Source organism: Oryza glaberrima, chromosome 2, assembly GCF_000147395.1.
Source record: "Oryza glaberrima chromosome 2, OglaRS2, whole genome shotgun sequence".
In the NCBI taxonomy this organism is placed as follows: domain Eukaryota; kingdom Viridiplantae; phylum Streptophyta; class Magnoliopsida; order Poales; family Poaceae; genus Oryza; species Oryza glaberrima.
In genome coordinates this window covers 16666937-16738729 of record NC_068327.1, presented here as the reverse complement: position 1 = coordinate 16738729, position 71793 = coordinate 16666937, and the positions used below count along the sequence as shown (strand labels likewise).

The 71793-nt window shown below is 44.5% G+C and overlaps 5 protein-coding genes across 5 annotated transcripts; 1 reads left to right on the top strand and 4 right to left on the bottom strand.

The window, feature by feature from the left end:
* The first annotated feature begins 21829 nt into the window (after positions 1–21829).
* On the top strand, positions 21830–26021 carry LOC127763121 (U-box domain-containing protein 9-like). Its single transcript, XM_052287739.1, has 2 exons — positions 21830–22341; positions 24648–26021. Exons 1-2 carry the CDS (start codon positions 22024–22026, stop codon positions 25731–25733), a joined length of 1404 nt encoding a protein of 467 aa, XP_052143699.1. The 5' UTR covers positions 21830–22023; the 3' UTR covers positions 25734–26021.
* A 16316-nt stretch (positions 26022–42337) lies between these two features.
* Positions 42338–44162, bottom strand: LOC127764793 (uncharacterized). The gene is made up of 2 exons (XM_052289710.1): positions 43914–44162; positions 42338–43357 (listed from the first exon to the last, which is right to left on the bottom strand). The coding sequence occupies exons 1-2, from the start codon at positions 44160–44162 to the stop codon at positions 42338–42340; spliced, it is 1269 nt and encodes a 422-aa protein (XP_052145670.1).
* A 3486-nt stretch (positions 44163–47648) lies between these two features.
* On the bottom strand, positions 47649–49785 carry LOC127762546 (uncharacterized). Its single transcript, XM_052287049.1, has 2 exons — positions 49426–49785; positions 47649–48485 (listed from the first exon to the last, which is right to left on the bottom strand). Exons 1-2 carry the CDS (start codon positions 49783–49785, stop codon positions 47649–47651), a joined length of 1197 nt encoding a protein of 398 aa, XP_052143009.1.
* A 7257-nt stretch (positions 49786–57042) lies between these two features.
* On the bottom strand, positions 57043–58538 carry LOC127764340 (uncharacterized). Its single transcript, XM_052289209.1, has one exon. The coding sequence runs from the start codon at positions 58536–58538 to the stop codon at positions 57189–57191; it is 1350 nt and encodes a 449-aa protein (XP_052145169.1). The 3' UTR covers positions 57043–57188.
* A 5114-nt stretch (positions 58539–63652) lies between these two features.
* LOC127761370 (uncharacterized) lies at positions 63653–67187 on the bottom strand. The gene is made up of 2 exons (XM_052285650.1): positions 66910–67187; positions 63653–64606 (listed from the first exon to the last, which is right to left on the bottom strand). Exons 1-2 carry the CDS (start codon positions 67144–67146, stop codon positions 63653–63655), a joined length of 1191 nt encoding a protein of 396 aa, XP_052141610.1. The 5' UTR covers positions 67147–67187.
* Positions 67188–71793: the final 4606 nt, after the last annotated feature.

The window sequence follows — 71793 nt, the reverse complement described above, 5'->3', positions numbered from 1 at the left end:
CCATGATCTTGTCAAACCACACGGCCTACACGCACATCCGACAAAAAGCATCTTTGCTATATCTTTTAACATCTCAAAATAAGATGAAGTGCATATCACTCTAGAATGCACATGGTTGAAGAATTACAACCAAAACTTCAGAGTAAATTAATATATAGCAATCAATTTTATACTTATTTGAATCGGAAAAGGCAACAATGCTATTAACAGGATCACTGGTAAATCCACATATCATGTCGCATTTGGCAAGCATGATATAGCTCATCGATGTAGCTGCTAGATTGCCAAGTCGATCAGCACACCGTATGTATACGCATCGACACATGGCGTGCATTCCATGTGTAAGGCACAAAAGTAGCAACAAAAGTAAGCCTCGCTATGTCGCTAGCTTGCATGGGCTATACCAAGCTATGAAATGATCTATACAAGCTGGAAAAATAAGTAAATATAAAAACCATTGTTACTGACATTGACTTTTATTTTCACTAGCGAACAAAAATAGCTAGAGACTCCTCTTGATTAAGGTCCGTATGTAAAAATCAATTTTTATAGGCGGAGTCTTGAAAGGCCCGCATACGAAAATGCCTTTATTTTTTATAGTCGGATCCCTTAAGGCTTGGGCTAGAAAAATAGGATTTTCTTAGACGAGACCTTAAATGGTCCGCCTCAAAATGTGGAGGTGCATTAAATTTTGGGTAAGTCCCGCAGGAATTCCATCTCCTCTTCTTCATTAGCCCTCTCTCTCCCTCCACCTACTCCCTCTACCTCACACTCCTCTCCCACCTCCATCCTTATCCCCACACCATCTACTCCGGCCTTCCTCCACCTTTGAGCTTTCCAGGCCGCGACGACGATGGCAACGATGGCGATGACAGCCGTCTCCGCCGTCAACGCTTGGACAACATCAATGACGAATGGATCCGCCGACACCGAGACAATGGCAATGACGCCTGGATTCGCCGCCAGCCGGTGTTAGGCGCGCGGTGGATCCGCCGCGGGTTTGCTCAGGAGCTACAACAAGAGTGCGCGGCGGCGGCTTCCACCGGCGGTGGGGGTGTGTCAGGGTGGGGGCTCTCAGGTTGCAGCAGCGGCTTCAACCGGCGATAGATTTTTTACTTTGTGTTGATCTGTGATGAATTTATTGAATGTTTTTGAGGATTGTGATGAATTTGTTAAATGGATTTGAGGATTGTGATGAATGTGTGAATGGTTTAGGGGAATTGTTGGATTTGCTTTTATGGGGATTTTTGATTTGTTTTCAGGTTTTTTGTGCTCTAAAATTATTTTCACAAAATACCTCTTTAGGAGTCCGCCGGCAAAAATTGGTTTTCGTAGGCAGCCGTCTACCCACCTATGATAATACAATATTTTTGCAGGTCATTTGTCCTCAAGCGGTTGGGCTAGTCGCCTGCGAAAAACTGATTTGGCCAACTGGAAAAAATGATTTTTTTTTCTAGTAGTGATATTTATTCCAAGTTGTCCACTATTACTTTATATTAATTATCTAATTAATTAGATGATTTTACGTAAAAATAACTGTTGGAGGGAGGCCGGCCACTGGCCATCCCTGATACACACACAATGCAAGTGTGTGCCCTGATCTTGAAATTTGGATGTACACCAATCAGCCGCCGCCTGCTTTACGAGTTTTGGTTAACAACCCTCGCCATGCCAGCCGCGACGATGTGTATATATATGTACCTTAATTACCAGCTTTATAATTTAATCCGATCGTAATTAAAGGGGTTTAATTGGATTTATTGGATTTACGTGTAAATAATTGGGGCGTTGATTTGATTGAAGCAATAAGTTATAAGCTAGTGGTACTAGCTAGCTTTTGAACTCAACCACCTTTTTAAGTTGCTCCATCCAATTAGCTATAAGAAGCCTAATATAGTATATGGCTAGCTAGCTCTCTGTAGTCGATCTGTATACATGCATGGTCTTCTGATTTCGGTTGCTAACCGAAACTAGTTTTTCAATCACCCTGGGCATGATTAATTGTACAATATAATGAAAAATTAAGCACACTTCACCATGTTAGAGTTGTGATGATGTTAATTTCACTACTAGTATATGTTAAAAGCGCATGTTTTTTTTTATATATTAGTAATCTGAAAAAACGTGCAGTTTTGACCACCAATTTCTTACTGCAAAACAATTAAAACCTAATAAGAATCGACAGGTATCACGAAAAAAGTTATTTGCTTCTTGTGGGTAAATCAACACATGCGTACTTGATTTTCACACATTCAATCTAAATATTTAAATATATTACTACCTCCGTTTCAGGTTAAAATACTTTCTAGCATTGCCCACATTCATATAGATGTTAATGAATCCAGGTACACAAACATGCCTAAATTCATTAACATATATAAGAATGTCGGAAATGCTAGAAAGTCTTATAATATGAAACGGAAGAAGTACCTTATTTTTAAAAGTGAAACTTGGAGTATGTCTAAATGAATAATGTGACTTGAGCGCGAGTACTCCGTAACATTTTTTTAAGAAGGTGTATTTTATATAGTTAGGAAAAAACTTTAACCAATAATTGCTTTATTAAGTATCATTTGTGTGATACAAATGTATAATCATAGTAGTAAATATTTTCAATACAAATCTAGTAAGACCAACATAATAATTATTGAAAAAAAGGTAATTGTTGGTTTTAAAGTTTTATCTAACGAAATAAAATACATTTTATATTTTTATTTTGAGTGAATATCAGAGTATTTAATTTGCTAGCACCCTGCATGCTCGGCCTTGCGTGAGATTAATTATATGAAACTGAGAAATGTCAAACTTATGATGACGCAAATAGCACCAACATGCCACGTGTTGCCACTTGATGTGCCATGCAGATATGCCCAAATAATAATCTCTTGTGTTTGGCTAGAGTTCCATCATCAGTGGTGGTAGCATGGACCTGCAGCTGCAGAGATGGCCGGCCGGCAGCTGGTAGATTGTCGATCGATTTGGGGACCTTTTGCATCGACTAACAAAAGCAGAGAAACTTAATCAATAATGGAGAGAGATCAGATCTCCTCATCATCCAACTCTCCATCTATGCATGCAGGTACCAATCACAGACGATCGTGAACCATATCATTTATATATAGGATATGAGCGAGGTGGATTCTTGTCCTTGAATGTATGAGTTCTAGTTCAAGAAAGCTAAATTTTTTTTTTATAATGATAGCTAAATATATGATATATTATCTTCAGATATACATGTTTGAATCCGACTTATATAAGTGGAAATAAAAATAACAGATTGGTTACATTTAGACTTTTTATTTTTCTTTGTCAAATTTGTATTGGGTTTTAGTAAAATTTGTAAACTCGAATTTAGACATGTACATTTATAGAATTATATATTACTACTTATTAATCTATTTTGTTCTATATTAATCTATCTTGTTATACTTTATTATGATTTTTCCAACGATAAGAGAAAAACGAGACTGCCCTCAAACATACTCCCTTTTTTTTATATATATATGAGACGAAGTCGCTCAATCTGATATTATATTCCCCCATCTAATTTTTTGCTCCAGGCGAATTACAGGGGATTGACGTCCGTGTCATGCAGCACTGATTAACATGGATATATATAAGGCGCTAGCTAGCTAGCAGGGTAACGAAAAGGTGGTTGGCACTTTGATATCACTAGCCAACCCTTAATTTGTTTTTCGCAATTAACCATATACGCAAGACGATCGAGAAGAATCTTCGGTGAGTGATGGACAAAGCTTCCAACCGTGCATAATATGTATTGGAGAGAACGACTCACTTGGCACTAATTATTCATGTACCGAATTCGAATGAGACTTACCGCATGCTACGTAAGTATATACACATACTCCTCGCAAAAGAAAAAAAAATGTTAGTTTCGATTAAGAGATTATTGTCCGGGCACATAGCTGGAAACAAAGTTTTTTTTTTTTTGAGATGGGATGTGTAGTAATAAATTATGGAGAGAATATGGCTCTCTTACTTTCTCCTTCATGGATTAATTCGGTAAAGAAAAAGCTATAATATATATATATTTTTTAGATAAGGATTTTTTTTTACCCGGCTTATATATCCAATCGGGTATAAGCAACCTTTTAAATTCGGAATTTAGCCTCTCAAACAACCCATTTGCTCATATGGAAATTTGAACTCAGAATCTTATGGTGCTACTCAGACCACTGTAACCATTAGACTACGAACCTTTCCGCAGGCAGTATATATACAACTAAAAGGACTTTCATGATGATATAGGGTATTTGTATTAGGGATACGTTTGAAAGCTAGCTAGGTGCTTACGTAACAGGATCATTAGCCTATAACTAGGCCGTCGGTTTGGACAAGTGTGTAGCTCCCACATGTGTGTAATTCCAATTAGCTCTAGTAGGAGCTACTAGCCTTGTGAACTTCGCATGTATGGATAGTGATCATGTGATGTAATGGCTCATCAGTCATCAGCAACCACCACACTTCATCTCTTAATTTACCTTGTATGATTAAACAATTGCCATCTCCATCTGCTGTGTGAGCAACTTGATCACATGAATGATTAGCCAGAAACTAAATAATTATATACTCCTATATTGTACGATGGATGAAAATCATATTCCGTCTGATAATCCATATCCCCTCAGGATATACCGGTGCAAAGTACGTGCCGTGCAAATGCTGACTGGTTAATTGAATTCAGAGTTTTATTTAAAATCAGAGGAATTGCATCGACGACTCATAATATTTGTACTAATAATGGAACATAGATTAATATATACCAGGAGAGACCATTGTAAAAAATGTTGTCCAATCAGAAGGGTACAGCATTCTATCCGAAATATGTATCTACCTCACAAGTCACAAGCGTGCTTATAAATTAAAAAAAAACTATTTTCTCTACTACTTAAAAGCGAAAATCAAAGTCGTCTATCTTCCCCTCCTCTCACGTACTGCAAGACACCCTCACACAAGAAAAATAAACTGAAAATTTCCCTAAACAAAAACACAAACAGAAAGGATTGATTAAAAATAGTCACGTTGCTTAGGCTAGAACCACACCTAAGACATTCCTAATTACATAGGAATATGGGCGCGCATATATATTACTAGTATTGCATCCCTTCCAAAATATTATAATTTAGCTAATACTAGATTTGACACATATTGGACCTGTCCACTAAGTTGTGTCTAATTTAGTACTACCTCCTCCGTCCACTACGCCAGATCCTCACACCTCTGACAGCATATCTGTGTGACGGGCTTCAGCGCTGGTCAGTGATGAGGGTCACTTTTGACGGGTCCAACAGGATGCCGTCATCGGTGAGGCATCCGACTGCAACCCGTCACAAGTAATTACCTGTGACGGGCCACAAATGGAACACGTCAGAGACAATCTCTGACGCGTTCCATTTGCGGCCCATCACAGGTGACTAGTTACCTGTGACGGGTATTATATTTGCAACCCGTCAAAGGCGAGGTACCAAAACTCAAACGAGTTAACATATTATACCCGTCAGAGATGACTTTAAAAAAAATCCCCCCACCGCCCTCCCCACCAACCCTCACCCTCCCGTCCCCGCACCCACCCCGTGCGCCACTTCTCCTCCCCTCATCTGCTCTCTTCTTTCTTCCTCCTCTCATCACTCTCTCCCAAGAAAAACTCCACAGGGATCCATCCACCACTGTCTCCTCCGTTTCCTCGATCGATATGCTATATTCTACTTGGATCCATCCGCCGCTGTCCTCCAGGACATGGATTAGTCACCGCTGCCGCCTTCCCTGCCTCCCAACTAACGACCACCAGCGGATCTGGCCTCCGGGATGCAGATCCGGCCGCCACAGCCTCTTCCTCGACAGCCGGCTGCCGGATCCAGCCTCCACAAGGTTCGAAGACGTGGATCCGGCGGCCGCCACATCCATCCCCCAACCGCCGGCGTCTGCAGCCTCTTCCCCGACTCCTCCAACGCCACCCGACCGCCGGCTGCCGGATCCGGCCTCCACGAGGTTCGGAGACGTGGATCTGGCGGCCGCCACCTCCATCCCCCAACCGCCGGTGTCCGCGGCCTCTTCCTCGACTCCTCCAACGCCACCCGAGCACCGGCCGCTGGATCCGGCCTCCACGAGGTTCGGAGATGTGGATCCGGCAGCCGCCGCCTCTATCCCCCAACCGTCGGCGTCTGCGGCCTCTTCCCCGACTCCTCCAACGCCACCCAACCGGCGGCCGCCGGATCCGGCCTCCACGAGGTTCGGAGACGTGGATCCGGCGGCCGCCGCCTCCATCCCCTAACCGTCGGCGTCCGCGGCCTCTTCCCCGACTTCTCCAACGCCACCCGACCGCCGGCATCCGCGGCCTCCACCATCTCCTTCACCCACGGGAGCCACCGCCATTTCTGACCTTTGCTTGTTTTTTGTTATCTTGCAAATGTTCATTGCCAAATTTTAAATTAGGCCATATTCTTTGTTGTTTGTGTGGATGTCTAGTATGTTAAGATGCAGATCAGTAACTGTGTGATGTATATTGTTACTCAAGTTGTGTGATGTATATTGTTTCACTGATGTTGTCTTGCATCTTGGGATGAATCTTGCATCTTTTGCTTCATGTCGAGAGCTGGTGGCTGGGGGTTGAGGGCTTTTGAATTTTTTTTTAGTGATTTCTCACACCTGTGACGGGTGATAAATTAAACCTGTCAGAGGTATATGTCACCTTTGACGGGCTGGAAAGAGTCACCTATTACAGGTAATTCTCACCTGTGACGGGCTATTTCTATGCGGCCGTCAGAGGTGTTAATCACCATTGACGGGCTTTCACCCGTCAGAGGTGAGGTGCTGTCATCAGTGACCACTAATCTTTGACAAGGGCCAAACCCGTCAGAGGTGATGATATAGGCCCGTCAATGGTGAGAGTATCCAGCGTAGTGGTCCATGAATATAAGGGATATTCACTATTCCCGTGTAACGTTTGACCACTTATCTTATTCAAAAAATTTGTACAACTATAAAAAAAGAAAAGTTATGCTGAAAGTACTTTGGATAATAATGTACTCCCTCCATTCCAAATTGATCTACATATTTTATAGGTACACCAAGATCAAGAAAAGCTAATAACTCTCTCATACTATATTTACTCTAGCAACAAACTCAATGCATGCACCAGATATTGCATGTGGGTTATAAATACTTGTGTGCATGGATGCATGCATCAATGTTCATTTACTCCAATGCACAAATAACAAATAGACTCTAATAAATGAACATAAATATGTAGATCATTTAGGAATAACCTAAAAAAAAAACTATATGTAGATCAATTTAGAATGGGGGGAGTAAGTCACAAATAAAATAAATAACAATTGTAAAATTTTTTGAATAAGACGAATGGTCAAACGGTGTAAGCAAAATATCAAAATCTCTAATATATATTCACAGACGGAGGGAGTACATTACTAGTATAAATACAACGGTACTCTTCCCTCCATCCAAAAAAACGAATCTAGTACTGGATGTGATATATTCTAGTACAATAAATCTGGACAGAGGTATGTCCAGATTCGTAGTATTAGGATGTGTCACATTCAGTACTAGGTTATTTTTTTTTTAGGACGGAGGGAGTAAGAAGCACTAACTACTTGCAACTTGATTACCTGACAAATGTACTTAATTCTTCCGAAGCACTCGCTCAGCTCGCTAGCTGGTTTTACTTCTTGTACTTGTGAAAGTGACATGGGACCAACCGATCGGTCAAGCTAGGGAACTGAACAGGGAGAGCAGTTAGTGAAGTAGTGGTCACAATGGAAGAAGCTTCAGATCGATTAATCAAACAGGGTTCGGTTTTCACCGGCCGGAATGCCTTTTTGTCTCTTTCTTATCAAGAGGACGCCCAAATGTGCACATATAGAGTTTTTTGGTAGCTATAGAATCATTAGCACGGCGCTTTTGAAGAAGAAACGATCCTACATTGTTTAGGCAATTAATTACTACGTATATGGTAGAGAAGGAACTTCAACATTACCTGTCCAGTCATTGCCAACTACTTCCTCCGTTTCCCAATATAAGTCATTCTAGCATTTTCCACATTCATATTGATGTTAATGAATCTAGATAGAGGGAGTAGGTAGGTATACAAATATATATTTATATCTGCATGCAAATATTATACATCTGTACTCGTGAAAAGGTTTTGAGGTCACTTGGTTGTTGATAAGCAAAACATTTGACAACTTTTATATGTGGGAAACCTGTAGAGAGTATTAATTATTCTCACGTAACTTCATCAGGGCTAGTTTCCATAGATTAAATATACTGCGACGAAAAAAAAAGTTAAGGTCACAAGTAGGGTTGTTCAACGATCCGAGCTCGAGCGAGATTGTCTATCCAAGATTGAGCTGGACACAAGCTTGAGTCGAGCTCGAATCGAGTCTAATCCTCCTTCGAGTTTTTAAACAGGCTCGGCTCGAGCTCGGTTAGGCTCGCGAGCTCAACCAAGTATAGGATAATGTATATTTTGATGATAAAATTTTGTAAAAAAAATAATAATTTAAATTAAGAAAAAAGTACGAATTACCCCCTGAACTATCGCGGTCGACCGAATTACACCCCTGAACCCGAAACAAGACATTGTTCACCCTGAACTTTCAATACTGGACGAATTACCCCCCTCAATCTAATCCAGAGCGGTTTTGTCCTACGTGGCGTACATGTGGCAATCCAGTGAGTATTTTCTAATTTTTAAAAAACGTGGGACCCATATGTCATACGGAGTCCCTCTTCCCCCATCTCTCTTCACACACTATCTCTCTCTCTCACGGGCCTCAGCTGTGGCAGGAGGTGGGCGGCGGCGCGAGCGGCAGCGGTGGGCGCGGCTGGCGGCAAGGAGGCCGGCACAGCGGCGACAGCGAGCGGCGTGCTCGTCAGCGTGGGGGTGGGGGTGGTCACGGTGGCGGTGGTCATCGGCGTCCCACCACGCCCCTCCTCGTCCTCCATCACCGCCGCTCGCGGTGATCGAGTCCTAGAGGCAGACGGCTGCGGCGGAGGAGGTCCCCGGCGCGAGCAGCCTCGCACCGCCGGAGATGCACGAGGCCCGGCCATATTTATGCGCGCAACCACCCCGCTGTCCTCGCCACGACGCTGCCTGCATGCCAGTGTCTCGGCCTGTGCGGGGCGTGGCACCATGCATGGCCGTCCGCGTCAACGAACGCCTCAGCTTACTACACCTCCCTTTCGTGCGTTCCTCGCACACGCCGCAGATCGAATTATCCGTTGTGTTTTGTTTCTGTGAGGTTGCAGAGAGAAAGGAAGTGACTGGCGGCGAGGAGGCCGGCGCCACAGCAGCGGCGGCGAGCGGCGTGCTCATCGGCGTGTGGAGGGGGTGATCACGGTGGCGGAGGAGGAGGAGGGGTGTGGTGGGACGCCGATGACCACCGCCACCGCCACCGCCACCGCGACCACCCCACCCCCACGCCGACGAGCACGCCTCCCGCCACTGCCGCCGCTAACCGGCCTCCTCGCCGCCAGCCGAGCCTGCCGCCGCTCGCGGCCAGCCACGCCCGCTGATGTCGCTCGCACGGCCGCCCACCTCCTGCCACAGCTGAGGCCCGTGTGAGAAAATGTGTGTGAAGAGAGAGAGGAAGAGAGACTCCGTATGACATGTGGGTCCCACATTTTTTGCTAACTGGATTGCCACGTGTACGCAACGTACGACAAAACCACTCTGAATTGAATCGAGGGGGTAATTCGTCCAGCATTGGAAGTTCAGGGTGAACAATGTCTGGTTTTCGGGTTCAGGGGTGTAACTCGGTCGACCGTGATAGTTCAGGGGGTAATTAGTACTTTTTCCTTTTAATTAATATTATGAGAACTTACGATTAATATATGATGCCAAAATACATTAATTGTTCACATGAATATGTACTAATTTATCCTTGAGCTATCATATAAAAGATAAAAATTACACACAGTTAGGCTCGTGAGAAGCTCGAGCTCGGCTCGACTAAGCTCGCGAGCTTGTAGGTATGAACCAGCTCTACACGGTAACTAAAAAATAAAACGAGAAGATAAGTGTATGAAAGGAGAGGAAAAGAAGTGACTGGATGAAAATTTATTTTGAAAAAAAAAACACCCATTAGACAAATAGTTTCTATACATCACTACTAGAAAATGACTTTTCATATGAGGACCCCTAAGGGCATCCACAATGTGAGACACTCCTAGAGTGTCCTCACTAACTGAGGACACTCGTAGAGGAACTTGGCTCGCAATGGAGGGTACCCCTGGATGGACTCCTCAAAATCTAAAGCAACCCGGTGAGGGTACTACATCCCACAGTGGGTGTCCTGGCCCAAGGTAGCCCAGTACAAAAATTCCACCCATACCCCTCATCAGCCCACTAGCCCAGCAACTTCTTCCTCTCCTCTTTCTCGCATTTTCTCGTCTCCTCCGCCCACCGTCTCCTCCTCTTCCGATCTCTCCCTCTCTCTCTCCCGGTCGAACGAGGCGCGGTGGCGAACAGCGAGCGCCGCGCGGGGTGGCCGACGGCGACGGGCGCGCGGGGTAGCCGACGGCGACGGGCGCACAGAGTGGCCAACGACGTCGGTTGCCAGATCCCCTTCCCTCCGCCGCGGGGTTGTCGCCGTCGCCGTCGAGGGTCGTCACCGTCGAGGGCCGTCGCCGTCAAGGGTCGCCGTCGGAGTGGCGGCAAGGTGGCTAGATCTGGCCTGGGCTTGCCGGATCTGGCCTCGGGCAGCGACGGCGGCGGCTTGCCGGCGAGTTCAGCGCCTGGTCGCCCTCCTCCCACTCCCCTCTCTCCCTCCAGCCGTCGCCGTCGCCGTCGCCGACCCTAGACTCCACTGCCCCGTGCCGCCTCACGGGTCGCCTCGCCGACGACTCCGCCGCCCCCGGTACCCCCGCCCAGCGCCGCCTCGCGGGTCGCCTCGCCGACGACTGGCTCGCCCTCCTCCTCTTCAAGGCCGCCGAGCTCCTCCCCGCCGTCACGATGGCGGCCGGTGGAGCGGATCGACGAGCAGGCGGCGCCGTGGGAGAGATGCGAGGGTAGGAGGGGGATTTGGGGGGAGCGGCGAGGAGACGAGAGCCTGCAGTGGGTCTCTTCCCAGGGGCGAGGGTCTTGTCTCTGCGAAAAGCGGTCGCTCCTTGCAAAGAGTCGCGTTCCTCTGCTTGGCGCCGCGTTCCTAGCCTAGGAGACGACTCACGCTGAAAAGGGGATGGGAGGCAAACGGCCGTTTGTGAGGGCACAGGTCAAGGGCACCCATTGTGGATGGCCTAATAGGTTATACACAGGCCGTAACTTGTCGTGTTTGCAAAAATCGACCTACATTTTTGCATGAGGCCTGCATATAAAAATCTAGTTTCGCAAATGGGTCTCTTAAGAGGCCACATGCAAAAATGAGTCTGATTTGCATGCGGTCCTCTTGAGGTGCCGCATGCGAATTTTTTTTTTTTTTTTGCATCCGGGCCTCTAAGTGATCCGCATGCGAAAATAAATCCCAGTTCTTCACAGTTTTATTTCCCTCCTCACTGCTTCAAATTTTTTCACATCCTCTCCTCTCTCTCCCCCTATCCTGATATTTACCTCTCTCTCCTCTCCTCCCTCTCTCTCTCTCCTCTCCTCCGACGAGCGGAAGCCGACAGCGGTAGGCGGCTTGGTAACCAAGAGTTGGTGGCCGGCGGGCGACTCGGCCATGCACCTCGCCGGCCTAAGGCAGTGCTGCCAGGTACGGATCCGGCGTCGGGGTGTCTCCCTCGCGTGTATCTGGCGCCAATGACAACGACGGACGGTGGGGGGCGGCGGATACGGCACTGCCGACAACGGCGGGTGTTCGGGGTGGCGGATCCGGCGCCAGTGACGACGACGGGCGGTGGGGGTGGCGGATCCAGCGCTCCAATGGCAAGTGGCGGGGATCTGATCAATGACGGCAGCGGGCTAGGGTTTGGGGTTTATTTTTATTTGTTATTTTCTTCGCTGAATTTATTTTTGCATGTGGCAGGTATAAGTGACCACATACGAAAAATTTCATTTTTGCATGCGGTTGCGCTACCCCCGCATGTGAAAATCCAATTTTCGCACCTTTTGCCGTATGCGGTTGCATTGGCCGCATGCAAAAATCACTTATACCCGCATGTAAAAGCGACTGCTGTAGTAGTGCACGGTGTTGATATGATATGACATGTATGAAAACTGTATGAAAACTACCTAATAGTTTCTGGGTTGGGATTGTCTTCAGGACTATATATATATATAAACATATTATAGATTGTTTTTTTTAAAGAATAGATATATATGAAGCTTTAATTAATATAATGCATATCGTCTACGTACCATGCATAGACTTGCATGATATCATGCAATGCAACGACAAGATGGATTTGGATTAGGGGATCGTACACGACACAAATGGATATTGATTAAATTAAATGATTAGATGGACTTGGATATTCGTGGTTATCTTCTCTGCTTAATTTCATGTATCCATATGCATGCATGTTGAGATGACTGCATTATCCTTGCTTGAATATGGGGCTCTAATAAACTTAAGAAAGTACGTACGATTCAAAACAATAATGAAGAAGAAGGGATGAAATTAAAACTCCTGGTGTATATGGATCGATGGGCATAAGCAACGACACTCACAACAATCGACAATTGAGGTATAGATTCGCGTATACTTGCTCCTAATTAATAACATATTCATGCACGTATCGATCTTAATTAAGTGGCCGGTTAGTGGTGTGTCACCATGTACAAAGGGACTAATTAGCCGTCTACTCGTTCATCAGTTGAGTGGCAAACAGGAATACATGGGATGGATTAGTGCTGGAGGAGAAGTGACGCACTAACCGCTAGAGCCTAGTCTAGCTACACACGAAGACTCCTGCTGATCAATCAGGCATTGCATGGACACATTCACCAAAAGATTAGAGCTTTCAGAAGAACAACCCACCAAAAATATCTTAACTAGTCGTTTTGGAAAAACCACATCAATAGTTAATTACTTTATCAAAAACAAAAGAAATAATGTGCCAATTGGTCCAAGCTCATCTATGAAACATGTGTATACTCAGGTCAACCCACACAAGCCACCCCCCCGCGATCTGATGAAATCATTTGCTGTTTGCAATTTTATGAAATACTCCGGCCTTCCGTTTTAATTTGTGACACTATAAAAAATCAGAATCGATCATTTTATTTGACATTGCAGTTCATCATTGAGCCACCGCCTCGTAAATTTCCATGTTTAATTAATATACGACCCTCCTCTTAGTCACCGTGTGCCGCCAGTACTCCGCCTTCTCTCCTGTCGACCACACTCGTCATCACAGTCTTGCCCTCCTTCTCCCACCACCGCTATAGCTACCAAGCTAGCCAACCGTTGTTCCGTCTACTATGTGTTGTTACCTTGCCCACCTCCCACACACGGATACCATTGTCGCCTCCTCCATAATAGTTAATGTTAGGATAAAAGAAATAACGATTTTGAACAAAAGGTACAGTTTCATGTAATTTATTACTCTTTCATAATATTTTTTTTCTAAATTCAGATGTTTTGAAATACTACGAGGACCTTCTATAGTGTAAGGCCCTGTTTTGTTTCAAAGTTTTTTTTCCCAAACTTCCAATTTTCCATCACATCAAACCTTTTATACACACACAACTTTTCTATCACATCGTACCAATTTTAACCAAACTTACAAACTTCAGTGTGAACTAAACACAGCCTAAGGCATCTCATAAATGCATTCTTTCATTCCTATGGGTTTTGGATTAATTGCAACGCTAAGTGAAAAAAAATAGAACGAAACTAAGACATACTCTCTCCGTTTCACATTTACATTTGTTCTAAATCAAAATTCTAAGTTTATTGAAAAGCATACTTAGTATCTATAACTAAAATAGTTTCGTTACATTCCTTACTGAGTGTATTTCTTTTGAGTTAAAGATATTGTTATTACTCCCTCCATCTATATTAAAAAAAAAGCAACTCTAACATTCAAATTTATTAAAAATGCATTCTAAAATACCACTTCTTCTCAAAAACACATCTCATTCAAATTTTTTCATATCTTACCTGATCGAACCACCTTTTACTTCCATCCACCCTTTATTTAATGAGAAGCATCTAGGCAATCTTTTTTCTACTGATTTATCTTGTAAGTACAATATTTTTTATGAAGAAAACACATTCTTTTTCATAGAAATAAAAAGATAAATTTAACCCAAACAAAATGAACATATTACATATAGTACCGTATACGTAGTTCGGGCCGGTCCCCGAAGACATGCCAGTCTGGGTCCTATGCACATGATGATTGCGTGACACGTGGCAAAATCAGCTAGCCCTGCAGCACGTCATGTGGCTGCCATGCACGCGTCTTCGATAAATGGTCTCCCTCCGGCCGCAAATCGACGTTTTGGAGCTTAAAAAAAAATATTTCGATTACAAAATACAAAACTAGCTATATATAACTTCACTGACATGCTATACGAAATTTCGCTGTTTAGAGACGCGGGTTAATTTTTAAAACGTTTTGAAAACACAATTTCGATTATTAATTTTTTATTGCAAAACATTTGAAAGATCTCATAAAAGTATAAATTTGTGAATTTATTTTTCGAGACAAATATTCACATGATTTTTTTTTACATCCAATCTGAATCTACTGAAGTTTTACGTTTGACTTGCATATCATATCTAGAGAACGGATATGTTTTTTGTAATTGCAAGAAATACATTTATAAGTAAGTCAAAAAAAAAAAGTATACAGAGAGATGACAGGTAATAAACGAACCGAAGGAGGGGATCGTTGTGGCTTTGATATACACTGATATAACCTATACAGGTACTGTTTTTTTTAATTGTTTTGATTTTTTTCTAGACAAACTTTATAAAGTTCGAATTTATAATGAAATATAATAATATTTTTAACAGAAAATAGATATATTATCATAATATATTAAATGTTACTACTAGTTCTAATAAAACTAATTTGATGTTATAGACGTTGTTAAATTTCTCTACAAACTCAATCAATTTTAAGAAAATTGATTAGAGAAAAAAATCAGTTCGACTTAAATTATAATATGAAAAATGAGTGAGGAGTTTATTTGGATCGATGGGCAGATGACCATGTGACCGTGGGTCTATTGAGCACGCAGAAACAAATGCCACTGCATGCATGATATGGGTCTAGCTAGCTAGCTACGCGTTATTTCCATGCAGAAGCGATCGAGCTGGAGATGTCGAAAGAAAGCTGTGGTGTACAGGTACACCTGTACAAGACTAGCTCGATCCTCCTCTGAGCTTTGATTTTATTGTGAGGGGCTGGCTGCTCTCGGTGCTCGCTTTTGTCGCCGATCCATGGGCCAGCAAAATGCAGGGTCGATTCAGTGTGAGAGCCCGAGAGGGTTCTTCGGCTGGCCGTACGTCCAATGTGCCCCAACCCGCGTGACGCACGGCTTTGCGACGCTGCAGCTACATGGCTTGCTCTGCTGCTGATTCCTGGACCACTCAAGACTTAACGTTCGTCGGCCCTGCGCTTAATTTCAACGAATTCGAACCAGAGCCAATGAATGATTCGGGGAAATGCACGCATGTGAAGGTTGTTTGTTTTACGCGCTGTTTGTACTTAATTCGATCTGTCAAACAGATTTACCTTTTCTATTGATTTGCAGTGGAAATGAACTGATCAATTTTATATTCTGGCCTGTAGAACGTTAAGTAGAAAAAGGAGATGTCCCATTTGAAACATCTTAATATATACTACGTGAAAGCAACAAGCTATCTCAAAAGAGGATGTGCCACGTCATAGGAAAATTGGTAGCCGTCAGGTGCAGCTTGGAGCAAAAAATTTACTGTTGGATATGAAATCTGTTCTAGCCAACAGAGAATCAAATAAAAAACAGGTTGTCAGGATGCTTCACGAGGCTTCTAAGGTGGTGTTTGGATCTAGGCGACTTAACTTTAGTCCCTGTTTTAGCCACTAATTTAGAGTATTAAATATAGACTACTTACAAAACTAATTACATAAATGAAAGCTAATTCGCGAGACAAATTTTTTAAGCCTAATTAATCCATAATTAGATAATGTTTACTGTAGCATCACATAGGCTAATCATGGATTAATTATACTCAATAGATTCGTCTCGTGAATTAGTCCAAAATTATGGATGGATTTTATTAATAGTCTACGTTTAATATTTATAATTAGTGTCCAAACATCCGATGTGACTTAAAAGTTTTAGTCCCATCTAAACAGGGCTTAAGCCTGGATGGTGGGTCAAAGAAAAGAAGTCACGAGCAGGTTTTATATTACCGGTTGACCACTAAATTTTAAGCCCCATCAAAATTTCGACCAAATTTACTGTTTAACCTTCAAAATTTCAATAGAAAATTAATTCCGAGCAGTGTCGAAACATCGAAAAACCGCGAAAACCGACCAGCTTTCGTCGGCTCTGTGAATCCTGGTCACGAGGAAGAAAAGAAGACGAAAAAAACATAACAGGAGGTACTCCTTTTCCCTATGCAACCGGTGAACAAACTTATTACCCATCTGGCCATCTGACCATAAAACGCAACTTTAGAGAAAATGCAAACCAATTTTTACACTAATAAAATTAAAACGTATTTTCTTTTATTTAAATGAAGCTTGATTCAAATCAAAGCACATCTATACAATTGACAAGTAAAAATAAATTCAGTTTAACAGAAAAAAAATATATAGTGAAATCAAATCTGTAGTTTTTATACAGATTATTCGCATAAATTTAAAATACTACACATATCGAAAAGATATTTCTTAATAAAATTTTACATTCTTATCAAAGTAACCTAATTAATAAAATCCAAAATTAAGAAAGAGTCCTAAATAGCACTCATATATCTGTTACTTGGGATCGTAGGTTCATATATATATATAAAACTACAATCTACTAGCTGTTTTTAGTCCTATGATTTTATAGCAATTTCAAACTTAGTGTAAAATCTAATTATTCTATATTATTACAGTTTATATGTACAAGGCTTTTACATAGACATCGAAAGTAACATCTAACACACAACATAGTGCGTTAACTCACTGTAATATATTGTTTTTTTTGGAATAAGAGTACAAAAAGACATGTCTCTTTTTCGTTGATAAAGAAGGAGATTATCAACCTCATATTTTCGCTTATATTTATGTTTATCAGCCAAAATTTAAATTTTCAACTTTAAATTTGGAGTTGATTTTGGGATTTTTTTCATCATAGTTTTTTTTTCGGTCTTTGCTTTTAGATCGTTAGAACACGTATATAAAAATTTTATTCACAAATTATTTTTATTTGCAAATATGCCATTTCTCTTTTTTTTCTTCAATATACCGAACGATGGAACTTTATAATATAACGTTGCAGCTCATATACAAGTTTTATGTAGGTATCCAAAGTCGCGCAACGCACGACAAAGTGGCTTGTTTTGAAGGAACACCACAAAAACAAATTGAAAAGAAGAGTAGGAGACAGGCTTTAATTTGTTAACAGAATATTTGGTTGCTCAGGAAGACGCTTAGGGTCTGTCGTTAACAGGTGAGGATCCTCTACCATAATATCACTATCATTACAGTCACTGATACGTGGGTCACATTCTAATATTTCCTCACGTTTAAGTGTCTATATAATAGTGTCATTATGGTAGAGTATGTGAACCTACCAATAATAGAATTGGAACATCCCTTCCCATCCATTCACCAGGGTTCTTTTCCTTTCCTTTACGGCCGTGCTACTTCTCGTTGTTACTAGGCAATCTACTTATCTTCTAAAATGCAATTTTAATCCTAGTTACCCATTATTCATATCTCATTTCATGTCAACCCTCCTCTTATATTATTATCCGGATCCCAACCATCTTGACCCATTATCCAAGATTAATAGTATAGTCAATTGTTAGCTCCAAAAATTGATACATCATCTATAGTTATTTTAATAGCTTATCCATATAATGGTTTTATATAAATATAGATTGCAACACTCATATTTGGCCCACGTCTCATATAGAGATAATATTTTGGAGTCCACGCAACAACTAGTAATAAATTTATAGTCTGTTTTTCTTCTCTCTTTCTTCACAGTTAATCTATAGTACGTCTGCTTAAACATAAGTAAGAGGCTGCCTGATGGTTCTCAAAGGAGATGGTTGAGCTCATTCTTTACGTTCTCCGACAAGTGGAGGGAACGGACGAATCCTCGTTCCTCCAGGCTAATTTCGTGGGGAAAAAAGAAGTCCAACCTGAAATTTCAAAGGGAAAATTGGAACCATGCCATTATAATTTTGTAAAATTTAAGATATACCATCCTGACCCATATGTCATTGACTCATATGGGTGCTACATGCCATTGAGATACCGATGGCATATCTTAAACTTTACAAAAATTATAATAGCATGGTTCCAATTTACCCAATTTCAAACGGCCCTCGTTTGCAGAACTTCTTTTTTTTTTCGAGGACTCATTTGCAGAACTTGAATAAGAAGAAAAGCCTCCTTCTGAACAAAATGCAAACGCAAGAGCAGGGAAAAACACGCGTGATCCGCGTGTGATTTCGACTCGTACGTCTCCGCATGCACACACGCCGCGCGCGGCGCGTGATCGAGATTTGCCGCGACGAGACATTGACCAGACGAGCCCGGTATCTGTCGCCGGAATGAAAAAGAAAAACAAAAAGGAACAGTCGACGCGTGCCAATCCAACAGTTAATCAAGATGGACAAGCAATCTGTCCCCTTCACCCATGGTGAACAGTGTAATCCACATTGTTTCCAGTTTTAAGCCACTTCGTAGTGCTCCATTTATGTTGCTCGATTCAGGATGTCAGTGTTTCAGCCACTCCTGTTCTAATTCAGACCTCATTTATTCAGAATTGAATTTATCACTGCGGCTTGCAAGTTGCAACATCGATCGGTTGAGATTTTTTTTTTCAACTTTTTTAAGTGGACACCTATGCTGTGCTTTAACGCTGTACAAAATTCTCCATGGTAGTGTACTCGGAGTAGTCCTGACGTACTAAGGCATGTTTAGTTCGTGAAAAGAAAATTTCTAGATGTTACATCGGATGTTTGGTCAGATGTTGAAGGAGGTTTTTGAACACGAATAAAAAAACTAATTTCATAACCCGCCTGAAAACTATGAGACGAATTTATTAAGCCTAATTAATCCAGCATTAGCATATGTAGGTTACTGTAGCACTTATGGCTAATCATGTACTAATTAGGCTCAAAAGATTCGTCTCGTGATTTTCATATAAACTATACAATTAGTTTTTTATTTTATCTATATTTAATGTTTTATGCATGTGTCCAAAGATTTAACGTAATATTTTTGGGAAAAAAGGGTTGGGGAACTAACCAGGCCTAAGTAGAAGTACTTAGCATCAACATTAGTATTGTGTGGTTGTTCACACGCAAAGGAAAGAGTATTTCCGTACACGACGGCAACACGTATGAATGTACCATCACACGTTTGGTGTGCCCTGTTCCGTAGTATAGGTAACAGACGCACGTAAAATACTTCACGTCTCTGTATTAATTTGACCGTTCATGTTAAGATATGCCGTGTCTTACTACCATTGGAGGGCTGTTTTCATTTGGAGAATTTTCTCCACCAATAATAAACATCTACTCCCTCTGTCCTAAAATATAAAAACCTCGAATCGGATGTTATATTTTCCAGTGCTACGAATCTAAACATGCTGCTCTATCCAATCCGATTCTAGATTCTTATATTTTGAGAAGGACGGAGTAACATAAGTAAATATGTACCCTCTGTCCCCTAATATAAGAAATTTTGGTATTTTACTTGTACTGTTTGACTATTCATTTTATTTAAAATTTTTTGAAATTATTATTTATTTTATTTGTAGCTTACTTTATTATTTAAAGTACTTTAAGCACAACTTTTCGTTTTTTATATTTACATAAATCTTTTAATAAGACGAGTGGTCAAACGTTATAAGAAAATACTACCTCCGTCCCAAAATAAGTTCAGCCGTGGATATCTGTGCCCAATGTTTGTCCGTCCGTCTTATTTGAAAAATTTATGAAAAATTTAAAGATATTTAGTCACACATAAAGTACTATTCATATTTTATCATCTAATAGCAATAAAAATACTAATCATAAAAAAATTTTAAATAAGATGAACGATCAAACGTTAAACGTGAATAGTGTAAAACTGTAAGATGAACGGTCAAACGTTAAACGTGAATAGTGTAAAACTGCACTTATTTTGGGACGGAGGGAGTAGTGAATATCTGTTATATTATATTAGGGAATGGGGTTAGTACATGGTATGACCGCATACGTTTATACTGTATATTATTTTTTATTTCTTTTTGACACAAAAGGGTTAGCAATTGATCGTTTCCAACTGAATGTCCCGATTCCGCGATGGCATGCATCGATCGTGTTCCCAGCGGGGAGCCAGCGCGGGTGTCCTTCAGTTCTGCTGTTCACAAGTTCAACGGGTCTCGCTCTCGCATACGCGGTGAGCCAGGGAGTGAGGGCGCCCATCTCGTGCTGCTGCCTTCGCGGGGAGGGAGAGGGGCCCCCGCGGAGTCGGAGTCAGACGACGAGGCCGCTTATAATTCTTTGCCTTTTGCTTTCGACGGGGCCCGCGACGCGGGTTCGCGCTGGAGGCGAACGCGTGGCGCGACACCGCAGCTGGCCTGGTGTGCCCCCTCCCCCGCGTTCAAAACTCTCGCCGCGCCTTATCCACTTCTTCTCCCTCTCCACCTTTTTTTTTTCCTTTGGTTATGATCAAGAGTGTACGACGGTAGGAGTAGTCGTCGTGAACAACCGGCGGGTAGTCGATGGTACCCTGCCGGATCATACGCTACGGCGCACTTTTTTTACTGTGATAAAGAAGTACTCCCTCCGTCCTATTTTAAGTGCAACCATAAGTTTTTCACCTAATTTTAATCATTCGTCTTATTTAAAATTTTTTATAATTAGTATTGTTTTATTATAAGATGATAAAATATGAATAGTATTTTGCTCGTGACTTAAGTTTTTAAATTTTTTCAAATAAAACGGACGGTCAAAATTCGGCGTGGAAAACTATGGCTGCACTTAAAATTTATATAAGTTTGATTAAATTTATAATTTAGCAACATATATAGCATCAAATTAGTTTTATGTTTGTTTTGTATAGGAAAACACTAAATTTTTCTATAACCTTAGTTAAACTTTAAAGAAATTTAATTAGGAAAAAGTCAAACCAATTCATAATATGATGAAACGGAGGACATAATTATCACCATTTATGCTTAGTTTCCAGCTTAGGTCAAGCTAGAGCCCATGAAAGATTTTGAAGTTATTAAAAAGAAAAAGGGGGAGAATGACTACTATTCATTTCTTATGCTAGGATTTTTGCTCCCGCATGAAAAGCATGGGAATATGAAGTCTGCTCATTGGTTTGTCAGGTGCATCCAAAAGTTTTAAACATAATTATAGATCTTATTTCGGGATTTTTTTTCCATATTTTATTATATAACTTTGCCTTTTTAACCACGAATGGTATAAATATAAAAATTATCTTTTACTCACATCTTACTTATGGTCCTACCCTAATATTGCATTTCATTTACACGAATAAAACTAGTAGCAATAACAAAGAAAATAAAAAAGCTCCAGCCGCCTACAAGTCTAGGAGAAGGTGATTTCAAAAAGAAAACAAAAAAAAAGGGAAATCTAGAAGGAAGGCCACTCCTAACCCACAGGATTAATCGTGTGACGTGTCCAACCAGCGTCCTCCACTACCCGTATAAAAAACCGCGCTTAACTTGCTAACCACCCAAAATGTGTCGTTAACCCCTTCTCCTTCCTTCCTCTTCCAGTCTTCCTCTTCTCCTCTCCACCACCACCATTCCTCCCCCCTTCTCCCCTCCTCCCCGCGACGCGAAGGCGACCACCACGCCCATGCCCTCCGTTCCTCGCGGCGGCGCGACCGCGACCACCACCACCAGCAGCAGCAGCTAGCCCCATGGCCAAGTCGACGCCCGCTGCGGCGGCGGCGGCGCCCGAGGAGGCGACGGCGGCGGCGCTGCGCCTCCGCCTGCGCCGCCTCGTGGCCGCCGTGACAGCCGGCGGCGTCGGAGGGGAGGAGGCCTTCGACGAGGCGGCGTCGGCGCTCGCGGCGCTGAGAGACGCGGAGCTGGGGCCACCGCCGAAGGACCGCCCCGGGGCCGGGGCGGAGAGGAGGAGGAGTGGGCACGCGGAGGCGGCGGTCGTGCCGGAGCAGTTCCTCTGCCCTATCTCGTCGGAGATCATGCGGGACCCCGTCGTGCTCGCGTCCGGCCAGGTATAACCTCCGTTTTTTCCCTGTGGGGGACTTGGGGCGGGGGGCGGTTAGCCGGTAGGCGGGTTGGGTTGATTGATTCACACGCTATCGTCAGTTTGCTGGTCAAAATCGGGTCCGCTTCTTCGGTTTCCGGGGAGTTTTCCAATCGCTGTTCTAGAAATCCCCCATCTCGTCGGGTTTCGTCGAGGAAATCAAAGCAAAGCGCGTTTAGTGGCAACATTGATTTGAGTCAAAAATTTTTTTACCTCAAGTTCATTTACTACTACTACTACTTCCATTTGTTAAGAAATTGTAGTACTACCAACAACTGTGCCCAGTAACTTCTGTTGCTTCTTTCTAGTACCCTGTTCTACTTTGTCCCTATCCTCTTGAATTCTCGGTGCTTCTAGGATGTCTGATGAATCGTCAAGCTCGAGTACCGTAATAAATTGAATTGCGTGGCAGAGTACGAGCTCCCGATGACACCACCACCTGTCCCTTTCTCTCGGCTCTGATTGCTTTTTTTTTTATTTCTATAGTTTAATGTCTATACAGGCTTTCCGCTAGTGATCCTCCTCCTCCCCCCAACTCTTTTCTTCAGTGATATGATTGCTGTCGTGTGAAATTCTACGAAGATTTCGCAAAGAAACCTCCTGTTAATCCCCTGTCTCTTTTTTACGGGCCAATTGATTTTGGTACAGTACAACTGATCCTGTCTGTTTCTTTTGTCCTTTTAGATTGCCCTGTTTGATTTTGTACCTGTGTTCTCTGTATCTCTGCGCGCGGAATTGATGAACATTTGTGGGCAATAATTTCGCATGGCACACTGCTTCATATCCTGTTTTTTATTTTTTTTTCCTTGGAAGCAACTCTGCTCCGTATCGTGGAAATAGGATTAATGAAATCCGGTTTTTATTGCTAATATTTGGAATATTTAATATGTGTATCGCAAAAAATAACTTCTGCTGCATATTGACCTGACACGCCACATTCTAGCATCACGTGATGAGTTATTGCTGTTTCCATATTTGCTTGCTGTTTCTTTGCCTTTCTCCCCATCCCCAAATCATAAAAGGTTTCAAGTTATATTCGGTCTGACGTAAACGTAAGCTCTTGGTGAATTGAATGCTTGTTTTGGCTATCTTTGATGTTGATGCCGTGGTACTAGCTCATCGTTTGCTCTAGTTCTCATGTCTAGCATTAATACGGGAGTTTTGATTTGTTCTTTGGCTGTTTTAATTACTACACTAATTTGGAAGTAAAGTGTTTGCAAATTCCAGATGTTAAATTCTGTAAGGAGTGAACTTACCCGTTCCTTATCTTAGACTTGTAAGGTGTATGCTTATTTTGATATTTTGGAGGTGCAATTTTAAGATTTTTCTTTTTCAGTTTTATTTTTTTAAAAGAATTCATAAAACTACTAGAAGTGAGTTGTACTGTTGGTCTCTGCTGCAGTGGCCGTTCAAATACTCAGTGTTAACTGCATGTTCGGGTGATGGGTTTTTTAGCACTGAAATTGGATGTCCCTTTCAGAGATGTGCTGTACTCCATACTATATGCTAGCACTGCAGTACTGTCCTAGTCCAACCTTGTCGGCGTGTCTTGCTCAGTTTTATCTAATAATTCAGAAAATGTGTCAATTCAGACTCTTGAATAAGATTATTGTTGTATAGGCGGTCCCAGATTTGGCACTGTGCATTAATTATTAGTATGCTTTGGCATAATTCCTTTATATTAGCTGCTACTGCATGCGGTCCCTGATTTTGACATTGTGTACTGGGGTTCGTGATAGCTTTTTGTTTGGCATGATTCAGAACAGAGAAGTGGCTTGGGGTTAATGATAAATAACATCAAGAACGAGTTAGTTATTTCTGCATCAGGAATTCAGGATCACTATGACTAACATCAGGAATGAGTTAGTACTATATTTTTTCACCAGGATCACTGTGGCTTACTAAGAAATTGATCACATTGTATTGTATAATTACTGAAAAACTACACAGCTTATAAATATATCTGGCAAGTAGTCATTGTTTTCTGAGCTGCAGTAACTAATATATACTCCCTCCGTTTCACAATGTAAGTCATTCTAGCATTTCTCACATTCATATTGATGTTAATAAATCTAGACATATAAATCTATTTAGATTCATTAACATCAATATGAATATAGGAAATGTTAGAATGACTTACATTGTGAAACGGAGGAAGTAAGTTACATTTGAAGGGCCATTTTTTTTTTGGTCTTGTGCAAGAACATAATGTTTTCCTTTCTTTCTTTCTTTTTGGTGTGCTAGCTTGAGATAACTATTCTATTCTCCTTGTAGACATATGATCGCCGCTTTATTCAAGAATGGTTAAGTGCTGGAAACAGGACATGCCCACAGACTCAGCAAGTCCTCTCTAATACAATTCTCATCCCAAATCACCTTGTTAGAAGCATGATTGCACAGTGGTGTACAGAGAATGGAATTGCTCTTTCGCCACTTGAGAATCAAGAGGAAGATTTAGTTACCAACAATGAGCGGAAGTCATTCAGTGAATTATTTGACAGGATCTCATCCTCGTCAAACATATCTGAGAAGAGGCAAGCTATTAAAGATCTTCGACTGCTAACTAAGCGCAATAGCTCATTTCGAGCAGTCATTGGAGAGAATCCAGATTCCATCTCACAAATGATTTCTGCTGTCTCCAATCCAGAACTGGAAAGCAATTCTGAAGTTCTAGAGGACACAGTGACAACAATTCTAAATCTTTCAATTCATGAGAGCAACAAGAAAATCATTGGAGATGACACAAAGGCAATCACATTCCTCATAAGTGCCTTACAGTCAGGAACCATGGAGGCCCGCAGCAATGCTGCAGCTGCCATCTTCAGTTTGTCTGCCCTTGATAGCAATAAGGCGAAGATTGGTGAGTCAGGTGCAATGAGGCCTCTGGTTGATCTTCTTGAACACGGGAGCATGACAGCGAAGAAAGATGCAGCATCAGCTATTTTTAGTCTTTGCAAGATGCATGAGAATAAATCAAGAGCCACAAAAAGCGGAGTTATTGACGTGGTGCTGAAGGCGATCAGCGATGAGTCACTCACTGATGAGTCGCTGACTATCCTTGCTCTGCTATCAAGTGACCATGAGACGGTGGAGGAGATCGGCGAGACTGGTGGCGTGCCTTGCATGCTCCACATCATAAAGGATGACCAATGCAAACGTAACAAAGAGAATGCGGTGGCAGTGCTCTTCTCTATCTGTATGTACGACCGCACGAAACTTAGGGAGGTCGTCGAGGATGAGAACCTGAATGGCTCTCTGGCCTGGCTCGCACAGAATGGCACTTCGAGGGCGCGGAGGAAGGCTGCTGGTATCCTTGACAAGCTAAAGAGGACAATTCACAAAACGCACTACTCCTGTTAGTCCGGGGCTGGGTGCGTCGGATATGTAACTAGACGAATAAGGTTGGGGATGTTCATTTGGTGTATATATTGAGCTGCATATATGTCTACTCTTTGGTTCGGTACATAAGTTTACAGTTTTCAGAGTAAGTAGTGGAAGGTGTTGTCTTTCCAGAGTGAAAGTTCTTCCCCGTTCTTCTGACTTTTGCAGTCCCGGTCACTTGTTACTGCAGGTCTTTTCTACCTGATCATGAAGTCTGAAGCACATTTTGTGCTATGAATTTTGCTCAAATCAGATTGATTTTCTACCTCTATTGGTTCAAAGTGTATTGTCGCAAGGGTTGGAACCTTGAAAATCATGATGACGAGCTGCAACTTTCATATCTTCGTTAGGAGTAGTAAGTACTAGTAAGTACTGTATAGTACATCACTCATTCAGCTGTTGTCGTATCATCTCAATTGAACTGCTGACTTGTGAATGTTCAGTCCCCTTCCAGGACTGTCGGTGAGCCTTCTATTACTAATGATAATCAGACAGACATATACACTGCCTCACTGGACTAGGGCCAAAGTTGTCTCGTTAAGTCACAATAAGGGGCCCAGCTCCCTGCAATAGGTCCTAGCGTGTTATGCTGTTACTAGTACCTCCGTTCTCGGAGGACGACCTAAAATATGTGTAGTTCATATGGTGCTGATATGAACAATCCACAACTGTGCGAGACAGAGCCAAGGTGTAAACTGCTCGATATGTTTGCTGGAACAGAAAGGAAGGTATGATAGATAGGCATCTCTTAAGTTTCGATTTTATCCTGTTGCCTTGCTGCCACATTAATCTTGAAAAGGACAAGGGAAATGTTCCTCGTTGTTCGGTCTTCGGGCTTTTGCACGGTTTTCCGATCACAGAAACTGAGCAGGCCGAACAGCCCAACTCTGTGCGCAGCTATTACTCCCGTCATCCTTTTGGAATAACTTAACCTGAGATCCCTCAACTTAACAGTAAGATTTTCTGAGGTGGCTTAACCACAAAACCAGAAATATATACCTCTCAATTATGTAAAACCATCCCAAAAAAAAGTCCCTAGATAGTATAGACATCCGGTTTCGCTGACGTGGCATCCTAGTCAGAAAAAAATAAAAAGATAATATGTGGGACCCACGTGTAAGTGAGAAGAAAATAGTAAGGGCCCACTTGTCAGCATCATCGTCTACCTTTCTACCTTCTTCTCTTTCCCCTTTTCTTGCCGCAGAGGGGAGAGCTGCAGTAGTCGCCGCGGCGGCAAGCGGCCGGAGCAGCGGCGGCGGAGAGCGGAGTCGGCGGCAGGCGAGCAGCGGCGGGCGAGCGTGGCTGCGAGTGCTGATGGCGGACAAGCAGGCAGGCGGAGCGTTGGAGAGCGGAGCAGGCGGCGGGCGGCGACGGGCGAGCGCGACTACTAGCGGCGACGGCGGGCAAGAAGGCACCCGGAGCGACGGAGAGCGGTGCCTGCGGCGAGCGGCGGCCGCAGCTGCTGATGCTGAGCGGCGTCGGGCTGCGTGGGCAGCTGGAGAAGCACGGCATCCTCCCGTGTTGGACCAGCCCACGGTCGGGCAGGGCATGGTCGGTTGGCTAGCTAGCTGCATGCAGTGTGCAAACTAATTAATGGATGTTTCATTACGACGACGACGACGGCCGGAGGCAGACGGTGCCGCCGCAAGAGCAGACGCTGTATGCAATGCGTCGGCTGGACATACGCGTGTTCCGTGGCGGGTTCCGCGGCACGTTCCGGAGGCAGGCGAGTGTGGCGGCGGAGCATTGGCGGCCTGCCCATCCTCCTACTCACCGTCGAGCCCTCTCCCGGCCGCTCTCCTCCGCATCCTCCGCCGGTGTCGTGCCGAGGAGGTGCGTGGTGCCGTGGAGGCAGCGTGGCTGGCGACAGCAAGGTCGCCGCTCGCCCCTCACCCGCCGTGGCTCCAGATGGGGAGAAGCGGGCGCCGGCTGCCGCTCCCGCCGTCGCGGGCGGTCACGTGCGAGCGGTCACGCCGGCCGCCTCTCTCCCCTTCTCTGGCGCTGGCCGCCTCCTCTCCCGCTTCTACCCCGCGCGCCGCAGCGCCCATGGCGCCGGCAGCCGCGCCCGCTCCGTTGTCGGCCGCCATCTGCTCGCCTGCGCGTGAGAACTGAGAAGTTGAGAAGAGAAGAGAAAAAGGAAAGAAAAAAGAGATGTGGGGCCCACATCATTTTCTCTCACTGACATGTGGGCCCCACATATTTATTTAATTATTTTTTGTTGACTAGGATGCCACGTCATCAAAATCAGCCATCAATACTGCCTTAGGACCCAAATTAGACGGTTTTGTATAGTTGAGGGGTGAAGATTTCTGGTTTTGCGGTTAAGGGACCTCGAAAAATCTCGCTGTTAAGTTAAGGGACCTCCGGTGAACTTATTCTCATCCTTTTCCCTCGGCCAAAAGTCCAATATAACTCCCTCAAACTGTTGTTGGAGTTTGATTCGCATCACTCAACAATATAAAACAGGGTATATTGCCTCCTCAAATACTAAAACTAGTGCAAAACAACTCACCCGGCTGATTTTAAGGGTGGTTTCGGCTGACATGGTGTCTACTTTATAGCCCAGTCATCAAAGAAACTAAAAAATAGACATGAGACCCACATGTAAGTGGCTACCTCTCGTCTTCTTTGTCCACCAGTTCCCCTTCTCTTTCCTGGAGACTCCGCCAGGGTTGGAAATTTTGGTCATTTCGGACCCCTCCGATACGATATTATTTCGGTCGAACTTTTTCAATTTTTTCATGCATTTTGGTAATATTTGTTCAAATTCAACTAAATTTAATTCAAAATTTCGGCGAGGTCCAATCAAATTGGCTAAACCGAAAGGTTTAACCCTGGGTTCCGCGAGTAGCAAGACCTTAAGCTACCTCCAAGGTTAGTAGGCTATGCGGTGGAGGACAGATGCCAGAGATAGAATTTAATCTTCTCCGCCACTTCCTACTAGCCTACAAAGGCGATAGAGCGCGGGTCTCTAGAGATAGAATTTAATCTTCTCCGCTACTTCCTACTAGCCTACAAAGACGATAGAGCGCAGGCCTCTAGAGATAGAATTTAATCTTCTCCGCCACTTCCTACTAGCCTACAGAGGCGATAGAGCGCGGGCCTCTAAAGGTCCCTTAAACCGATCTGCCAGTGAAGGGCCGGGTGGGGAGAGCAGAAAGGATGGCGACAATCTCCATTCCTCCTTCCTCGTCCACCTTCTCGCCCAACTACACCAAATAGTTGGAGAGGAGGCATGCCTAACACAGGACAATCCTTCCTCTTCGAGCTCACCGCCCTCCAATGTCATGAACATGGCCACATCCACCACCTCCTTACCAGCACGTGAGTAGGCGGTTGCTGCAATGGCAGCAGGTGCTTGGGGGAACAACGTCGATTGTTATCATTGCTGCACAGAAGAACAAGTCCATGGCTTGATGAATTATTGAGACTAATGTACCGGGCCTCGTCGAGGTCTCATGTAGCCGGGACCCTCATCGAGCTCCCGCGTTGCCATTGGGCTCCTCAAGCCACTGATAATGTAAATCTGGAGGCTGTGGCACAAAGCTCGACTGCGGGTAAGCCACCAGCAGCAAGGGGGGATGCGTAGTCCACAAATCACATGCCCATGTGCTGCCAAGTTGTGGACCGAAAAAAAAAGAAGCACAAATGCTCCCGGCCACCTCGTCCCTCATGCTTCCACAACATGGCAGCGAGCGCGTAGGCGAGTTCCAGACTGTCATGATGAAGGGGTCTAAATGACCTATACTACCATCCCATTAAGGTAGTAGAAATGCGGAAGGGCATTCTCATCTATAGATGTTTGGGCGTGGAGGGGTAGTATTGTATAATCTTGCACACCAGTTGGAAATCCTAATTAATCCTAGGAATTTTGGGCCGTGCTCTAGGCTGAGCATTTAGACTCTTATTGGCCAAAGCCGATGTTGCTCTTATATATCAGTATCATACGAGTACAATATTTGGGACAGCCTAATCTAGTCGATGTCGGCTTGGCGGCATAGATCTCCAACATGTAGTCGACGACTAGTGTAGTCTTCTTCGACGAATATGAACTCGGTGAGATTGGGGGTAGCTAGATCCCTTGTGTCGGCCTCTGTGATACTGATTGGGTATGTCTAGGTTACCTTTGTTGTCTGTGGCTTGCGTTAACAGTTGGTGTGTCCCCCCTCTCCTCCATAGAGGTCTTGTATTTATACCCATAGATATCCCCTTGTCTAAGTAGAACTAGGGAGACAAATATGGATACGATCTGAGTGGTTCTTGCAGTTTGCAACCTGAACTCTGTTTCTCCTTACTTATCTGGAACACCTTCCATATATAAGGCATGATTCTGTATCAGACTTGGTATATGGTGGGCCCCACTGAACCTAACCCAAGATCATTGGGTATGCTTTATACGTAACACTAACAATATATAAAGCCACCCCACCACCCAGCCAGCTGGCTAACTCCCCAACCCACCCCAACCCAGCATGCAGTGCTCCTCCACCCTGAGTCAATGCAATGCCAACATCTCCCTCTCCCTTCTCACCTTCCACCTCCACTCCAACTGTCGGCATTCTCTGCTACGACCAACACTTTCATTGCCCTCTGTCGTGCGCCTCTCCTCTCCCCATGGGGGCTCATGATGTGTCGGCGGGGACGATGACAGCTCCAACTCTTTCATCCATATATGGATTGTGCATAGCTCTATTTGTATTTGTTTTTGTTGATATGAATGTGTGGCTGATTCGAGGATTTTGAAATAGCTCGGTTAGTCTGGTCATGACCGAAGACCGAGCGGTACTAACTAAAGCCAAATTTGTTGGCCTTCATTTTTTTCTCAATGTAATTCGGTTTCCATTTCCAGATGATTGAACTTTTGAAATGATTGAAGAACTGAACCGAATAGTTTGGTCTAACCGAATGCTCACCCCTAAAGATGTCTGTGGAGTGGTGCCACTTGTGTATCAGTCCACTATTTAGTTCGTTTTAAGCTTTTGCTATATTTATGCATGTAAGAGTCTAGGATGTTTTGTAAGATGTCGATTTATGTATCAACTTTATCTCTTGTGTACGTTGGCTGGTCATGGATAAGAATTTAATACACATTTTGTCTTCCTTGACGATCCACGATCATGATGGCGATGGGTTAAGCGTAGGGAGCAGATTAGTGGAAGTGAACTAGAAAGAATAATTCTGTTTATTTTGGCAAAATTTGCTATAGGACATGCATCAAAATTTTGTGGTTATCTGTAGATATTAAAAAAGTGATATAGTCCAAGAACACCATGAAAATATGGTAATTTATTGGAGAGCACTCCATCAGTTGTTTTATTATTTCTAACCAATTTAGAGAGACAAACGTTTTGAAAGTACGAGATTACCCCTGCCACCCGTCGATTATTCAACCAATTCCCATTTCCTAATCTCTCTCCCAGCGTCACACCCCAACCCTCGCAGACGGTGGCACGGGTGTCAAGTGTGAACAGCAGCGAGCGGCGGGGCCATCGTTGACGGTGGCGAGCAGTGGGGAGCAAGCAGGCGGCAGTTGGGGCGTCAACACAACAGCGGCGAGCGGCGGGGTCATCAATGGTGGCGAGCGGTGGGGAGCCGACCCTAGGAGGCGTTGGCAGGAGTGTCGTCGACGACTCGACGGGAGCAAGCAACGGGGAGCAGCTGAGAGCGCAACAACAGTGACTGCGTGAACTCAATGGCGAGCATCAGTAGAGTTGTCAAGTCCCTGGGATGAAGTTGCTGGTTCGTTTGATTTGATGAGCACTCCGGGGAAGAGTGTTGTTGTGGTGTTTTGTTTATTTTCGTGAATTTGTGCTATTGTGTACTTAGTATGAAATGTGTGGATAGGGAGACTAAGTCAGCATGCCAACGTACATTCAACGCCATGCTATTTGGCGCTGAGGTGTCTAAATTCAACGCCACACGATTTGGCGCTGAACAAAAGAGTCAGTTTTGAAATAACTTTTGGCTACTCTTTATTTGTAAAAATAGTTTTTACAAAGGGTCAAATTATCAAAATTTATGCTAAATTTGACATTGTTGTGTGTACACGTTACTATACTAGCTCTACTCAATCTTCGGATATCACAGCCACGCCGGTGCACCCCGCCAATAGCATCCTCTCCGCCCATGGCCCATGCCGCGAACCAGTGGATCTCTAGCCGCGACGCTAAAAAATTTACGAATATTAGGGAAGGATCTAATATCAAATAATTAGAAGGCACTACTAGAAAAATAATTTATTGTCACGAAAAAAATTATAGCATCAATGCTAAAATTGTGGCAATAGATACATGTTGCCACAATCTTAAAATCGTTACTAGCCGTAGTAATAAATAGCGTGGTAACAGGTTATTGCAACGATTTTTATTTAGTTGTAATAAAATTTGATATTGCCATAAAATGGATGTGGCAAAAAATATATATTGCAACACTTCACATGGTTGCAATAAATAACTATTGCCACCACTCCATGTGTGACATTAGTTATACGTACCAAATTAAATGTTTCAATATTAATTTATCATCCTAACTGTCTTCTTTTGATATCTTGTCATGTTCAGGATTCGAACCCAAGATCTCTCCCTTACGCGTGCTCTCTATGACCAACTCACCTATGCATCAGTTTTGTTTAAAAATGCATACAATTCCATTTGAGACTGTCTAACTTAGATTTGAATCATAAATTTGAGTATTTAAAAGATTTCAAATGAAAAATTTAAGTTGTAGATCTCATAGAGAGCTATAAATTTCATATAAAATTTATCCTAATCCGTGTCCATATGAAAAGAATAAGTTAAATTATGAGATAATAAATTTTTTATTGCAACGAACTAAATGTGTGGCGATAGAACATGTTTTTTTGCAATAGTAATGTTTTTTTTGGCGATAGCTCATTTCCTATTGCAACAAAAAAACTGAATAAAACAACGATTGTAAATCGTTGCAACAAAATATAGTTATTTGCTACAGAAAAAATATCATTGTGATAGTATAATATATTGCCATGAATTATTTTTCGTTGTAATAAATTGGTAGCGATAGCTCAACCCCTCTTGTAGTGAGGGTGAGGCTTTGAATCTATATCATCTAGCTCATCATCTTGTAAAGCTAGCCGAAAGACTTCTGGGTGTTTCTCTGTACCCACGACGCTGGCCGCCGAAGCACGCTGTTGCTTTCGTCGTTGACTGTAAGGAGGATTTCAGAGATTGGACGAGCAAAATGGGCAATGAGTCCGGTTAATCCAGACCAGATGGTCTGCATGGATGGCACTGTGGCAGGGGTAATTAATATCATCTTTTCAAAGTGTACGTTTCTCTCTCCAAATAGACCACATCCTTCAACAAATTATCACATTAATAGTGTTCTCGGACGATATCGTGTTTTTCTAGTGTCCACCGGTAAATACCACAAACTTGATATCCATTTATTTTTGATAGAGTTGGATTCGTGGTGCGTGGCTTACTATCTGCATTAAGCGGCTATATTTTGCGGCCAAATTTATGTATTACGTGTGCCTCGTGGTAAAACCAGTTATTACGGTTAGATGACCATTTTTTTAACTTATTTAATTTATTTATGTGTCATAGTTATGGATGCAAATTGTTGTTGAATGGTTCCATGGTACAAATATCGTGGGACATGACCACATGGTCCACATATAATAATTAAGCTGCTACGGCGCGTAATCTCAAAACTATTTGCATGGTGAATCACTTAAATCCGTTGAATTGAAGACGTACAGATTTTTGTGAAACTATTTGCATGGTGAATCACTTAAATTCGTTGAATATGTAGTTTTGTGAAACAAGCTCTTAAATCCGTCTTCTAGCAAGAAAGATAATGTCTGAAGATAAGAGATTGGAGGACTGAACAACGGGCCAGAGTATCATATAATCTGTGTTGCAGGGTAGCAGAGATTGTAAACGAAACCTGCATAAAGCAGTGACTGATGGATGAGCTCAAGCTACACATATATTGGAAGGGATGGCATTTGCTAGATTTCAGGTGGCTGAAAATTTACACCTAAAATTACATATTGTTAAGCTTAAGTACTATATATAGTGCACACTTTTAGTTCGTTATAACTGCAATTTTGCTGTTATATATGGTTTTACTTTATAATCACCACACCTGACCAGGTCATTACTGATGGGCTTAAATCGTCAACTCTAACGGATTTGACGTGATAAGTGGTTAACGATGATAAAATATCATCTGTAATGGATGAACACCCGTGACAGATGAGTCAACTATGACGGATGTGTAAGTCATCTCTGACGGGTCATAATTTGTAACGCCCCGATTTTCGGTCGGGATTAAAAATCATTAAATAAATCATTTCTAGAAATTATATTAAAAGTTAAATCAATTTTATCAAGTGAAATTATAGGGGAAATTAAAATTTCCTTTAAAAATCATTGGCCAAGAATATTTTATAATATTCTTTGTGCCCTAATAAACTCTCTGAAATTTCCCGCGAATTTTCGGAGCTCAAGAAGTATTTATAAACACACAAAGTTCATTTAATCAATTAAAATAAAAAGAAAACCAATTTAAATTCCCCTTCTTTCCCTTGGGCCGGTTTCGGCCCAAGTCTTCTTTGCCTCCCCAAGGCCTGGGCGCCCTCCCTCTCTCTAAGGCCGGCCACCCCCTCCCTTCTCCCCTCGGGCCGCCGGCCCAGCTCGCCTCCTTCTCGAAGTCTGTTTTGACTCCCCCAACCGACCTCCTTTCTCTCCCTCTGGCCGACAGGTGGGACCCAAGACCCCACCTGTCAGCTCTTCCTCCTACCTCCGGCCAACCGCCATGGCTGCCGTTGCCGCCCACGATTGCCGCCGAATCCGCCACCTCCTCCACTCCGCACGCCCACACCCGGCCGTGGGACTCTGCCGCCCCATGTCCTCCTCATTCCCCCACCTCTCCCGCAAAATCCGGCCGCCACTTCCCCACGTCGCCGCCACCTCCATCCATCGGCCAATGCCGCCCAAATCCAACTCACCCTGGCTCCATCTCACCCTCCCGAGCCTATATAAACCCTCCCCGTGCTCCCCTCGTTCGTTTTCCCCCCTCCCCCGAGCTTCCCATCGCCTCCCTCGCTCTCCCCGCGTCGCCCCCGTGCGCCGCCGCTCGCCGGCAACCCTCCAGTCGCCCGCCACCGCCGCTAAACCCACGGCCGCACGCCGCAGTTGGTCCCGCCGGCTTCGCCGCGCTATGCCGCACCTCGGCATCCACTTCATTTTCCTCCTCCACCGCCGGAACCACCTTCCCACCGCGAGGCCAAGCCACTACCGCCACTCACCGCCTCCATGTCACGACCGGAAATAACCCAACGGGCGTTCCTTACGTGCGTGTATTATTCCTTGTCCCAGGAGGCAAGGTACACCAAAAGTTGATGCGATTCAGAGTTTAACAAGCGGAAGCGTAAATAATTAATTTATTACATGGGCGGCGAAGGCCCAGCACACACAAAGACAAACGGGAAACAGCGGAAGACTAGGGCGACGACCACAGGCGCTTGACGGCAGGCACGAGCTAGACACCAAAGCCTTCATCTTCCAGGAACTCCTCTTCTGGGTTTGGGAAAAATTGAGCAAGACTAAGTACAACCACCGTACTCAACAAGACACACCCACAAGTGCAGAATAAATGCATGGGAGTACAAGGGAGCCATAATATAGGGGTTAGGGTTTGTAGTAAACAGCATTTAAAGACACTTAGTTGCTCAAAGCTATTTTCTAAATACGATCCTAGAGCTATACAATGTTATTAATCAAGGCCGTGAACCCATACGAACCTGCCTTAACCCAAGGCCTACGATGATTCAGACCGAACTGGCAACCCGACCCTGGGTTCCAGCTCGTCCCAAGCCAACCCAGGCCAACCATTCCACATTTTAGTTGTTAAGCAGGTTTTAAGAATTAAAACACTAACTTGGGTACATTGCTCGGCTTGCCCATAACCGAGGGCGCGGCTATTCGAATAGATTATACTCTGATCAGAGGTGTACATCTTTACCCACAAGACACATCTTTCTCACGTCTAACCACGTGCCACATACCACCACGGTATACGGACGGAAGACGTGACATAGTTTCCAACCCATCCTAGCCATAGACAAGAGTACCGACCCAACCCCACCTACGCCCGGAACCCCCGGGACAGGTAGGTAGGACTGAGCCCCTAGCAGCAGGACACCCGCCCTGTGCCATGACATCTCGACTACCGGGCCGCAGCTCGTGTAGCCTTCATTTGCCCTAGAGATGTCCATCGACCCCCGACTTCGTCCATCTCCATCCGTGTACTTTTGTTTATAACCAGACTGAGCCACAAACTAAGCCTTACCCACTAGACATGTGGAAGTACGGTAGTGCTTTGCAACAGAGGCCCGAAGACCGGTCCTTAAATGGCCGAGGTGCTACTATCAAAACCATGCACCCCAAGCCCAGCCTAAAACCATTTTGAGGATTTTGAATAGAGGGGGAGGTGTGGATCCAATTCCACAATAATCCAACCATTCCATAGTGTCCAGGTGATAAGAATATTCCCAAAGTCTAGAGTTGTAAAACCACCTAATGTTGCCTAATTAACCAGCGAAGCATCTACCTAAACTCATACTAGTGGTACCATGAGTAGAGTGTCCACTAGTTGGGGTTTTGTTTATTTTAGGGTGAACAAGGTAATAATAACAATAACAATAATAAGGTCATAACAAAGGTAAATAGGCATGGCTAAATAAAACAGTGATAACGCGGGAATTTAAATAAAGCGATAATGCAATAATTTAAATCAAAATAGTTTTATAAAATGGAATTCAATATGTTCAAGGATGATGTGACTTGCCTTGCTCGCTTTCCCAAACGTCGGCTTCAACCTCCACGAAGAGCGGATCTTCCGAAGCTGCAGCGTCTACACGACCAACGGAAAAGAAAAAGACTTTTACTCCAATAAACTCCAAAAAAAAAAACAGGAACAAAGCACAAAAATGGGTTCTTGACTTCTTAAGGAAAAATTAGAGACTTGAACTGTCCAATTCCGAGTTCAAATGGCCAAGTTATGGCCATTTGAAGTTTATATGCTCTTTAAATAAATATTTGCGAGTTTCTTCATTTAAATTTTAATTTAAAAAGGGTTTATTGCGTCAGCCGAGGGGAGGGGGCGCGTGGACCGGGTCCACGGGAGTGGGGCCCACGCGGCAGCCTCACGGTCCATGGTGGACCGGGTGCACCCGGGCTCGCACCGGCCGGCGCCGTAGGCCCCACGCGTCAGCCGCACCCAAGGGCGCGGGCGGCTGACGGCCGGGCCCCACGCGGCAACCACTCTGCGCGCCCGAGGGCGGCCAAGCCGGCGCGGTCGGCGGGAGGCGGCGCCCCCGCGCCCTGATGGTCGCCGCCGGCGACCACCGGCGCGGTGGAGCGGCGGCCGAGAGAGGGGAGGGAAGGGGGAAACGAGGCGGCGGTCCACGGCTCACCCCGGGGTGACGGCGGTGACGGAGGAGACGGCCGGAGTGGAGGGAGGCGATGGCGCGGCTCGGGTCGACGGGGACGGCGGCGCTCCGGCGGTCGGCGACCGAAACGGAGGGGTGGACGAGGTCGGCGAGGATGCGGCGAAGCCGAAGGAGGCGGCGCCGAGGTGGGAGACGGACCGGAGCTTGGCGGCGACGGCGGAGAGAGAAAGCGACGTCGCGAGCTCGAATCCGGCGAGGAGGAAGGGCGGCGAGAGGCGGAAACGGACGGAGGAGGTGCGGGGAGGGTTTAAATAGGGTTGGAAGGGGGAGAGAGCGGCCGGAGGGGAAGGAAACCGGCGCGGGAGGTCGGCCGCCATCAATGGCGCCGACGAGATTTGCGGGGGCAAATCCGCCCGTTTGAACGCAAGAGAGAGAGGGGAAAATGGGGGGAAAGGGAGAGGGGATCACGGGGAGTGATTTCCCCCACTTTATTGCACGTGGGGACGGCGGGATGCGGCGGATTTGGCGGTGGCGGCGGCGCTTGGCGCGGGTGGAGCGGCGGAAGGACGGGGATGAAGGGTGGGCCCCACCCGTCAGCGAGGGTGGGGGGCGGGCCAGCCCGTCAGCGGCGCGCGCATGGGGAGGGGCCGAGTGGGCCGCGGGGAGAGGAGAGAGAGAGGGGGAGGGAGATGGAGATGGGCCGGGCCGGCCCAAGGGAGGGAAGGGGGACTTTTAGGGTTTTTCTTTTTATAAAACTTTTTCAACTTTGTTTATTTCTTCTTAATTATTATTTGTGCTCTGAAAATTCCACTAAAATTTATTTACACATTTTAGGCTTTTAGGAAATATACAAAAATCCTCTAAGCCTTGTTTGACTTTTACTTTGCACATTTTAATTTTTGGAGGCTTTCATAGAGATTTTAATTATTCTAGGCATAATTTTAAAGGATATATTTTAGGGTCGTTTTTGGGACGTGACACTCCAGCCGCCCGCTACTGCCGCCCTAGGGGCCGCCGTGCCGCGCCACCACCGTCATCGGCATATCTGTGCCGATCTCTACCCCGGCCCCTACTCTTTTTCCCCTATCGGCCTACGAAACGCCGCCGCCACGTTCACCATTTCTCTCTGCCACCATTGCCGCCTCCAGCCGCGCCGCATCGCCTCTCTGGTCCACCTCGCGCTGCGCCGTCGCCTTACCCAGCACCGCAGCCATTGTGCGCAGCTCGGCATCCACTCCGTCTCCCTCCTCCACCCCTGAAGCAATGCTCCCACCGTGAACCCGAGACGCCACTGCCATTTTCCACCTCCAGCTGCCGCTTGCCGCCGCTCCGAGCCATCCCCGGCCGTCGCACCTTCCTCCATCAGCTTCGCAGCGACGAGGGGAGGTCCGACGTTCGCTTCTCGTCATCGGGAACCCACCAGAGCTCCGTCCTCCTCGCGCGCTGGTAAGCTCCACCTCTCACCTCCTTCTCCGGCCAGCGATTCACGCCATCTCGGGCCACCTTTCCCCATCCTAACCTCTCTACCACCCTCCCTAGGTTGTCCCGCACCTCGGCCATCCTTTACGCACCGCCGGTCGTCGCTCAAGGCCGCCCGCGCCGTCTTCCCGAGAAGGCGTCCCCGCCGCCTGTTGCCCCTTGCCGCCCTGGCGCTCGGTGAGCTCTCCCTCCATCTCCCCTCCTTTTTCCCCTCCTCCCCCGCCCCCTTGCCCGCGTCGCGCCGCCGTCGCCGGCGGTCGTCCGGCGTGTGCCGCCGCTGCCTTGTCGGGTTGGCCGACGAGCCAGCCTCCCCTTTTGCCGATGTAGGTCGCGCCCGTGGACCACTCCCGTGGTCCGGGTCCACGGTGTCGTCCCTGCCGCGTGGACCGTGTTCACCGTGCGCCCTCCCCCTTGTGTCACTGACGTGTGGGACCCACATGTCGGCGCCGGCTTCCCTTGTTGATGTCAGCGACAGTCCTTTTCCTTTGTGAAAATTTTTAATAATTGCGCAATAAAATGGTAATAATTCTAGAAATTCGTTTAAAATGGCTCAAAACTTCTAAAATTCATATCTAATTCATTCGAACTCCGAATTGGGCCATTCAACTTACAAAATTCATCTAAATATAAGCTCTACATGTTTGTTTACTTTTTATGTACTGTTTGCTTGGTTTTTATTATAGTTTTTCCTCATTTTGCGTGCCAACGTGTAGAATCCGTCGTTTTGGAAGATCGTGGTCGCGAGGAAAAGAGTTCAGAAGGTTGAAGTGAAGAAGCAAGGCAAGTCACACATTCCCCTTGAGCATTTTGATACTACTTTACAAATGTTTTACCGTTTGCAAATAAATATGCATGTTTTGCTAATTACATGGGATCCGGATTTACCTATCTGCTCGCTTGTGCCATGTTTACTTTTTATATGTCCCTTGTCAACCTTGGGTGATAAATCGACTAGCTCATGTTACTTATGTGACACAGCTAGAACTATATGTTTAGCCATGCTTAATTGCCACTAGCTCAGTTGATGGGATAATTGCAGTATTAGACCTTGTTAGTACAAGAACGAGCTGCATGCTCGAGACATCCGACCATGTTTCATGGTCGTAATTATCCAGCTAAAATGCCAATGAATGGTGGGCTGTGGGTGCATGATTTTGCGAGACGCACCTATGGCAATTAAGGATCGGTTCACGGGAAACCCTAGAAGACTTACAGTGCTTATCACAAGCAGGAGTGGGTAACTGCTTGATCTGAAGTATAGCTCGACCCTTCCCTAGGCACCGGTGGCGAGGGTGGGCGTGATGGAGTTGGGTCGGCCGGGGTGTCCGGTTGTCCAGCTGCCGGATTCACCGCGGCGCACGAGGGGACTTCCCACTGCCTTGCGAGGAGTGGGGGTGAAATCTTAGCGTGGTGTGGATGGTTAGGGGAGAGTTATATGAAGGGTCTTGTCACAATCACTCGACGTGGTGATGTGTTCATCATGGGCACATGATGACACGGTGACATGCCGGTGGATTGTGTCTTGTGGGTACAGTTGTGCACCTCTGGCCAGAGTAAAACTATTCGAATAGCCGTGCCCGCGGTTATGGGCGATCGACTAGATTCACCGTGATTAGTCTCACACTTAATAAATCGACCCAATGCACTATAGTTCAGGTGGGTTGGTTGGGCCTGTTCAACGTGGTGTAGCGTTGATCAATGGAGATTTAATATTACCTTACTCAACAGTTTTACTGTTTTGCTCAATAAAATGTTTTACAACTGCCTTTATGCAAATAGCCACAAACCGTCCTTGTATCCCCTTGCACGTCTGCATCATTGGTGTGGCTTGCTGAGTACGGTGGTTGTACTCAGCCTTGCTATTATTCCACCTTTTCAGAAGTGTAGTGCTTCTAAGCTGAAGACGAAGTTAGAGGACCAAGTCTCAGACCCCAGTTGAGTTATGCCTGTGGAGTGGAGCTGAAGCCCCGCTAGGATCGCCTTTTTCCGCTGCTGCTGCTTTCGTTCAGGTATGAGGACTAAGTGCCTCTTTTGTAAGTATTTTACGCTTTATTTACGTTTGGAACTGTATATTACTTGTCGTTTTGTGTACCCTGGCTGGTCCTGGACAGTGATTTAGCACATAAAATAGTCTGGAAATTTAGGCTAAATTTCTGGGCGTGAAATAATTTCCCACCCGTCACTGATGATTGTAGGCCATCTATGACGGGCCATGGTTAATGATCTCTCATACTAGATCATATGTGGTGGGTCACAACTACGGTCCATTACAAATAACCTCACATCCGCTGGCATCACGGATGCGGCACTGATGAGAAGGCTCATCAATGCCGGATTGAGAACCAACACCGATGAGGTGCACAATTTGCACCCAAAAAAAGAAAAAGAAAAAAAGAAGCTAGCTAGATCGACTCAATTCGAGCTAATGCTTTGAGCCCAAAAATTTTCCAAATTTTTCTTCGTCAAACACATTATTTTCAATACCACAAGTCACAATGTGAATAACAAAAGTTTGGTACAAATGCATCGCTACTCAAATCAGAATCCATCTAATACCCAATACCTAGCTATTTATCCACTGCATCATCAAAAGGAAAAACAACATCAACAAGGGAGATAGAAGAAACCAACATATAAGAAGACAGAATCCATAAAAAAAAAATCCCTGAATCCCCAAGATCAGCCACCGCTTCTACGGGTCGTTGCCTCCATCATCATGGGCCCAATCCAGTCCTGAGCTCACGCGCGGTGGTCAGCAGTCCATGGCAAGGTGGAGGATGAGGGAGTGAGGGAGGCACGGTGACTGGCGTGGACATTGAGGAAGTGCGTCGCCGCTGGACTGGGGAAGGAGACAGGGCCGCCCCTGAGCTTGCGGTGGTAGATCTTGCTCTCCCAGGGATCGTGGCGGTCGGATCTAACTGCCCCAATCTCATGGCGACGGATCGGCCGGCTTGAGGATGTTAGGAGGAGGCAGTGCTGAGGAGACAACATTGAGGAGATGAGAAAGAGGGGGTGACGGATGCGAGTAGGGGGAGGCACTCATGGCGGCGGTGGATGCAAAGAGGAGGAGGCACACTACGAGAGAGAGAGAGAGGTGGAGAGATAAAGTGATGTGTCAATTAAAAAACGGGGTAGCTTACCGGCTTGTCAGCTCGATTCCCTTTGAGGTATCGGTTTCTTTAAGAAACCGACACCAATATCCTACGTATGAGTGCCGATTTTTTTTGAAACAGGTACAAATATTATTGGTGCTGTTTTTGTAATAAACCGACAGTTGTAAGAGTTATATGTGCCGGTTTTTCATGAGGAGTTGGAAGAACGGGAAAGCCTTCCAGTTTTATATGTATCGGCACACACGAGGCCGTCCCTATTAGAGTTTTTTAAAGTAGTGTTTATAACTATTTAATATAATTCCAGAAAATGAGGAACATCTGTCGAGTTGTGTAAAATACAATCCTACTCCGACTGTAAGGATCCAAAATTTGTAGCCCGTGTGTCTGGACTGCAAACATCGCGCTACACTGAAAAAACGTCAAATTCCATTTTATTCACTTACAAACATAAAAGAGTCAATACATATCTATGCTGCAATCCAGACATGCATGATACATAGACAAGACAACACTAGGAAACTAGATTACACTCCCGGGGACATTGGCCAACTCTAGAGCAGCGACTTGAGCGACCGCTCTTTGACAGTACGCTTCTTCACCATCTTCGGAAATGGCATCTTCTCCACTGCAATCTTCCCTTTCCTCTTCTCCGCACGGGCCTTGCCGGCACCACCAACGACGTAGTCCTCATCGTTTTCCTTGTCGCCGCCACCGGTGATCGATGAATTGTTGGACAGGTTATCGACATCGATGTATTCCATCTTTTCTTTTGCTTTTAGGAGTCCCTTGTGATCTTCTTCACTAGCTGAAACTACTCCATGGTTGCGACGATCCTTCCCGCGGAACGGGCCGAAAAGATCATAGAAGTAGTAATCACCACCTGAGCCATTAGTCGACTTCTTCCTCCTCTTGCGTCGCTGGGAGATCGAGCTTGTTGGTACCGTCACTGACACTGAGGACGACGATGCTTTGGAGCTGCTTGGTGCAGTCGCAGTCGCAGCTGCTGCTTTCGAGCTTGATGCTGCTGCTGCTCCCGGTGAATTTCGTTTGGCACCGGATGACTTCGCAGGAGGAGCTTTGATCTTGCCAATGGCGTCCGCCTTTGTTGGACCGGAGCTGCAGGTTGCCGCTGCTGTCGCCGATGCACCGTTCTCACTGCTGGGAGTGTAGGATGAGCGGCTCCTTGCCAAGTGGTAGTCGCACAGGGTGTTTGGCCCGTCGACGATGCTTCGGCAGTGCCATTTCTTGCCGTCGTTCTTCTTGCAGAACCAGATGGTTGCCTCCTTGTCCTCGCTCTCTTCGGTTTTCATCACCATGTCCTCCTCCTCCTCCTGCAAGATGGGCTCGTCGTTCCCCTTTCTCGATCTCTTCCTCGCCGCACCATCTTTCTTCAGGCTGTGGGCAGCAGGTTTCTGATTCTTGACCTCCTCCTCCTCCTCATCGTCGTGATTCCAGATCTTGTCCTTCGATTCCATCGTATCATCTTCCAGCTCCAGCTCGCTGTTGAGCACGAAGCTTGCCCTTCGGGGGATGCGCACCAAGTATTTGTCGAACGGGGCCTCCTGCAAGTTCTGAACAATTGAGGATAAATTAACTCAGATGCAGAAATGAGCAAGTACTTAACGTGTGTCGTGTGGTGCAATGGTGCATTGCATCACGTATATTTTGCAGAAGATCTCTAATTACCGGAGCAGTGGTGTAAGCAGCGACACAGCAATAGATGGACACGCTCAGGTCTAGTGCTGTTCTTGGTAACGGGCAGGCACGCCCATTTTCGCTGATCCCCAACCCTATAGCTAGCAAGCCAAAAGGCCGAAATGCAAATCGCAAAATCATAACGCAGATAAACTCTTCCATTTCGTATGCCCCACCAATTAAGCGACTTCTCACTTCGATCGCGAGATCTCTGATTCTGGCGGCAAGGACGAACGAACCCTAGCTAGATCGCTAGAACTGAACGGCGAGGCAGAAGAAAAGTGGCAAGATAATACATGCTGATTGCTCCGATCGATCGAGCCGCGGCGAGGTATACATGCAGGGAAGGATGGATGGCGGAATGGAAACAGGCCGAGTCGCAGGGAGAGCAAGGTGAGATGGGGACGGAAGCTGCTAAGCTATATAGCTAACCTGGGAATCGCTGGAGTCACCGAGGAGCTCGCATGGCAGATCCCAGGGCGAAAGGCTCTGCTCGCAGGGCCCCTCTGGGCCGGCGAGGCCGACGTCGACGGCGGCGGCGTCCGCCGCAGCAGCAGGCGCGGGCGGCGGCGGCGGCGGGAGCTCGCTCGCAGTCGCAGTCGCAGGCGGCGCTTCCGCCTGGGCGGAGAAGGCGGCGGACGCCGAGCCGAGCAGACGGGAAGCGGCCCTGCGGATCCGCATGGCAGCGCGCGGCGGGAGGCGCACCGGCGAGGGAGCGGGGGATCTGAGGGGTTAGGGTTTGGGGGAGGATTGGGGCGGAAGGGAGGAGGCGAAGGAGACGTACGTCAGCGTGGGTGGGTTTATGGCCTTTGCTCGGCGTGTTTTTTTTTATATATATTATTTTTTTTCACATGCTCGCTTGCTTCGTTCGTGGTTTTTTTAGGTTGGGGAATACGCATATTAGGTTGATTTTATTTGGTTCACCATTTATGTTTGACAATAAGTAACAAGTAATGTTGGTCGCCATCCTTTTTTTTAAGTATAAGACGTTTTGATTTTCTTCTTATTATTTTTACACATGCTCGCTTACTTCGGTAGTTTTTCATGGAGTTATGGTCTGTGTATATTAGATTGATTTTATTTGACTCACCATTTAGGTTTGACAAGAAGTAATGTTGGTTACCATCTTCCTATTGTTTTATAGTGCAAGACGTTGTTATTATTATTACTCTCTCCATCTACTTTTAATACTTTTAATAGTCATATTTCATCTTGGCACATAAGCCAAGGATAAGCAATTCTACTTATCATCTATTTAAACATTCTACTAGTCATTCCTCGTAAACAAACGATTTATTGATACTCCCTCCATCTACTTTTGATAGTCATATTTCATCTTGACACACAGACCAAGGATAAGTAATTCTACTTATCATCCATTTAAATATGCTACTAGTCATTTCTCGTAAACAAACGATTCATTAATATTTACATTTCTCAATGCTCATACAACCAATCTTGTGTGGAAGAATAGAGAGTCATGCATTAAATTCGAGAAAGTCATTAAGATGATAGGTTGTTGGATTGAAATATGGCTATCAAAAGATTTTTTAGATTTTGGAATATGACTATCAAAAGTAGATGGAGGGAGTATTTACATTTCTCGATGCTCATATAGCCAATCTTGTGTGTAAGAATAGAGAGTCACGTATTAAATCCGAGAAAGTCATTAAGATGATAAGTTGATGGATTGAAATATACATATCAAAAATAAATTTTTCAGATTTGAAAATATTACTATCAAAATTAGATGGATAGAGTATTATTATTATTATTATTATTTTCACACACGCTCACTTCCATCGGTGGCTTTTTAGGAGTTATGGTCTGCGTCTCCTGTGCTCTTGAAGTCACAGACGATAATGGTCGGGTCTACCCATCTAACTTCAGATTCCTATGTGCTGTTCACTGAATCACTGTGCTTGCTTCACTCCTTGTTCTCCTTGTTCTGTAAAAAAAAATAAAAAAAATCGATGATTGGTACTTTGGTAGCTGGTATCGAAGCTGACAGGAAAATTAAGGGCCGGCGACCGGTGTGGTCACAAAATTCTGTAATTCATAGGGTCTTTTTCTTTCTGATTGACATGGCTCAAACTCCACTAAGGCATTGTCGCACTGATCCATCTCTTACATTTGAACTGAACACAGTGTATAATTTTTAAGTGAATTTAGTGTTTTACCCAAAGACTTTAATACCTTCCAATTTGGCAACCATCTTTGTAGATTGGTCGGCCAGTCAGACTGAAACCGACACAGAGTCGGCCGGTCAGACCATGGGCTGGCCGGTCTGACCGCTCGATACATGTCGGTCTGACCGGCAACCAGTGCCTGGTCTGACCGGACTACACATCCAGCAGTACCTGTATATCAGCTTCAAATCCAATTATCTCCAAAACCATTTCGCCAATAAACTCCAAATATCAGAACCAATAATCTCAGATGCCAATTGTTCATCACAGAATAAGAATCAAACACACTTTGATTTTATAGTTTGGTGTTATAAGAGTTGTTACATATTTTTACAAATTTGGTTTAGCTTATGTAAGTTTGACTTAAAAAAAACATCAAAGCTCCATATAATGTAAAATCGAGGGAGTATTTAAATAGTTGATTCTGTTTAACTTATTTCTGATTACATGAAAGATAGAAACAAAATCCTTAAATTTTGCAAATTAAATTCAGAAACAAAAATCATAACCATAAACAAATTTACAAAAAGCTTGCATCATGCTAGATCTTATGGGACACTTCAAACTTTCTTCTTCTGACATCGCCAAATTAATTCAAATGCAAATTCTTGTTGTGCAAGCTCCAAATTAATTCAACTGGAAATTCAAAACAAATCAAATTCAAATCATTGATTCAAATAACCGCATCTTAGGGGAAATATTCCCTAAAATGATGAACCTATTTTTAAAAGGAATAAGTTCACCAGCCGTCTCTCAACTTTACGTCGAGTCTGTATGACACCCCTAATCCCCAATACTACAAATCTTCACCCCTAAACTATACAAAATCATGCAATTTAGGTCCTATAGCAGGATGGATCTCTATTTAGCCAAAAAAAAAATTATGGGGCCCACATGTAAGTTAGAAGAAAAACGTGGGGTCTACCATCTCTTCTTTTCCTCTTTTCTTCTTCTCTTTTATCCTCTTTTCTTTATGCTATTTTCTTCTCTTGTCTTCTTCAACGAGCGAGGCCACCAGCTGCAAAGGGCGAAGCGGCGGCGAGCGAGCGTGGTGGCAGGCGGCGAGCGGAGCGGCGGTGGGCTAGGCAAGGCAGGGAGCGGCGGGCGGCGGGTGGAGCGGCGGCGAGCGAAGTAGTTAGGGGGCGGTGGGTGTAGCGGCGATCACTGAGAGGGTGGAGGAAGCTCGTGGGCCTCCCAACTCCCTCTCTTTTCTGTGAATGAACTCGTGGGCTTGCTGTTGCAGTCGTGGTAGAGGTAGCGGTGAACGCCCCACAGGCCCCTACAGTGGATTAGCTCCCTACCACGCTGGATTGCTGCCGGGTCCCCTCTGACTCCACCCCCCAATTCGTCGCGGGCATGCTCCACGGCCTCCATGGTCGGTCGCCGCCTTCCTCCCCGACCTCCGGGCCAGTCGGCGGCTGCCTGCGACCTGGTGCTCTCCGCCGAAACCACCTTATTACCACCCTACTAGTTGATTAGAGTGGGTCCAACTTATAAGGCTTTGTTCCTTCAACCATACCACTACTGGCTTAACCCATTTACAAGAAACAAGGATGAACTTGTAAGTGAGTCTGCCCATCTTATGGATTGGGCTACGCAGTTCTGGAGGACGGGTTGTTGCATAAGCTGATGCAAACATTCCTTACTATCTGACCATGACACCTGTTAGTCTTGGGTGATATCTTGTATTCTAGGTTTGTCTCGTTTTATAATCAATATATCCAATGTTTTGTGGAATTCTTTTTGGATAGGAAACATTCCTTAATCACCCGAAATTATATTTGATCCACTTATAAGTATAGCATAATTAAAATGTTCATAGAAAAGGGACATGCCACAATCCATACATAATACATAAATCAAACAACAAGGGGAGATCGAAACACTTCCATCGTTTAATGGAAACTCTAGAGCAATTATTTGAGAGACCATTCTTTAATGTGCTTCTTAGCCATCATTCTGCTCTATCCTCTACCATCTATTGTTTCCCTTTCTTAACATGGGGATTATTGGCACCACCAACAAAGTAGTCTTTGTCGCTTTGCCCATCATCACCTGCGATCGAGAAATCATCAAACAAGTTGTCAACATCGATGTATTCCTTATTATAATCTCTTTCTTTTATGAGGACAATGTTATCTTGTTGTAGAAACCCCTTGTGTTGATAATCAATTGTAGCTACTCGACCTTTGCTGCTATCATCTTGATCCTTTCCATGGAATGGGCTGAACAAACTATAGGAGTAGTATGCATCCTCACTTAAGCCATTTCCTGCCTTCCTCTTGTGTGACTGGGAGTTCTTTTGTATGCTTGCTGATGCTGCCCTCAAACTTGATGGTTCACCAGTTAGAGTTGGTTTGAAACTGGATTTCGGGAGATGAGACATGGTAATTGTACAGCATGACTTAGAATGGGCGGTTGCAACTTTCACACTAGTAGGGGTGTTGGAGTGGCTCTTTGCTAGGTGGTATTCACACAAGGCCTTGGGCCCATCGACGATGTTTTGGCAGTGCCACCTCTTGCAGTTATTCTTGTGATAGTACCAAACACTAGCCTTCTTTTCGCCAAAATCTTCTATCCCCTTGTCTAACATGACCTCCTCTGGCACCAGGGGTTCCACATTCATATGATCATTTACCATTTTGGTCTCACCATCTTGTTTCTCCTTTTGGGATGGGTTCAGATCCTTCATTTCCTCACCCTCCTGTTGTTTCCATATCATGTCATATACTTCCATCTCTTCATCATTATCATTGTTGAATGTGAAACTTGCCCTATGAGGGATGTGCACTAGATACTTGTCGAACAGGTTCTCCTACAAGTTTCAAATAGTACAATCGAGGTGAGATACAGAACAAATAAAGTAATTTTTTTTAGATAATGGAAATGTTTTACATCCCTGGCATCTATTAGCAATACGCAACAGAAATGTTTTTGTTGCTTAAAAAGGAAAAGATAGAGTGATGGGACAAATCCTAAACTACTCTAGTAAGGTGACCAGCTAACTTACTGGATAAAGGAAATCACACATATTTTCAATTAATTCAATGTACACTATGCCATCAAAAGCAAAATGAAAGAACCTTTGGCTACAAATTCCAAGTGTAGCACAATTGTGCATAGTATCTTGCTCACTATGTAATAGCATCAAAGATCAAGGTTGAAGCTAGCTGGTAAACATGAAGATAACCAGCATGGTGAGTTTAATAAAGCAATATAAACTGATCATATGTGATGCGTGCATGGTCTAAAGTACACAAGAAACCACAAAAATTTTCAACCACACCAACTGACCAACACTCAACAAGGGGCAAGCAACAAGCCATAGAGCAATCAAATAACTCTCAGATATCCATATATAATTGTTGCATTCATTTCCAAAATCCCTCAACACTAGCTTTCCTGTGATGGCCAAATCTTCGGGGAAAGAAGCCTGAAGAGCCTACAAGAAAGCATGATCCCGCCAATCGATGTGTCTAATTTTTGTTGTTCCTCGATCTGACTAATTTTGTTGTTGCTACTTGCCACTAAGCAACCACTCAAACCAGAACTTTGTGATTCTACATCTCACATGGATGAAACCTAAAAAGCATCCGAGAGTGAGAAAAATGGTTGTCAACCCCCAAATTCCAAGAGGAACGAATCAAGCAAGATAGGTAACTTGCATTGAGCATTAATGCTAGCCTAGAAGAAATTATTAGTAGAGGGAGAGCATGCGAAAGGGATGGTAGGGGGATATGGGGATGGAAGCTCACCAAGGGATTGGGGTTCTCAAGCTCGCAAGCGAGATCCCAAGGTGATTGGTTCAGGCTGCATGCACCCTCTAGATCGACCACAGGGTTATTGAGATCTCCGCCACCACCATGCATAGGAAGCACATACATCACTAGCTCCGACGAGAGGTTGCTGGAAGATGTACGCGGCCCTCCAGCCTGGGTGGTGGAGTAGGCCGGCCGAAGCACCCTGGTAGCAGCTCTTCGGAGCCGCATAGCTGGAATCAAATCTTCGGTAGGCGGCACGGTAGTAAGAGAGCAAGATCTGAAGTTGCAAGGGTTTGGAATTTGGGGGATGGGTGAAGAGAGGGGTGGGTGAGTGGGTTTATGCCTTTGCTCCATGTCTCTTGTCTTTGACCTCCTCTCCACCTGGCTCCTTTTCTCCTCGTCTATGTGAGAGATCTTCTGTGGCATACCTTTGTATGCACCCTGTGGGTATGGGTCTTGGTAGCCAAATATGGAAATCAATGCTAGTGTTTATGTCCAGTAAAAGACCTTCATGCTATTGTTCCATGAGGTGTTTATTGGTGGTTTGTGTAGTGTTATCTTGGCCTCAAGAAACTTTACAGGACAAAACAAAGTTCGGAGATTTTGCTGCAATCATAAATAGTTCATTATACTTTGGCTCTTCATTTAGGCCCTCACTTGATTTTAAGAATTCCAAAAAAAAAATTCAATTCTGGTTCAAAGTAGTACCATATTTCAAACAGGTTCTTTGGAATTTTCATTGGTAAAACAAAAGTGAGGTAATATTGAACAATTTTCAATAAGTAACGCATACATTAAAATATATAATAAATAAATATAGTTTTTGAGGAGTACTTAATACGTGACATATCTAGGATAGCAGATATTTAAAGCATGGTTTAGCATCATTTGGCCCAAGGTATGCATCATATTAAAAGGATGGCCCATATATACTTTTTAACATGAATATATGTTTATATTCGAATATATATTATGTCAAATAGCTTTAACAAGATGTGAAATACATCATCATTTGGCCCAATACATATACATAAATGAAAAAAAATGGCACTGCATAATTTTTTATATAAAAGGTATGCCAGTTAAAAGCTCAAATTCACTACGGTTGCTGTATTCAAACCTCGTGACCAAATAATGAGATAAAATGTGTAATCGTTAACCACTCCTAGTGGCCAATTGAAGTTTTGCCACTCCAGCGAGGTGTGTGGCAATAGATTTATTACTTTGTGAGAGGGATTGCACGGATCTGGTAAAAGTAGCAACTAGTTAAATCTCTGTTTGTGGCATTCATCACAATTACTTTTAATTTCGTATTTCTAATAGGGAAAATTTCATCTATACACTTATAAGGTTTGAGGGTTTTTCTTCTGTATACACTGGAAGAAAAAACTTCTTAATAATTTGTAAACAATATTGCATATTATACTAGAAAAGTAGCGCGCCTATTGGCATGCCGCTATATGACCCCCTATGTGTTTACCATCAAAGTTTCCTCTTTTCTTTTAAGTTGCCATGTGATTTTTTTTTTGATAAATTTACCCGGTGAATTTTTGTTACTGGTTTCTGTATTGGAGCGGCCGAAGAAGGAGAATAAGGTAGTAGTTCAGATTTTTGAAAGCTCTGGCTTTCTCCATTTTAGTTTATATTTTGAGAAGGTTCTAAATTTGTAATATCTTAACCTTCTCTCTCCTGTTTCTGGTCCTACACATGTGAGTGTTTCTTTTTTTTCCCATCAGTAAATGCTTGATTTATCTCAGTACTATTTAACAGCACCATGTGGTCCAATGCTAGCTTGAGATTAGTTGATGTCTGTGTGTGTTACAAAGAGGGGGCAGATACTAAAAGCCGAGACCCCGTTGATATAGATTGGATTTACCTTTTGTTTTTAACTTCACACACATGACTGGATCTATCTAGATCCTTCAGTTCATGCTCTAGATACTTTTATTCATTAATCTCCTTATACATATCCTAGCAGTTTTTATTCTAATTAATTCCGAATTTACCTTAACCGTTGACGCGCCATGTGGGCCAAACAACAACCGGCAAATTTGCCTGCTTGTGAAGGATTGATTCAGCATTTGCACTTGTAATCATTGAAATTCATGATTTCACGAGGCTAAAATCATATATAAGCTGTATTTGAAAGGATTAATTTAGCGTTACATAGATTGTGCTGTAGTTGCGGAAATCATCTCAATGCATTAATTAATCTCAATTTCATGATTTGCCTCAACATTTGCGCTATCTTCAGCATTTTGCACATGTATTAGTTGGTTCAAATTCATAATCTGCCCATCTGTAGTCTCCATAAAATTAGAATGGGAATTTAGGTTAAGGAAAAGAAAATGAATTTTTTTTCTTTTTTGCAGGAAAGAAACATAGTTGTTAATGAAGGTGCTTTCAAAGCGCACCAACTAGCTGCATGCATTGGTGCCATACATACATATCTGAAGCTTCCCCGAAGGTCAGCAATGCATGCTCAAGTGACCTTGGTCCCATGTATTTAGAGTTGGAAGTGATTTCCTAGTTGGGTTACATTAATTAATATGTGTTTCTATTTAAAACCATTTATATGAAATGGGAGGGAGCACTGCTACGGTGCTCTCTACTTGTAGTATTCTACTACAAGTAGAAGCAATCTGAGCCATTAATTTATAAGGGCAAATTAGTATTTTACTAATTTATGGTTAAGGGTAATTTTTAACTTTTACTTTTTTTTCTTAATAGTAGGATCAGTTCGTCTGTGTCACCGCTCCTTTCGTTCTCGCGTGCGCCCGACTCCGGCGGCAGTGCCCACTCCAGCATGTGCGAGCTCCTCCGTCGAACAGATAATACTACAAAGAACTACTGAACAAAGCTATATAGTCAAATCAAGGAGCAAGAGCAAATGTGCTGTTATAAACTCACCATGATTATCTTTAAAACCTATTTATTAGTTTCTCCACATGTTGTGTTTTCAGTTCTTAAAGAATTAAGCCATTAACATCGCTAAATTTGTCCAAGGATGGTACCGAAGTATTTAAGTTCAGAGTGGTCATTTGCTCAGTTCAGAGCGATGCTCAAAACACCGTAATATTGATTGGCTTCGATGGCGTTGAAATCGTTGAATTGATCTGACTTCTTGTCGTGGTTCAGGGCTTCAGGCTCGCTAGTTATATGTCTCCTTCTCGGGCCTGGCATGGAACGCATACTGATCTCCAGCATTTGAGCCGCTTGTGGGCAAGGAGTAGCCTCCCGAGGCTGATCCCCCGCTGTAATCCCGCAACGATCTCATGGAAGCACGCCGCCGATCTACTCATCGCATCTGCTCCGCCACACTCACCCTAAACCTAGCACGGCCCAACGATGCTCAAGTGTTTCTAACTGATATGCAAAATTACGAATTCAACCATCCCCGTCCATATCTTTTGGACGATTATACCCTCTGACGTTTCTACTACCGCTATTTAAGATAGAAGTATAAATAGATCTGACCCATTAGATATAAAACGATCAACGGTTTAGATTAATTTATACTCCGAGTAGAAAGCATCGGAGTGGGACTCAATGGGAGGATATTTGAATGCAGAAAGGAACCTTGCAAAAATATTTTAATTATAAGAAAAAAAATTGACATGAAGAACTCTTATGGACACAAGAAAAAAAAAAGAGCTAACTACTACAGCATATATAAATACAAACTACAAGTTCATGCACAAACAACTCATTGAATCAATAGTCCATGCATTTCTTTAATCGATCTTAACTAATCAGGGTCAGCGGCTAACCATTTCATAGAACCACCCAAATTTCATCCGTGTCACCCAGCAGTTGAAAACAATTTGTTTATTAAATTTTTGGTTTTCGCAAGGGTTTTATGTTGCACATGACGCTCATGTGTCTCCACCATAATCTCATCCATAATGAAAACAGAGTGTACGAAAGTTTATGAAGTATTGCTAAGCCATGTCGATAAGTGACTAGCACATATAAATAAGATGCAGGGAACAAGGAATTTGATATAGATTTCAAGGGTGGCTTATCATCGAGTTTTAGGTACATATTTTATAATTAGCATACAATTTTATTTGCTAATATTCATGAACATGGGATCAATATGCTCAACGAGAGAAGCGTGGTGACCTGCCCCGCTCAGTCAATGGCTCCTCCTCGACTGTTTCGGCCTCTTCGTCACAAACGTAACTTGGTCGACAGATGATGGTCAATATAGCTACTTTTCCTATTCTAACGAAAAGGCGAAAATCCTAGAAAAATAGGAAAAATGTCAAACATGTGTCATTGGATATGTCTTGATTTTGGAAGAATTTTGGTGAAAGATTCATTGAAATCTGATTTAAAACAGGTCAGCTATTTTTTGGAATTTTTTTCGTTAGGAAAATATCCTGTCTCACTGAAAGGTGGGTCCCACAACCTTCTGTTTTGTAAGGAAAAATGTCAAACATGTGATCCTCTATCTCGAGAGCTCGCCATCGCTAGGGTTAGCACATGAAGGAGACATGTAGCCCGGAAGACGGTGCGACTGGCAAGGGGAAAACCCAGGAAGCCTCTGCCATATCTAGGCAGCGGCGTGCCGGTTGAGGTGGTCTCAAGCGGTGGGAAGGGCTGATTGAGGTAGCAGTCGGGGATAACTTCCATGGATGTCAACGAAGTGGTGGCCGTGGATGTGGAGGGTCCAAGAGGCTGTAGGGATCCAAGGGCATTGATGAGGCTTGCCAAAGCCTGCGAGGAATGCGGTTGGTTGCTAGGCGGGGTTGTGGCGGCATGTCCATGAGGGTGGTGGAGGCGAGATGGTGTGGGTTTGATTCCAGTGAAATTTGTTGGAGTCAGCGATCAATCGGTTGGCACGTTGCTTGGGATGGCTTCGTAGGGACTAAGGAAGCACTTTGCTTTATTTAGCGCCACTAGGGGAGCACTGCGGTTAGGGGCGTAATCCTCGGCGGGCTTGATTCAGTACAGCGGCGTAAGCAAAATACCGATGAGCCTTATCGACGACGAGGGGTGTGGGACTAGGGGAGCCTATCGGTGAGAGGGTTTGACCTAGGATGCCTTAGAGACGGTGGCCGGTTGGTTGAGGCCCCCCGCGGCCGGGAAAGGGAGCGTTTCCAACAGACGGTCCATGCACTTGGTATGTTGGCGTGGCCAATTAGGCGTCTGGGCAGAACAGCGAACGGTGTGAATCATCGTCCCGTCTTCATGGTTTTGTGAGACAATCGCTGACAAGGTGGCCAGCTCCGACAAGCCGATCAGGCACAGATGCTTCGGTGGTAGCGGCGTGCAGCCTAGGCGCATGGTAAGCAGGCGTGGTGGCACGCCGTGTAGCGGCTGCGCCGTCACTTTGACTGCGTGACAATCAGAAAAGCACCGAGGAGGGGGAATGAAGGGAAGAGTGAGGGTCCTCATGCACTGTGCGGTAGCCGGGAAGCAGTACACCGGATCGGCCAACAGCAAAACCATTTGCATCAAGGTATGGGTCGGTGAAGGTCGAACTCGCGGATCGTCCTCACGTCCACGGTCGTGGTGGCACGGCAGCGTGGCGTGGTCATGGTTCGTCCTGACTCGCGCGGCCCTTGCGATGCGAAAAGCGGCGCAGGATGAGTGCGTCGTATAAACGCGCGCGGTGCCGGCCGGTGCTGTCGTACGTGGTGCGGAGCGGGTCAGGTCTCGCGGTCATCGGCAAATCATAGCGCCGTCCTCTCTTCCGTGAAGAAGGAAGACACGCGCCGTCCCGAACGGGCTAGGGGTAGATAGACCGCGAGAGCGAGACGACCGGAATTGGGAGGGTAGCGGCGCCGTCCCCGTCGGCCGGGGTTTGTGCCAGCGGCAGGCTGGCGCGCTCGTCGACGGGGCTCGTAGTAAACTATTGCGCAGCCAGTGTTGCTCTGTGGCTGACATGGGTGGCGGTGCGGTGGCGCCTTGGTACCACCGAAGCATCTGTGCCTCGCTTGCTTGGTGCGTCAGCCCAAAACAGCGTAGGCTGGTGTGTCGCAACGGGCAGAGCGGCGTGTCCACCAGCTGTCATGTACGTAGCGGACCGCGCGTGTGCACACCTCTGCACGTTACAGAGTGTAATAATCAGAATCGATGTTTAGATTGAAGATGCTATTCCGTTCATTTTATTTCATCAATTGTCATGATTGTTTTTGCGCTCCAAATAATTTAAAATAAAAATGTCACAATCCCATCAAGCTATATATATGTAACTTTGATACAGTGCACGTCTCCATCGGAGATTGTTTGAATAGTTGGTCTGAGATTTTGTAAAACATAGCTATGAGATTTTGTAACGAATATTTAGACCTCAAAATGATTTCAAATGATATAGATATCAATAACAAAGTTGTAGATCTCGTCAAGATCTACAATTTTGATATAAAGTTTATCATCAAGCTCTATAATTTTGATATCTTAACTAATTAAAAGATTCGTAATTTTCCTTTCATCACATCCAATTTTCATCCGTGTTTTCGTCCGTACGAAATCCGATTTGGTTATCAATAGCGATAGAAAAAATTGCAAAAAAAAAAAGAAGAAAAACCATCCTCAGCCGCTGACGCCATCATTGCCACCAAAGGAAGAAGAGAGCCGGCGGAGGGAGCCACGGCTGCCGGATCCGCCTGCGGTTGCCGCTACCAGTGACGGATCCACCCGCGGACGCCGCCGACATCACGTCGCCATCGACGACGCCATTGGGAGGGCACCTTCACCGTTGAGGCCGACGGGGAGAGGGAGAGGGGGAGGGACGGCTGTCTCCGCCGCACCCCGCCGTCGCTGCGTCGTGCCGGCAAGACGGGAAGGAGAGGGGGAGAGGGAGCACGGACGCCGCCGACGCCGTTGTCACCGTCGACGCGCCATTGAGAGGGCGCCGTTGCCGCCATCTCCACCGCACCCCGCCGTCGCCGCGCCGTGCCGCGAGAAGGGAGGGGAAGCAGCGCTGGTGGGGGGAGAGACGGCGCCGGTGGTGGGGGAGGCAACCGGCTGGGGGGAGGGGGAGAGGCAGCGTCGCGGGCGGGGAAGAGACGAGTCTGGGGCATGGGAGGTAACCGATTTGAGCCATCGATGAAAACGAACGGATCAGATCGATCAAGCGTTTGGGCCGCACCACTTGGGCCGCATGCGGGCCGGCGGTCTAGCAAGTGAGAGAAGGAGTATGGGGATATTAAGTATACTTTAGCGCTTGCGGGCTGAAGAAGAAAATGGGCTGAAAATGGCCCATAGAGAAAAATGATTTTTTATTTAAATAAATTCCAAAATGATATTTGTATTATTAAAATTATCAATTAAGCTCTGTAAATTTCAAGAAAATCTCAAAGAGTGTAATTAATATAGAAAATTTAATATAAATTAAATCCAAGCATAACATTTTATTTCTCACACTTACTTTACTTGAAAATTAATTTAATTATATATCTACCTACTTAAAAAATACCCAAATATTCCAGAAAATGTGTATTTCATTTAATTAGAATTTAATATATTTTAATTTAATTTTCTCTTTTTTTCTTTCCGTCGCAACGCACGACACTTTTGCTAAAATTTCAAAGAGTGTAATTAATATCTAGGAAATTTGTATTTCATTAAATTAGAATTTAATATGTTTTAATTCAATTTTCTCTTTTTTTCTTTCCTTTGCAATGCATGGGCACTTTTGCTAGTATAAAAAAAAAACATCCACTAATAAAGTAACAAGTCCGATTATTACATTATGATGGAACAACCTGCTAACACAGACGTAATCTGTCTTGTGTTCTAATTTCCTACGGCGAGGATGTCGTAATGTTGGTCACATCAACATCAATTTTGGTTTGCACATCCTGTCCAAAGCTGTTCCTCATCATTCTTGCGTGATGGATCATGTGCCGTTTGCTGTTGTAGATCACATTGACGCGGCCTTCAGCATCGGCTACTGACAACCTGAGCCGCAGCTCACGGATGGCAGGGCACCATCGGAGGACGCTTGCTACTGTCAATTCTGTGGCCATGTCGTGATCATCCTTGCAATGGGCGTCAAGCTCGAGGTACTCAAGGTTAGGGAACGTGGCGGTGACGCCGTCGTCAGCGTCGTCGGCGTCCATGGCGATGTACTCTGCATAGAAGTCCAGCTGCAGCTTCAAGACCCTCACGCCGTGCAGGTGGAGGCAGCTCCACATGGGTACGGTCAAGTTGTTGGGATCTTTGTCGCCATAGCTCCGGTGGTCGTGGAAGTGAAGGTCGGCGGGTGCGAGGTCCGGCGCCGGCGAGGTCAGGGAGAAGCGCCCCGGGAGGGAGCGTTCGTTTACGAAGGAGCGTAGGCGGGGCGCGTCGAGCTCGATGCAGCGGTCTCTACTGTAATACCCGATGAGGGCTAGCTCGGTGAGCGCCGGGCCTCGGAGCTGGAGGCGGAAGCCGTCAGCGAGGTAGACGCCCCGGCTGCCGTCGTTGCTCCTGAAGCTGATCTTCTCGAGCCACAGGTTGGCGAGCCTCGGCGCGGCGTCGATCACGCCCTGGAGCGTCTCCGGTGACACGGTGGCTTTCACCAGCCGCATCTCCTCCAGGAGCGGGAGGACGACGCCGCCGTCGCCGTCGCCGAGGCGTTCGACGCCGACGTCGTTGGCGTGCAGAACGCGGAGCGTGGCTGCGGCGCAGGGCAGGGATCCGAGCCGCAGCCGCCACGTTCCGCTGGAGCTCGAGCGCTCGCAGCTGCCGTGCTCGCAGAGCCACGAGACGGCGCAACGGACGCGGAGCTCCTCGACGCGCGCCGCCGCCGGGGCGTCCAGGACGGCGTCGACCACACCGGCACACCTCTCCTCGGCAGCGCCTCCCTCGATCTCCTCCGACACGAGGCGAAGGCTCAGGACCCTCGGGCTCTCGCACGCGGCGAGGGCGGCCAGCGCGTGGCCGACGAATGCGCTCCGCCTGTGCTCCGGGAAGTTGTTGCCTCTGTACGCTGCCGGGTACAAGTAGGGCTCCGTGTCCAGGTTGACGGTGCCCGCCTGGCGCCACAGCGGACGCCACCGCCGCGAGAGCACGGCGGTAACGGCGCCTTCCTTGGCGGAGAGCAAGGAGATGATGTGCCGGAGGAGGTCGTCGGGGAGGCCGGAGAGGTGGTCGCTGGTGGCGGCGGCCATGGGGGACGGATGTACTTTCCTGATTCCTAGATTGATAAATCGAAACGAATGACTCGCTGGGATAGAAGATGGCAATGCGGTGAAAATTATATATTATCGAGAGATTGATTAATAAATCCCGGTATACATATTTATGCCCACTGGTTTATAATAGTCCTTATTGGACACGATGCAAGTTTTTGTAAAGATAAAAAAGAAATAGATAAAACTTCTAAAGATAAAAGAAAAGTTACTTAATCTTATCTAATTAATAGATATGAAAATTTACTAAATCATTCATATATATATATATATATATATCTATATATACTAACTAATAAAAAAATTACATATGGCTTCCGTAAAAAACTTTCGTCCGTAAAAAGATTTTGTCCAAGATTAAAAAAACCCGTTCATCTGCGATTTTCTTATCAACGGTCGCGCGGAAAATCATCCCGTCTCTGATTTTTCTCGCCCATGTATGCGCTTAGAGATGGGCCCAGCTTTTTGCGCGTCTCCTCTCTGCCTCACTGCGGGGAAAAGTATACCGGAGGTCCCTGAACTTGTCACCGAGATAAAAAACGTCCCTGAACCGCAATACCATACACCCGGGGTCCCCCAACTATACAAAACCGGTCACCCGAGGTCCCTCAATGATTTCCTGTCTTTGATTTTCCTCGCGCATGCATGTGCTTAGAGATGGGCCCAGCTTTTTGCGCGTCTCCTCTCTGCCTCACTGCGGGAAAACTACACCGGAGGTCCCTGAAATTGTCACCAAGATACAAAAACGTCCTTGAACCGCAATACCAGACACCCGGGGTCCCCCAACTATATAAAACCGGTCACCCAAGTTCTCTTGGTGGTTTTGACCTCGGTTTTGGTCTACGTGGCGGCTGAGTCAGCGTGGGACCCACATGGGCCCCACATGACAGGTATCCACGTCATCTCTCTTTCCCCTCTTCTCTCTGCCTTCCTCCCCTCTCTGCTCTCTCTCTCTCACAAGGCCGGGCGGCGGGCCGACGGGTAGGGAGCAGACGGCTAGGCGGCGGGGCTGAGCGGCAGCGCCGCGACGGCGGCTGGCGGCCGGCGGTGGCGTCGCCCTCTTCTTCTTCTCCGATCCCTGGACCCTGCTGCTCCCGCTCCGTCCTCATCGAAGGTGATCGCCGCAGCATCGGGCACGATTGGGAGGATGCTCGAGGAGGGTGGCGGCGGACGGCGGCGGCGAGGATGACTTCGTCGTCAACCTCCCCGACGTCGTCAAGGGCGCTGCCCTCTCCTGCGTCGTGAAGTATTGCGACCACCACCACAGCGGCGGCACCGACCCGTGCTCCGCCCAGTCCACCTTCCCTCCCGGCAAATTCCTTGATGTCCTCGTCCTTGACCGTCGGCGAGGCTATCGCCCTGAACTTCTTGAGCTCCGACGTGCTCCGGCCGAGCTGCAGCGCCACCTTCGTCTCGAACACCTTGCAGTTCTCCCTCCGCTCGACGTCGGCCTCCTTGAGGTTCGCCTCGATGTCCTCCTGGATCTTCCGGTAGATGCTGGCCATGTTGCGGCACAGGTCAAACACCATGCCCACCTGCCCGCCGTGCTCGACGGTGTTCACCGCTGCTGCCAGCGCGCCGCCGAGGACTGCCACGCCGGACGCCCACGCTCCGACCTCGCCGGAGCCGATGAACGCCGCGGCGAGCGTGGCAGCGCCGGCCAGCGCCGGGCCTGCCACGGTGAGGCGCTTGTTGAGGGCGAGGACCAGCTTGCCGACTGACACGTACTCGTTCTTGTCCTTGGCCCTGATGACACGGAGGATGTCGCGCATCTCCTCCTCCACCTCTTGGGTCCAGCCGTTCCCGGCCATGGCGGTGGCTCGCCGGCCCGCGGTGCCATTGGTTGCCGCTACCTTTGACGTGTTGAAGATCGGAGCATGCTGCTGCTGCTGCTGCTTCTTAGTCGGCTGCCACCACCGGGCGGGCTCGACGACCTTGGGGAACTTGTCGAGCATGACGGGGAGGAGAGGCAGCGGGTAGGCGGCGTCGAGCGCGAGCACCCGGTCCATGGCGTCCAGGGAGATGAGGAGGGAGCGGGAGCGGCAGGGTCCAGGGAGCGGGAGAAGAAGAAGAGGGCGACGCCGCCGCCATCGCAGCGCCGCCGCTCAGCCTCGCTCGCCGCCCAGCCGTCTGCTTCCTACCCGTCGGTCCGACCTACGAGAGAGAGTGCAGAGAGGGGAGGGAGGGAGAGAGAAGAGGGGAAAGAGAGATGATGTGGACACCTGACATGTGGGGCCCACGAGGGTCCCACACCGACTTAGCCGCCACGTAGACCAAAACCGGGGTCAAAACTATCGAGGGATCTCGGGTGACCGGTTTATATAGTTAGGGGACCCCGGGTGTCTGGTATTGCGATTCAAGGACGTTTTTTTTATCTCGGTGACAAGTTCAAGCACCTCCGGTATACTTTTCCCCTGCTGATCTCCTCTCTGGGCTGGCTGGCCATCTGCCCACAGCCCCCTACTGCAAGTCTACAACAGATCCTCAGCCGGCCCACACCTCAGCCAAATGGGCCTGCTGCCTTTAGCCACCAAACAGCTTGTGCATATGATATATTTTTCTTTTGAGAACATTGTGCGTATGACGTGAAATTATATTCTCTTGGTGATTTAAAAATAAAATTCTTCTCTACTATTTTTATATTTATATTTCTCATCTCTACTTCACTACTATTATAAAAATTAAAGATGTTTTTGCCGGTACTTTAGTACGTCATTCGTGTATGGGTCGGTTTTAAGTTCATTTGCTTTTAGAAATACAAATTCGTATTTGAGTCGGTTTTTAAGTTCGTTCGCTTTTGGAAATACAGAAGAAATCATATAAGAAATCTCTTTAAAAAACTCGCATGCTAACTTGAGACGATCAGACTCTAATTGCAACTCATGATTTTCTAACAAAATATATATCCAAACGAATTTAACACAATGCATTTCATCTTAACTAAACCATATATCTCTATCTCTATCTCTACTATTATAAAAATTGAAGGTGTTTTTACCGAGATTTTGATAGGTCACCCGTGTTTAAATAGTTTTTAATTTAATGTTTCCATCTGAGCGAATTAATTGGACAGCCTTAAAAAGAAAATGTGTCCGATTCCCCGTAAAATGGTGAAAAAAACGTCCGTAAAAAAATAAAAAAAAGAGCGAAAAAGTCCCCCAGAAGAAAAGTCCGATTCCCTGAGAACGGCGAAAAAACGTCGTTCCTAAAAATTTTTATGATTCGTTTTGTATGCAACAATAGAAAAGGCAGTCAAGCAGTCCGTGAAAAAAAAATCCATCCAAAATAATAAAAAAGGCAAAAAAAACCAAAAAATGCCTTCAAAAGAGAACAAAACGTTTATGTCGTAATCTTTACCTATTATAAGAATTGAAGATAATTTTATACTCATCGAATTTTCGTCCGTCATCCCTTCGTTCCAACAAGCCGTCTTGTTCCGATTCATATATGTTTTTAGCATTTTGACCATATTCACGTTTCCTTTTATTTTCTCTCCACATCCAATACGTTTTTGCACATATATGGGCCTAAAATTGTAAAAGGGCCCAACGTCTATCACAATCTGTCTTCCTATTTTGAGCTGTCTTAGTGGAAAATATTGCCCATCTTCTAAGCATATGTTACATACTATTTATTTCAGATTTGTCTGTGTTTATTTCAATAATTTTGTACACATGCAAATGAAAAACATACTAATTTTTGTATGGGTGGCTTGCATGCATGTCTGTTTATTTTGTGAAGGATTCATCTACACATGATTCTTTTTACCGTAATTTTTTCAACATATGATTTCCTTCGGCTATTTAGGATTAAGTGATTTATTATTAAAACTGAAGTTGTTTCCGCTGATAGTTTTGCTACGTTGTCCGTATTTAAGTTGGTTTTAAAATTCGTTTGCTTTTAAAAATACAAGGGTTTCAAATTGGATATCATCTCAAAATAAAAATCCCATATACTTTTTAGACAAAAAAATCTAACAATAATACGATTAAAATAGTCTTCACCCGTTGCAACACACGGATATTTTTTCTAGTATTATAAAAATTGAAGATGTTTTTACCGGTACTTTGGTATGTCATCCGTGCATGAGTTGGTTTTTAAGTTTGTTCTTTTCAAATATAGATCCGCATTTGAGTTGGTTTTTAAATTCGTTCGCTTTTGGAAATACAGAAGGAATCGTATAAGAAATCTCTTTTAAAAAACTCGCATGCTAATTTGAGACGATCAGACACCATGATTTTCTAAATATATATATATATATTCAAACGAGTTCTCACAGTAGATTTCACCTTAACTGAAACATATAATAATAATAAGATTAAAATAGCCTTCACCCGTTACAACGCACGGGTATTTTTTCTAGTATATAATAAAGTTATGTATATATATGTGTTTTTTTTTAAAATTGATTGCTATATGTGGATATCCGGAAAAATCCATATAGTTTCTGACTGGAACCGATTTCGCTGGATACTGATCTGGTCTTACTGTCAGTTTGAGAAGAAAAACTATACGTATTAATTACTGTCCAATAATTATCTGTTCGAAACTATCCTTTTCCGAAAATGAATTTGGATATCGGGAATATATGAACCGATTTCATCCCTACCAAAGGGTCCCGGGTGTCGAGGCTTAGGCAACACAGAGGAAGATAAAGGCTGGAGCAGAACACCCAGAAGAAAGAGAACACAGTGTTAGGCTGAAATCGACCTAGGTGCAGTCTGCAGATGACTATTTTTGGTGATATTTGGTTTTAGTAATATCTCGCTATCCGTTGCGAACTAATAAAAGAATAAGTAGTCGTAAATGCGAGTACCCGTGGTAAGTCCATGACGTGAACCTGGATAGGTTGCACAAAAGAGCTAACCAGTTTAGCTACGCTCACTATATTAAATTATATCGAAAGTTTGATTGTATTATTTCCTTGACCACCATCACTAAATTTAACAACCCGAAATTATGTCTGATAAACATCACAAGGTTCAAACATTTATTTAAACGGTACACGTCTTAAATCCATACATGATATGCCATTAAGCGACAACACGGCTAAACTGAAACTGTCCCACAGACAACCGATCGAATTAGAACTCTTAGAGCAGGGACTTAAGCGACCGTTCTTTCACACGCTTCTTCATCATCTTCGAGAACTGCACCTTCTTCACTGAAAGCTTCATTTTCCTTTTCTTGGTACGGCGCTTGCTGGCACCACCAACGGTATAGTCTTCGTCGCTCTCGTCGTCGCTAGCAGTGTCCGAGGAGTAATCAGACGAGTTGTAAACACCATCGTACAGTTTCTTGCCGTCCATTTTCTCTTCCATGGCGACGGCATTATCTTGTGGCAGGATCTCCTTCTCCTCAGCACCGGCTTGCTGTTTGCTGCTGCTACCACCACGATCCTTCTTGCGGTATGGGACGAACATATCATAGAAATAGTAGGCATCACCACCTAATAAGCCATTGCTTGCCTTCCTCTTGGATGGCTGGGAGGAGATGGTTGGCAGCACACTCACTGCTGCTGCTGCTGCTGCTGCTGCAATAGAGTTGTTTTGAGCACTTGACTCACCTGCTGGAGTCCGTTTGGAGCTGGACTTTGGCTTGGCAATAGCTGGAGCCTTTGCTCGGCTTGACTTGGAACTAGCTGCAGCAGCACCTGCCTCACCAGTGCGGGTGTAGTAAGAGCGGCTCTTTGCTAGGTGGTAGTCACACAGGGTCTTGGGCCCGTCGACGATGTTTCGGCAGTGCCATTTCTTGCCATCATTCTTGTTGCAGTACCAAACACCAGCCTGCTTGTCAGTATCTTCCATGATCTCAATCCCCACCATGCTGCTCTCATTCATCTTCCCCTTCATTTTTCTGGCCGCCGGATCACCACCTTGGTCCACCTTGTGGTCAGGTTGCTGCTGATCATTCACCTCCTCATTCTCCACCTGATTCCAACTCTTGTCTTCGTCCACCTCCATCTGATCATCATCGTTGTTGTCGCTGTCGGACACAAAGCTTGCCCTAAAAGGGATGCACGCCATGTACCTATCGAACGGAGCCTCCTGAAAGGTTTGAATCATATTGTGAGATATAAATTGAACTAAGCAAGAGAAACATAAGTTATTTTGATATGTATGGTGTACAGTTCACAAAAAAAAATCCACATTTTTTTTAGCGAGTAAACTGTGTTGCAGTATACAAACTTATCAGGTGGGTGCAGTTTAGTACACAAAACACACGCATATGAGAGCACGAGACATGTCATATGTGCAAATAATTAACCTTAATTTATACATATTGTAGTTATTTTTGTTTTTAATTTTTTGTACGCATTGCATATCCCATTTATATATGTTTTAATATGTATAATCAACATGACTTGTCATATGGATATTTACGAAATATTATCTTGACATTCGAGCCTACACATCCTAAGCAACGTCCAACTTATGGCCTGTTTGACAACAGCAGGAAATGGATTGAAAGTTTGGGGGAGGAAGTTGGTTGAGGGGTTTGGTCATGGGAGTTTCATTTTTACTCCTAGTCCTTTGTTTGGTCGTAGAGACGAGAATCATGAAGAGTATGGAAGAGAATTGAATTCTACGTGATGACGTAAGTTCATATTTATTTGTCGTATATACATTAGTAGAGAACTAAACTTTTATACCGGTTGGAAACCCCGGAATCAAGGCTAAAGATCTCAATCTTTATATGCAGACCAAGTCTCTACTATTATAAAAATTAAAGATGTTTTTGCCGGTATTTTTTGGTACGTCATCCGCATTTGAGTCAGGTTTTAAGTTCGTTCGTTTTTAAAAATACTGATTCGTGTTTGAGTTAGATTTTAAGCTTGTTTCCTTTTGGAATTATAAAAGGAGTCGTATAAGAAATCTTTTAGAAAAACTCATATGCTAACTTGAGATGAAATACGCACTCCTAATTGCAGCTCATGATTTTCTGAAAAAGTTATTCAAGCGAATTCTCACAGTGAATTTTACCCTACTAAACCGTAAAACAATAATAAAATTAAAATATCATTAACCCATTGCAACGCTCGGGCAATTTTTTCTAGTCAAAATAAATATGTGGGACGTGGGATTCGAACTCAAGATCTCTCACATCAGTCCTCACGCGTGTTACCATCCCACCCAGTACAAACATCTAACTTGGATAGATATATTTTCTTTTTGAACTAACCGGTACTAAAAATATCCTCCAGTATTAGTCTCGTTGGTTTTACCAACCGGTACTAAAGATGTATTTTTAGTATCGGTTGGTGACACCAACCAGGACGAAAAATATTTCTAGGGACTTGGACTTTTAGAGCCGGTACTAAAGCATCTTTACTACCGGTTCTTAATCTCGCCGAGATATTTGTGATTTTGGGTACCACGACGAAAGTTCAATTCACCAGTATTGAAAAGGTAGGAGTTTGCTCTTAAACTCCCCTCCAAATCCATCCTAATAACGGTCCCCTCCCCTCAAACTTGCATTCCCTCTTAACAATTCCCCCCAACCTAATGTGTCACTAGTGAAATCAGTTAGACATGTTTTGGTTTTAGTTTGCACACAGATCAGGCGTACAAGTTTGTGCACCAAATCCTACCCACCTTATAAGTTCTGGTACCAGTAGCGCAATTTACTCTATTTTAGCATATCAACGTGCATAAAAAAAACTTCTCCCTCCGTCCCAAAATATAAATATTTTTGGACCCTGACACGGTCTTCGAGATGCTACTTTGACCAACAGTATCTATAAAAATAAGATGTTTAAATTAAAAGAGTTGCATATTATGATAGTTTGTTTAATGATAAATCTAATAACATCAATTTTACATGATTTATCTTTTTTATTTTTTTCTATTATTGGTCAAAGTTAAAAATGTTTGACTTGTCACTATGCTAAAAATGCTTATATGTTGGGACAGAGGGAGTAGAAAGGAGACACATAGCTATCGAATAATATTCGCAGATAGCCAGATCTAGGGCATCCATTTCTGCCCCTCCCCAGCCCTAGCTGCCCCATGACTCCCAAATCTTGGGTTGAAGAAGCCCATAGAGCCTGCCGGAAGCTTGATCCTGCTGGTTGATGTGATTAATTTCTATCATTCCCTACTCCCCACCAAGCAACCTCAAATGTCAAAACCACGACTCCAATCTCTTACACAGATGGAACCCTAGAACCATCAGAGAGCGAGACCGCTGGTCCATCGCACCAAAAACCCAAGTGGAACATAGTAAGCAAGATTGGCAACTCTCACGGAGCATTAAAACTAGAGGTGGTTAAAAGAAACAAAAATTAATAACAAACGTAATACATCTAGATCTGATGGCCTGGGTGAGGGAGATGTTAACAAAAGCTTACTAGGGGATCGGGATCTTCGAGCTCATATGGCAGATCCCATGGCGACAGGCTTAGCTGGCAGGCACCGTCTGGAGTGACCATAGGACCACCAAGATCGCCGCCGCCGCCGCCATATGCAACAGGCGCAGGCGCGAGCGATGTCGGTGGAAGGTTGCTCATATATGTGTGTGATGCTTCCGACTGGGTGGTGAAGTAGGTCGACCCGAGCACCCTGGAGGCGTTCCTCCGGATCCGCATGGCTGGAACCAAACCTCCGGCAAGCGTCGCGGTGGCGAGAGGGTGGGATCTGGAGGCGGTAGGGTTTGGGATGGGGGCAGAAGTAAGGAGGGGATGGTTGTGTTTGTGGGTTTACCGTTTGCTCTGCGTTGCTAAATTTGTCCTCTTGTCCTTCTGGCTCTCTCCTTTTTCCTTTTTCTCTCCCCTTACGTCAGCTTGTTCTGTAGTGTCCTGGTGGCCTATGTGCTTGAGATCTTCTGTATCACACCTTTGTGCACTAATGTGGACGCTATTGTTGCTAGCCCCATAAGTCAAATAAGGAAACGGTTGCTAAAACCAATGTCTTGTAGAAGAAATTTATGTCCTGTGCCATGAGGTATTTATTGGGAATTTGTGTCCTTGTATAGTCACTAGAGATATTGCATGACGAGTCAAATAAAGGTTACATATTTTGCTAAAATGAAAAATGATAGCTCACATTATGCTTTGGCTCTTCAGTAAATGTCCCCTTCTTGTACATAGAAATTCAAAGAAAAAACAATGTAAACAATTCAATTCTGAAACAAAGTTGTCCGTATTTCAAACGGGTTATTGGAAATTTCACTGGCATAACGAATGAGAGGTAAAATTTGATAATGTTCAGAAGGTAACGCATCCATTTGAAACAATAGAAGCTAATACTACGTATTCCAGGATAGCAGGTATTAAAGCGTGGATAACCGTCCTCTCAAGAAAGTCTTTTTTTGTTTACAATACACATAAGGCCCAATACATAGGAAAAGTCTGGCATCATCTACCATGTACATGTATATCACATAGCTGTAACAAGATGTAGAATATGGCATCATGATCTAGCCATTGCATGCACATACAAGAAAAGGCGGCCGGTCATAATTTTAACAAAATGAGACATATACAGTCACTAAAGGCTCAAATTACAATTGTATTCAAACCTGATCAAATAATGAGCAAAAGTGGATCACAAGCACTGCTTGCCGCCAAATGCTGCAAAACTTACAGTTATGGATCAGCAAGTGGAACAAGGGAGACTAGGGTGACGCTGCAGGTTGAAGCTTACAATTCCCCGAAATAAATCTTTGGACTTCCATCATATTATAGATTGCAAGGCTCAAATTTCGTAGGAAAAGCTCTTTGATATAGTAATATTGGGTTGTTGGCATACTTGGAAGCAGTGCAATGCTGCCAATGCAATGTTTTTTTTTTTTTCAGAATGTAATACGAAGCGTGGACAGATGGCTTCCATATGCACAGGATGAAATTGTTCTCTTAAAAATGTAGTTTTAGGATAGTCTAAAGTGCTTACAAGTAGAGTGGCAGGGCCAAAAATGTTGCTATCATGTGTAGATGCCTAGTAAAATATGAAATGTTTTTTCACCTACAAAAATAAAAATGTAGAAATTAATTTTCATGGATATATGATTTTCTTCAATAGGTTCAAGGATGCCTGAGGAAATAAATTGTTTATTTATGTAGGCCTTAAATCACAAACAGTTCGGTAAATACATGTATAAAGGGGTTATCACCAGCCTTGAAAAATAGTTATTTAGCGATGAATGTCAGAACACTGACAATAATAATATAATATTCACAGCACTATACATTCCACAATCATATTCACAGAGACATTGATATATTCCCTTTAATGTTCGTAGAATTCAAAGTTACCACACAACATTTCACATACACACAATTTCAGAAGTAAATAAACCGAGATTTCTAAATATGAACAACTAATCAATGCATAAACACTTGTGCTCATTAGTGTGTAATAAAAAGTGAAAAGTTCCCGGATGAAAAGCATTATAAGATGCAAAGCATTCATTAGCAACAGTAGTGCACATCCCATCAACCTGCAAATGCCATCTTCACTCAACTAATAACCTGTGCTCATCGGCCTTATGCTACACAAACAGATTCATACCATAAATTACAATAAGTACAAACAACAGTTGTTTAATTATAGCCCTCATTACACCCAAAATTTCTGATAAAACATGAAAGAGAAACCATTAGGACCTGGGGCCCCTTTCGCATAAGAATCAAAAACAGCCTTTTTTAATGTCATCAGAGAAATCTTTTCCAAAATATGTCCTGTAGAGAGACATTCAGTTTGTTTTAATACCCAAAACGAGTGTTGTAGTAATCCATAGCAATTTTAAGCATGCCTTTATTATCCTAAACAGTAGCCTCTGGCCTTGTCGAATCTATACTATCGATATGCCTTTTTCCTATTTCTCTGGTTACCTACAGCATGAAAGAATGCAGTATTTCTGTCCATTCTATTTTTCTCTTCTACTGTCCAGACAAAATTACAGATTAAACCAGACCACTCTTTCATTACTAGTTATTGCACTTGAATGGTATATAGTTAAACAAAGTTCAACATAAAAGTTTGCTGCATAAGCAGGAAGGAATGATATAGGATGTTCTAGAAATCTAATTTTGGAATCCAACACATGGAGCATTTAAATAAGCTATATTGTATTATTGTTTTTGTTCTCTAAGTGTAGCTTCAGTTCTGAATTTTAATCAAATTTCTAAACTTAGGGGAAAAAAACCTAGAAATCACAGAATTAAAATAGGTGATATTGTTTCTGTTCTCTAAGCGTAGCCTCAGTTCTGAATTTTGATGCAATTGATTAACTTAGGAAAAAAAACCCCTAGAAATCACAGCATTCAAATAGGCTATACTATTTCTGTTCTGTAAGTGTAGCCTCAGTTCTGAATTTTGATGCCATTGCTAAACTTAGAAAAAAAAAACCTAGAAATCACAGCATTAAAATAGGCTTACATTGTTTCTGTTCTCTATGTGTAGGTTCAGTTCTGAATTTTGATGCAATTAGTAAACTTTGAAAAGAAAAACATAGATATCACACAGCACACACATTCAGCAAAATAAAATGGGCTTCCCTTTATCAGAATTAATCATAAGTTCGGAACATAAACTCAGCACATTAATTTAGATTTGCAATTCTTTACTCCCAAATGTCTGGTCCTATTCGAACCACAACAGTAAAAGCCTCCTGTTCAGCATGAACTATTGGAGCTACAGAGTTTGTAAGAGATTATAAGAATCTGAAACATAAAAAGAAGAAGCAATTTTGCGGTTCTGCAATTAAGCTCTCAGAGGCCTGCTTAACTAAATTAACAAGAAGGCAAAACCTAAGTCCTTGCATAAATGATGAGCTCCTAACTCACTTGCAGAATGAGAATTTCAGATGTGCCCAAATCCATTCATTTAGTCAGTGAGTGGTTCAGTGAAAATTTTGATTAAGCCAGTCTGTGATTCTTAGAAGTAACGTAACTGATCGACCTGTAGCCCGCTACGGCGTGGTTACATATCGCGCGCAATGGAGGATGGTTTGGGATGCTGTACCTCGACAGAGAGGACGGTGCCATAGGACCTGAAGAGCTCGCTCAGGTCGTCGGCGTCGCACCGCCGCGGCACGTCGGCGAAGCTTCCTCGGAGGCGGGGGAAGAGGCCGGCGTCAGATCTGGGCGTCGGGCCGCCGTCTTGGGTGGATCGCTCGGCCACCACGCCCGGGAAGCCAGCTGCTTCGGCTCCGGTGGCCTCGGCGGCGATCGAGGCCGGTGCGGCGGCGGCAGATTCTGGGGATGGAGGGTGACCGGGATGACTGGATGGAGGGGGAGGCCGGGCGTTCCACAGGAACCACATCTGAGACGCGTCGGTATACCGTATACACGCCCGCCATTGATTGCTGATGTACTTCTGTACTTACTACTATACATACAACAGTCACAGATGGTTTCTTACGATATTTTGTTTCTTTATAAGTTGACTTGTCACAGATGATAAGAGCGTATAGCCAACTAATAGCTCCAAATCATTTATAAGTTGACTTGTCACAGATGATAAGAGTGTATAGCAACTAATAGCTCCAAATCATTAACACTCAATTTAATACTCAATTCATACAATAGTTACCTATAAATATATACTAAACAATTAATACTTGGCCCCACTTACTATACGTGTAGCTGGCTACAAATCTGTAACCCGCTGCTTTCTCAATCCTCTTTCATCTACTCGATATGTGTTTGTAACTAACTTATAGTCTGCTATTGCACCTGCTCTAAATACGCACAGATTTGTTGGACTTTACAAGTCCTCATAATAAAGTACTTCCTTCGTCCCAAATTATAGGCACCCCATTTTTAAGAAAAAATAAATTCGGTAGCTTTTTGACTAATAATCATACTAACTATATCTATACTAAGTATTATGCATGTTATACCACTAAACTCATATTTTGAAGTACTTTCATGCGATGCTAAATTCATATTTATTGAATCATAGAATGGAATAAAATACTAGTCAAAGTATGTTATTGAAAACCGTGTAAAAGAAATATAGGCATTATAATTTGGAAGAGAGAGAATACAAACATATACACATGATACGACATACCCTCCGTCCCAAAAAAAAAAAATCCTACCTACGAACCTATACACATGTGTGAATTCACCTTTTTTGGGACGGAGTAGTAATTGTCTCGTGAACTGTGCCAAGGTGCCAAATATCATCCTTAGCTTCCTATGAAGATTCGCGGAAACCTTGGCGTTGTCGAGGTCGAGGTCGAGCTCTTGAGTCACCAGCTGTGGAGGGGAATGACGTTAAACCGAGGG

What these genes read in the sequence shown, in the direction of transcription:
- LOC127763121 (XM_052287739.1), top strand. Translation starts at nt 22,024, where the DNA reads ATGGCCAAGTCGACGCCCGCTGCGGCGGCGGCGGCGCCCGAGGAGGCG. An exon ending in TCGTGCTCGCGTCCGGCCAG is followed by an intron (nt 22,342 to 24,647) that starts GTATAACCTCCG and finishes TTCTCCTTGTAG; the next exon opens with ACATATGATCGCCGCTTTAT.
- LOC127764793 (XM_052289710.1), bottom strand. Translation starts at nt 44,162, where the DNA reads ATGCGGATCCGCAGGGCCGCTTCCCGTCTGCTCGGCTCGGCGTCCGCC. An exon ending in GTGACTCCAGCGATTCCCAG is followed by an intron (nt 43,358 to 43,913) that starts GTTAGCTATATA and finishes TCAATTGTTCAG; the next exon opens with AACTTGCAGGAGGCCCCGTT.
- LOC127762546 (XM_052287049.1), bottom strand. Translation starts at nt 49,785, where the DNA reads ATGGAGCAAAGGCATAAACCCACTCACCCACCCCTCTCTTCACCCATC. An exon ending in TTGAGAACCCCAATCCCTTG is followed by an intron (nt 48,486 to 49,425) that starts GTGAGCTTCCAT and finishes TGAAACTTGTAG; the next exon opens with GAGAACCTGTTCGACAAGTA.
- LOC127764340 (XM_052289209.1), bottom strand. Translation starts at nt 58,538, where the DNA reads ATGGCCGCCGCCACCAGCGACCACCTCTCCGGCCTCCCCGACGACCTC.
- LOC127761370 (XM_052285650.1), bottom strand. Translation starts at nt 67,146, where the DNA reads ATGCGGATCCGGAGGAACGCCTCCAGGGTGCTCGGGTCGACCTACTTC. An exon ending in TCGAAGATCCCGATCCCCTA is followed by an intron (nt 64,607 to 66,909) that starts GTAAGCTTTTGT and finishes CAAACCTTTCAG; the next exon opens with GAGGCTCCGTTCGATAGGTA.